This window comes from Haemaphysalis longicornis, unplaced genomic scaffold (assembly GCF_048455015.1).
Source record: "Haemaphysalis longicornis isolate Haplotype H1 unplaced genomic scaffold, Haemaphysalis longicornis Haplotype H1 scaffold_6, whole genome shotgun sequence".
Lineage (NCBI taxonomy): Eukaryota > Metazoa > Arthropoda > Arachnida > Ixodida > Ixodidae > Haemaphysalis > Haemaphysalis longicornis.
In genome coordinates, this window is record NW_027526407.1 from 98,612,819 (window position 1) to 98,684,907 (window position 72,089).

At 47.2% G+C, this 72,089-nt stretch overlaps 1 protein-coding gene and 1 long non-coding RNA gene across 2 annotated transcripts in view; both read left to right on the plus strand.

Moving 5' to 3' along the window:
- The first annotated feature begins 11,056 nt into the window (after positions 1-11,056).
- Positions 11,057-40,533, plus strand: LOC144141080 (uncharacterized). Its single transcript, XM_077672601.1, has 6 exons — positions 11,057-11,766; positions 24,570-24,585; positions 29,187-29,504; positions 33,202-33,513; positions 35,056-35,349; positions 40,133-40,533. The coding sequence occupies exons 1-6, from the start codon at positions 11,533-11,535 to the stop codon at positions 40,282-40,284; spliced, it is 1,326 nt and encodes a 441-aa protein (XP_077528727.1). The 5' UTR covers positions 11,057-11,532; the 3' UTR covers positions 40,285-40,533.
- A 20,717-nt stretch (positions 40,534-61,250) lies between these two features.
- LOC144141082 (uncharacterized) overlaps positions 61,251-72,089 on the plus strand; it is a 15,309-nt gene continuing 4,470 nt past the window's right edge. Inside the window, exons 1-2 of the long non-coding RNA XR_013316425.1 lie at positions 61,251-61,423; positions 65,550-65,565. This is a non-coding gene — a long non-coding RNA (uncharacterized LOC144141082). The remainder of the gene's footprint in view (positions 61,424-65,549; positions 65,566-72,089) is intronic.

Below are 72,089 nucleotides of genomic sequence, written 5' to 3' on the forward strand. Positions count from 1 at the left end.
TTAAGGTATAGCCAACAATAAACTCATAAGTTTTTTTGTTGTTGAGGACATCCTTGCGCTAAATATTAAAACTCACGCCTGCCTACCCTATAGCCCCACACGGGCTTCATTGTAAAGGCCGGGCGTAGACCGGGGCCTAGTCCTGGGCCTGCCTGGTGCGGGCGTCCATACGTGAGCCTAGCCCAGGCCCGGTCATTTATTTTTAAGCCCAGGGGGAGGGCCTCGAACCGGAACTGAACCTGATCAGTATTTTGCTGGAAGTAAACTCGAGCCGGTAACGTTATTTTTCCAGCCCGCTGAACCCGAGCCAGAACTGAACCGAAACGTTAAAGCCTTTCCACTCAATTTGAAAGCAGCATAAGGGCAGAGCAATGATTCGCCATAATGGGTGGTGGCGCCGTCATCCGCTCACTGCAATTACCCATCACGCTCCTCGCCGCCCTGTCTCCCTCCTGTCTTGATAAATATGCAATTCAAATTTCCCGGGTTATCAGTGCTCGCGCGCCCCTTGCCTGAAACTGCGCCAGCGGGAGTTCTGTTCGTTTGGTGCTTGCTTTAATCTCGCCTGCTGGAGCTCTTTTTGCGTCGTTTCGAATGCGTAATTTCTTTTTGCGCGGCTGGAGCCTTTCTGCGTCTTTTGAACGCGCCATTTTTTTTTTTCTTGCGTGGCCGCTTTTGTCGCCTACTATCGTAAAAGCCAATCCAACGAGCGTTACCAACCAAATGGACGCGGGAGCTGCCGGTTATGTACACTGGTTTTGCCTGAAATGTGCCTGCAGTTTTTTGTGCGCTAAGCAACGCACACATCCGCAACAGCAGCTATATCAAAATGCACTACAGCGATCAGAGCAATATGCAGTCAGTGAGCGTAAAGTCAAGTCCTATTTTAAAAAGATCTTGCTCACACCCTCAAGAAGGTGACTGCTAACAAACTACCCAAGGTCGCCAAAAAATAGAATTCACGGGTAGTATTTCCGTGGCTGCTGTGGGATTTCTTTTATGCCACAACTGATGAAAAAAGTACAGTGCTGGCATTTAAATGAGTCCCCTGCTAATGCACGGAGTCGACTTGCCAGTACGCAGGCCTTCTCAAGGGGTATACCATTAAGGATGATGTGCGATTTCGCAAAGAAGATAGCGATTTCAGCAAAAAAAAAGAAGCGGGAGAAAGTATATATATTCCGAGGAGAGCATTACCCTTTGTGGTTGCTTTAGGTAGCCCCAAAGACAACATAAGGATTGGGTGGAAAAGTATACTGGTAAATTGTCACTACTTCACCCGCTTTGCGTGTCCCTCCTGCTTACTGTTCGCCTTAAAATTGCACACGTTTTAGTGGGAAAAAGCAATATTTTGAGTGCACCAAAATTGCACTTAGTGGTTCTGGTTGCTTCAAAGAATAAAGCTTTTTTAAAACTAGAAACATTTAAACAAGAAACATCGGTAATGATTTAACTCACCGAATCGGTTCTCAAACCGGTTATACCTTGCGAACCGGATCACCAACCGCTATCGGGTTGTTATTTAGGCGAACCGGAACTGAACCGCCACGAAATGAATTGACCCGAACCCGAACTCTAATCTAACCGGTTTTTTTTTTTGGTTCGACAGGCTTCTAGGGAGGTCCTGCGTGTACGTGACCACGGTCGGGCTTAGACGCTGATGAAAATTTGCTTGTTATATTTGTTTGAGTTTCTTTGTACCGGCTAATCAGACGGAGCATCTAGTCTGTACAGCACATCATGAACTGAAAAGCAAAAACATAGGGTTAAGTAGTGCACGCACTTTAGCTTACACCGTCTTCAGTTCACATCACATCGGCTAATAATGGCTCGTATTCTTGTATGAGAGACACCATTACCTTTGATGTCCACATTTTTGGCAACTTCACGTGGTTGTCTCGGACACAAGTTGGTATTGCTGAAATGTTTCGTTCCGCCGTTCGATCCACGAGTATTAAAATGTTTTACTTGCAGTGGTTGCTCAGCGGTGGTGTTTGTATAGCACGCGAGTTCGATTCCCGGCTTCGGCATCGCATTGCGATGGGAACGACATCTAAAACACGCGTGTACGCAGACGTAGGTGCAGAGCTCCAGGTTGTCTGGATTATTTCCTTCCCCGCTGGGGAATTTTTGGCAATCGTATCTTTGGTATGGTATACCCCAAAATTTAAAATTGTGATTCAGTACTTGAGAAGCAATTACAATTACAGTATAGTGACTATCAGAACAAGCAAAACACGCTTTTAACACAATCCGCACAACTAGCATCGCGTAAAAATGAACTCAGAACATACCTTTTAATGCTCTTTTCTACGTTTCACACGTCTGAACTATTACCGCCAGGCCCACGAATTCAAGTTCGAGCCCGGCACGGTCCCACAAAGCTGAGCCCGAGCCCAGCCCGGGTTCGGCCTGAGTATGCCGATAATCTGCTTCGAACGCCCTTTTCGTGCCAGCCCGGGCCCGTGCGTTGCTTCAAATGCCTAACAAGGGGTATAACGGATACGCGCTGAGGTATATTGGCTGAGACCTACCCCCAATTTTTTAATTGCGTGAGTCTTAGTAACAACAGAGTATTAGGAGCGATAAGTACACTAGTCGTGGTGTAGTAGCGAATGCTCACCAGCCCGTGTTATGTGTTCCGTGTGGATCCACATACTTACACAGTGTATAATATCCCAAACACCAATACATTACCGGCAAGATGTTGGTAAGCATTTTCCATAGGATTCTCGGTTTCGAACGAGTCTCAAAGCTAGCTCAATGACTGTGACCAACATAGCATTGCAAAATAAACACTGAGGACGTCACGCAAAGACCAGATGACCTATAAGTAGTAATTGCTGACGACTTTAATGCCGACATCATTAAATCCTGAAAGCAGGACAGGATACTTCCGAGTGGAGGGAGGGAGGATTAGCCCGCAGTGGTTAGCTATGAGGTGCGCCGTAGTGAGTCCTCCGTATTAATTTTGATCACCTGGGGATCCTTTTCACGTGCGCCGAAATCTCGACACTGGCGTCTTTACTTTTCGCTTCATCTCAAAGGCCACCGCAACGGCCGGAATTAAACCCACGTCCTACCCGCTGCGGTGGCTCAGTGGCTATGGCGTTGTGCTGCTGAGCCCAAGGTTGCGGGTTTTTGTGGTGAAGGCGAAAAGAGAAAAAGCCGCGTGTTCGAGATTTCGGCGTACGTTTAAGATCTCCAGGTGGTCAAGATGAATGCGTAGCAATCCGCTACAGCGCGTATCATCGCCTGTGCAGCGTTCGCCCGTTAAACCACATAATGAATCATTCGAACACACGATCTTGGCATCAGCAGCACAACGCCTTCGCCACTACTGACGCCTGCTTTTCGTGCTACATGGACTTCTAGCGTTGCGGTGACTTATGCAACCTGCCTATACTGCCCTGCTTCCGCTGCGGAAGCGACATTGCACCACCTCCCGGGAACGTGTCCAGGACTCCAACCAGCCCGAACCCGGCCCGTGGTATCCCCAGTACATCGCTCAGGCCATCCGCCCGATATTCATCGGTGGACGCATGGTCCCCTTTAGAAGCAGCTGTTGGACTTTCTTGCTGCGAATGGCCTATACAGCATTCTGTAGTGCATGAGGCCGCTTGCATCTCGTCACCTTCCTTTGTTGCAATCTTTCCATTCCTTTCATGTCATGTGAAAAAATGGCGCAATAAAAAAATTCACCGTGGTGGGTGCAGCACCGGTTTTACGGCGGAGATGTACATGGCTAGGTGTCTATAAAATTTTCTGTCCGTGTAGAAGAAATCACGAGAAACAAAAACTCTGGAAGCTCCACGTGTTTTTCAAAACAAGAGCGATTGGTTCTGAGCACGCGTTTAACTCAGCAGTAGGTAAAGGTGGCAGTCAACGCTAGCTGACGCTAGTACACCCCCAGATGAGCGGAATGTAAGAGCGCCGCTCAGCGAGCGAACAGACAAGCAGCAAAATTTACCATCGTCTTTATGGTATAGTGAACGAGAGGTGACGCAACGCTTAGGAAACAGAGCGAAGCCATCCGAAAGCGGACGGGGGAAGCGTATGGCAAGACAAATCATGTCAAGCGGCTGAAGGACAAAGCGTTTCGAGAATGCAGTGCGGAACCAAAGCGCCGTAGGCGTTAGTGCTTTCGCATTTACGTCGCTTAAGAAATCCTTAGGTGTCTGTTAAGTTCGGGCCCCTCACTTAATAATTTAAAAAACCCGGCAACTAGATATCTTTCGCTGGGGTTAGCTTGTTTGCCTGTATTGTGTTTGTTTCCCCGCCGGCCGAGCTGAGTTGGCGTGAGGGGCGTAAGGAGAACCAGATGGCAGCCGAGGGGCGGTCAAGGGGTCAAACCCTGGTCACCAGACGTTCAGTCTATGACAGTTGCACTGCTCAAAGTTACTGGGCGAACTTGCCATTCGTCCCGCGTCTGAGCCGGCGACTTGGCGGATGGGATGCGTCGTTGGTTAGACGGGCAGGCTTTGCTAGACAAAGGAAAGGAATTCCGGCGGCGCGGAGCACAAACGTAGCCGTGCACGGTATGACTATACTTTAAGACGTGCCGCCCGAGAGCCGATCCCTGTAGTTAGGTCTGCTTTATGTTGGTTGGTTTTCGTTTCTGTTATATTGGTGTTTTGCGGAATATCTTTGTGTTTCTGTATGAGTGTGAGAGAGGTGGGTCACGTGACTATTTTGAACCCACCTAGCTTTGTTTGCCACGGTGGCCAATCAGTGGCCTAGTGTGGCTAATCAACGAACCATCCTCACTCTCAAGTTGTGACGTCCCTTTTGTGGTTGGACTTTTGTTGGTAAAACCGAGGAGTTTGAGGTTTTTGGAGACGATTGGAGAGACAAGGACAGAAAGAGGGAGGAGAGAGCCGCGCGCTCTACTCGACGCGGGCTTGCCCGACCTCTTGTTTGCGATCACGAGCCGTGAGTTGTAAATACGTTATGTAAATAAAGTGCACATATTGTACATTTTGAGTTTACTCGGAGTAGACCACGTTCGGCTATGTGCCGTTGGCCAACGAGCCAGCAATCGTCGTTTCATCGGATCATCGCTTTGATCATCGACATCAGCTGACCGAACTACCTTCGAAAGTTTAACCACGGACCATGGCCGAGTTGCGGTTACACTACTCCTGTGGTCGTAGCCGGTGATTTCAATGCGGGCGTTTGCGTCTAATAATTAAGTTTCCTGATTGATAAAACTAATGAGACATGAGCAGTTTTATAAATCGTTGTTCAGCACACCTCTGCATGTATGTGCCATGGTAGGAGAGCTTTCTTGAGCTGCCGAAGACGTCTATGCTCGTGTGGCTGAAGATGTGGGAGTTATTACGTTATCATTCTGTTTTCATTATGTGTGTTCTTCTTCTGCACACTACTATGAATAACCCCGATAGGCCAATCGCCTTTGTAAAACCCAGTCTTCGGCAGCAACTAGTTACTAGTAAAGCATTACCGGTAACTAGTTACTTTTTCAGTAACTTGTAACTATAACTAATTACTTCGAAGTTAAAGGAACTTGTACCTGTAACACTCTGAGTTGTTACACGGTCATTGCAACAGAAAATAACATTACAGTGCCTTTTTTATGAAAAATTATCGAACACCAACACCCGTTAGAAGCTGACATACAGATCAGGCTTTGCACTTTTTAAGACTTTCTTTGTCATATTCTCTCCCTTTTGCTTTTTTGCACAACACGTCTTCCTCGAAGTTTCGGAGAGGAGGTCGCCAAGAGAAAGTAAGCTCTTCCCTGCAGAAGATCGAGGTCCGACGTCGATCTTTAAGGTGATTTCTTAGAAAGGTTCTTTCGTCTTGAGTCGAGCGGAAGCACGAAAAAAGAAACTGGCAATTAGACCCCGGAAGGAGGAAGCTGGCCTACCCTTGTGAGGAAAGACCACCGCAGATGGACACAACAAGAACGGCGCGCCCATAATCACACCAAGGGTGCATCAACAACAGGTTTATGCAACAAAATGAGGCGTATACAATTATTCACATTTGGATTGGCTACGCCCCCTTTTAAATTCCTTTGTTGTAGGGTTTTACCACATGCAATTATGAGCACCCGCATACCTTCGTACAATCATCTATTGCATGGGCTCTATCGTTTGGTGTGTACTATTAGTTTTGTAAAGTAACAAAAAAGCAAGGACATCGCTTTTTCACAGCAACTGTAACTAACATGATACTTTTGGAAATCGTAACTGTAACTGTAGCACAGTTCCTATTCAGGCTTGGGTAACTGTAAGTGCAACACTGTTACGTTTCACTGGTAACGTGCCCACGACTGGTAAAGCCTATGCTTAGGCTAACGTGTGGCAGCTCATAAGTTATTCCCAACGGCCGGCTGTGCAACTTCAGAATTATTGTACGCCAGCTTCCGGCACCGGGTAGCAGCGGTAAAGCTCAAAGCAAAAAATTGGGCCCATCTCCCCGCGAGGGGGACTCGAGTAAATGCGTCGCATAGGGGGTGGGTGTATTACGTTAACGTTTAGTGTTTGGGGAGTTGCTGGTAGTGAATGCGTTGTATCAGCAGCTTCTTGACGTAGTTTGAATGAGTCAAGGATATAAGGCGCGTTCGTAGCCTCTCATTCTGTGTCAGCTTCGTGGCGCAGTAGGTAGAGCACCATGTACATTGCGTTCCGCCCGCAGGGTCGAGGGATCGAAACCAGGCGCCGGATAGTATTTTTTTTTATATATTGTAGGGGGAGGGGTGCGGACAACGACGGTGCGGACTACGACGGACGTCAACGCGGGTGGCATTATGAGTTACTGAAATGCTCTGCATTTAAAACATGAGCCAAATGTCAGGACGGCCTATACCCGTGTCCCCTCTTCACCCCTCTGGCCCTCCAGCGGTGCAGGCTGGCGCATGGCTGGTCTCATAGCAACGGTGGTGGTATTGGCCAAGGCTTCATTTAACATCCGCGAACTCTTGTTGGGACGGGGGACGGCAAGTGTGCTATCGCACTAGAGCTGATTTTATCTCAACTAATCTGATTTATCCAGAAAATGTGAAATAACACTGCGCTTGTGCTGCAAGGCTGCGAAGTTGCCCCTCCGTCACGGCTGGCATTTGCCGCCTGTTCGCCGCGACGCCGTTTGGCTTTGCGGCGAGATCGGTTGGCGATTGCATACGACGCTCTCATTTCGAGATCAGTGACTCATTGCGTCACCGTTCTGGTAAGAAAGCCTGCTTCCGTATGCACACCGGTTTATTCTCGCGAAGACATTATCAGGCTCGTTAATTGGTAGTACCTTTAATTATGAGCTAAATGTTCTTCCTTATGAAGCTTGACATGCTGCGCGTGATCAGCCAACCCACCCAGCAGTAAGGTATCTCGATGTAGAAGTGTTGCTTGCTCGTAGTCAAAACAGTCGAGCATTCGTGCCGCTGCCTACTAGCACCTTCCAGACACGTAAGCCTGAAGAACGTATGCTACTCCCCATCTGTTAGTGTTAAAGGACAATTCAGTTGTGTTGACAAGTTCTTGTTTTCATTTCTGCCATCGGTAAGATTTAACAGCGTGTAGTGGCTTCTGCGGAGGTGGGTATATACTTACTGGCTTTCTTCAGGCGTACGATGTCGTTTGCCTTTTCCGGTGCTCGCGCAGCCCGAGGGGCGTATCAATTTCCACCGCAGGCAGCCTGGCAGCCGCTCGTCTGCACCGGAAGTGATACTGCGGCGGTGAATAGAACTCGATATTCATAGCAGAGAGCCTTGTTGGCCCTGGATTTGACGGGTTACGCTACGATATGCAGTTGAATGTGGAGTACAGGATTTCCCATGTCAAGTGCCACTATGGGTGTTCATCGGTTATCCACAAACGGCATCTTTTATTAGCGTAAGCTACACTGGCCGAGGTGGAGCAGTTTCGCGTGGGCCGTAAAGGGCCGTACTGCGCAAGCGCGAAGAGGATAAGATTGGATTAGATTGGATTAGATTGCCTTGGATTGGATTTGCATTGGATTGGATTGGATTAAATTGAATTGCATTGCATTGGAAAGCCAATCCAATTGTAGTACGGTGTGTAGACAACCTAGACAACCTAATCCTAGACAACCAGGAAACCTAAGAATAATCAGCTTAACCTTAGCTCACGCTACGTATATCCTGGCATAGCCGAGCTAAGCCACTGCTAATTTTTCATACACCCCGTGCTATGAAAGCACCCGGATAGGGTTGCAAGGCGCCTTAAAAGGTCGCTTACAACAGAGAGTTGATATTTCAATTTAACATTCTTTTAAATCGCCGTTCACAAAAGCTATGGATTTACATCGTGAAGGTCAGGCTTTTACGGATTCCCCAAGTATATAAACAGCTGTTAACAGCGCTCGGCCAACACCTTAGGCTCTCGAGTGGGAACATATAAGCTAGACTGCCCCTTTCGCCATTTACTGCAACCTGGAGCGTAGTGTCGCTACGGTTGGACCTTGCAGATGCGGAGAGCTTAGGAGGGAATGACAAAACGGTGTCGATTCTTAAATCTCAACAGTGGTTTTGCCCGTTATATACAAATATGGTCGTGATGATAACTGGCTGTTTAATGCCACAAGCTAACCAGGGCAAAGAACTTTGATTACCTAAGGCAAACATTATATCTAAGGAAACACAATGAATGTTGAATAATTAACTTGAAAAGCTATCTGATTGCAATCAACGCGGTACATCGGAGGTCCTGTGGTGACGTAGCCTAAAATTACCAGTACAAGGAATCAGGAAAAAATACCTGTACCAGCTAACCCTGCGAAAGGAAAATCTCCTCACCAACAAAAACTGTGACATATTTTTGCAGAAAATATGTAGGAGCGCCATTCTAGATGGCAAACTAAAAACTCGCGATTAAAGCAATCCTACACTCTTAACAAAAATGCTGGTAAAACAGGTAGTAACGGGCTGTATTTAATTACTCATTCCTTACGAACTTTACTACCCCAAGAATGGTATGTTGACTCTGCCACCAAGTATAGAGTCTAAATGCTATTGCTACTGGTTTATACCCTGGACTTGGTAAGTGTTGCATGTGTGATACAGTAAAAAATTCTGTGAATTATTGAACATAATAACCACAACACTTTTCTAATTCTACCTCACGATCAATATGTGTTTGCAAATTCACGTGTTGTCTTGGATATGATCACATTCATATGCATAATTTTAAAATTTTCGCAAAAATATTTGATTTGTGCGACAAGTCCACCGACTCTATCACTCTTTCACTCTTTCCGTTGCTGTCTACGCAAAAAAGAAGAGCAGGTGAATTCCTGAGGTAACTAAGTTATACTTGCACTCGTGCGTTTGCTCAATTCATTTTCTAAGGGTGATATGTGCGTATTGAATGTGTCTATGTCGCTCTGCGCGCTGAGCCGATCCACATTGTAAAGAGGAGCTTTTTACTAAATTATGCATGATCAGTTACTAAAAGCACTAAGTACCTAGTAGATACTGTGACAAGTAACTGGAGTGCTCTGTAAATAAGACCGCGACCTTTTTTAAGGGTGTACCGGCACATGACAAAGTGAGCACCTAATCTACCCGGACACGTACCTGTAATGCAACATAGAGCTAGTCGATTTGCTAATGCATATTTGACCAATACAGCTAAGGAACTATATGGCGCGCATTAAGCTCACAAATTTTAAACTTGGCACGCTGGCATACAATGGAAAACGTGGCAAAAAGTCATAGCTGAAAACACCCAGTTGGCGGGCTTCTCTCCCTGTACTGCCCCTCGCCTCCGCCATCTTTAATCCCTTCCACAATTCTTGGTGAAATCAGCGATAGAAGTGAAGACGTATCGATACACATTTTTGACAATGGTGCTTTCCATCTCTCACTGATGGTGTACGATACCGCGCCAGCACTTTACACAATGGGCTTCACAAAATGGCGAGGATGTTAACAGAAGACACATCAAGCGCCTCAAGAAAAACGCCTCCAGTGGTTGTAACCCAACCTTCGTCCTTCTCGTTAGGACTCGTTAGGAAGCCGACGTCTATCTGATTGCGCTATCCCTACACGGTGGAAGGAGTTTGAATTTTAGATTGTGACTGTGACTCAGTTTGCATGGGAGGAAGGTTTCCGTTTCAACCATCTTTCTGGTTAGGTGAAAAGTGTTTGAATTTTTTCTAGTGGAAACTGAAGATTAAAACAACGAACGAAAAAATGGTTTTCACTTGTTTCGTTCGTTCGCCAGCTAAATGTTAAGCTTCTAACCCACGTCAAGATTGTTATAAACCCATGCTCTTCGCCAGATTAAAGCGGGAGGCCACGTCCAGGCTAACCTCCTGGAGATCGTGGGAACGGGGGCAGATTCTTTGGAACATAGCCAGGAATGAGAGGAGGATTGGAGGATTGCAGGCACTGTAACTTTGGCGGTCGCAATTTGAAGGCCCTTTTGCAGACATCCCCCCTTCCCGTATATCCGCCACCGGTGAATAGTAACAGGATCCTTAGGCTATGATCAGACTACCGCCGCAAAAGCCATATCGTGATCTATGGACGTAAACAAAAACCGCATGTCACGCAGTTCGGTTGGCTGAGACATGAAACGACTCCACTCTTTAAAGTTGTTGCGGAAATTTGCGGAAACTTGTTGGGAACGAAAGTTGCGGAAACAGTCTGCACCCGGCCTTTGGCGTATGGAACTGTGTTTTCACTGCGACCAGCACACAGCCTGTTCGTTTTCTGTTGCCATTTTTAATGCTTGGTCGTCTTTGCTGGGCCTCTGGGACCTTTTTTTAATTTACACAACCACACTTACTGGTCGGCGTTGATGTGAGTAGGCGAGCGTAGTCGAGAGAACGCAAAAAATTTGCGTGATGTTGTGCTCCCGCTTAATCGAGAAGGTGCACTAGCAGGCCGCACAGCTGTTTTTCCCGCGTAGGATGTACCGCTCGCTTCGCTTCCGCGCCAAGCGCCCGCCATGACGCAACGGTCGCCCTCGACACAACGGCTTTGCTCGTCAGCGGCGGCCGCGGCGTTTCGTTTCCCCGGCGCGTGTTATCGCCCTCGCCTCCTCTCCGTATCTCTCCGCTGCACCGCCTCTGCATCCATCGAGATCCGCGGCGCCGCACGCAGACCGGGCAACCGCGTTGTTTTGAGCGCGCGTTTGTGCTCGCGTTCGGCGCGTCAAGGACGGCTTCGGAGTTGACCGCATTAAGTGGGCGCAGTCTCGCGTGAAGTCCCGTCAGGCACGGCATACAACGACGTACAACTTCGCCGGCGTGTGGTCCAACGATCGTGACATCTTTTTTTCCCCTTCCGGCGTGCAGTTCTTGCCCGCGTTTTACGTGATAACTGCCATACGACTCTCCGAACACGAAACGAAGTGAGATTGTGTTTTCCGCGAAGAAGGAGGGGCGTCGGGCCCAAGTCAGTCTCTGCACTCACGACCAAGCACGCCAGACCTTCTAAGTGTAGCCTGTGTGACTTTGGATTGTGTCTTTGCGTGCTTGTGAACGAGACAGTCCCCGCAACCGGATTCGGGGAGGCTGCACCTAAAGTTTAGGAATTGGGACATGGAGAAAGACCGACCCCCGCCGTATGAAGAATGCGTGCGCCCTGCATCGCAGCTAAAGGCTTTGGAGGTTGCGGGTTTCGCTGCCGCACCGCCACCGCAGCAGTTGCCGGCACCCGCTCCTACAGAAAGGAGGCAATGGACGACGACAAGAACTTTGAAGTTTGTGTTGCCAGCTTGCCTCATCATCGCGTGCATTGTGGTGACGACGTGCTTGCTTTTGAGCGTTGTGAAGGTGAGTTCCCGAGCTTGTTGTTTCAATCCGATGGCAGAGCGGGGCGCGCCTACGTTAGCGGATTGTTTTATCGTGGAGGGGGTAGCGGTATCTGGATGCGCTGCCGATAACACAAAGAGAAAGCGGGGCGATAAAAGAAGCATCACGTCATCTTGAGTACAACTCGCAGCTTGCTCAATCTGTGCAACCGTTCGCTGCGGAGGGAAAGGAAGTTATGAGCATTGTAGAATACTTTTGAGGACTGCTAACAAGTTAATGGAGCAGGAAACCTGCAGTTTATTTTTTCTCTCCTGCCAGGCAGTTTCTACAGCGACGTTAGGATTTCTCTTATTGATATCTTTAAGCATCTCGTTTAAAGCACGCGAAAGATTAGTAGTTTATGGAGCCAAATTTCTGCAAGTGTGAGGCATGATGCGACTTGTGCATCCACTGTCATGGGTTGTCAGGGCGGAAGGACTGGCTCAGCTACTTCGTAGCTGAGTGCTCCGAGAGCCCGTCGCGTGGCATTTTCAATTCTGCCACTACGAAAGAGGGTAAAATTTAGAAATCTGAAAACGCTAACGCGAAAGTGCAGCGGTCAATTAAAGGAATATTCTCGTTTATTTTAAAAGCGCATGACTGCCTGAACCCACACTGGCTATTCCCAACATTCACAATATTTTTGAGTTCGCATGTATCTCTCGCGGCAAATCCGACATTTTATTTATTTGGGGCCTCGTTTATCTTACGTCAGCTTTTTACTTGCATATCCCAGTATAACTTTTGTCGTCGCTTAACTACGATATGCAACTATTTGCGTTGTACGTTGGCTTTTTACAGTTTTTCAATCCGCGGTTGGCTGTCGCAAGGGCCCGCTGACAACATCCCCAAAAGCGATGTAGTGGCTGGCGTAATAGCCGATTGGGTCACAACTTCAGAAAGAAGTTTTGCTGAGACCTATTTCAATAGGAACTGCTCGCTGCATAGGAGGTTGAGTTGAGGAAGACAGAATTACTTTATGGTTCACTTCGTTGCTTTGATGGCTGAAATTTCAAGTAGGAGGAATAAGCATTTTACCCAGTTCCGTGACACTTGCTCTCTTGTGAAAGCAGGGTATACAGACAGGCGCGCAGCTCAAACAGGGAACTGAAAAATAGAACTGCACATGTGTTGCCTCACAGCCTCCCTCTACGCTTTTGCAGTCAGCCAGGACAGGCATGGGGCCCGTTTTGTTTTTTTGCTGCTTCTGTCTGTGCGTTTATTGTGACTTTTTTCTGTCATATTATTATTTCATTTAAAATTTGCAGAACAGCTGTTTGTAATCATGTGTCTCCACACGCGGTCTCCCGCACAAGCACGGTGACGTCAGCACAGAACTATAAACTATAGATATAAGCACAGCAAACTTGACTCACCATGGACAGGATTTCAAGTCAGGTGGGTCACTGTAAATTGCGTCAGCTTTTTGTCACACCGACTATTGACCCCTGCTGAACATCGCAACAGAGTTCGAGTTTGATGCTTTGTAATATGATGTTGTTGTTTTTGGCAAGGAAGGCCATTTATGAGTGATATTAATAACTTAATAACTTTATTTCTGCCCAAAGAGATAATGACGGAGTAACTCCAGGAAAAGCTGTCATGAACGGCTTGACTCGGACGCTTCCCTTTTAACACCAAAGTTTCCACACCGTGCATATATTTTTCGGCGTGTATGTGTTACACACTTAGCACATACCTGAAAAAAACATATAATGCTTTTGCTAGTTCGAAAGCTTTAGAGACCAAAAGCATGGCTCAGTAACTTCCAAAGCGAAATAAACCACTCATCCACGTGTTGTTGGGCGGCCAGTTGGCACATAACTGAGCACGAAACAGCGCGAAAAAACACGGCGACGGAGGAGCACGCGGACACGAGAGAAGTGCGGTGTAAAAGAAAAGCGGTGACTGCACTGTGTCTGTCTGATCCTGTGTCGTCGTATTTGTTCGCACTGTTTCATACCCCTCAGCCACGTATATGTCCTTCAGTTGTGAAGGCCTAGGGACAAATGAGAGGGCAATTCTTTTTTCGTGGACATGTGAAGGGCCATCCGCCACCGGACACATGCCCGCGCAGGCTCTTTTGACGGAGGCCCACGCCTGGCATTACTAAGGATGAATGGAATGTGCGCGGTGAGGGCTATGAACGCCGACCCGCTTGCTTCCTCTCTGGCTTTTCTGACGTGTTCAACCGCAAGAAGCGCTCTCGCATTTGATGCCATCGACGGCTTTCTGGGGGAAACCTGAACTGCCGATTGCCATTGCTCCGAGCTTATGACTGCGAGTCTCAAGGCAGACATAAAATGAGCGCTGTTGTACGTGGCGTTACTTTTCGTAACGGGAAACGCGCATTTCGGCATACGGTAGGCACGGCAGTCGGCACACATTTTCTATCAGGCGTTAGGACTCAGGCGTTAGCACTCAGGCGTTAGCACGTTGTGCATATGGCGACATTTGGCATGCGCTGTTCCGTGACGATTGATGCACGTCCTGCTTGCGGGAATTGGCTGCGTGATGGTAATGCGCGTCCGGTTTACCTTACGCCTTTTGAGAAGGTGTTTCCTGTATGTATTTTATTCACCGAGTGCAGCAGCCACATTCCTACACCTAGGGGGCACGTGTGGAATTTTTCTGCCAACCGTGTGCTAGTGGTGGGCCTTCGCTCTCACACGAGACAGTCGCTTCATTGGTCCTGTTCCTTTTGAGCTTGTTCAATGTTGCTCTGTAGGAGGTCGGTTATTTCGTGTCACAGCTGGCGTTTCTAAATGACCCATTGGAAGCCTTTTCTTATCCAGAAGGTAAAACGATCAGTACCGCACTGAGACATTTGTGAAATTTGAACCACGGTTGCAGCACTGAGGTCCAACTGTGGTCTGCAGATTTCACTTGTGCTACTCTAGGCTTGGTCTGCCCAGAAATTCTGTAAATACTCCCTGTTTACTTTGGCAGTCAAAAGTAACCCGTAAAGGAAGCGTGGGCCAAGCTGGTGTGTAGCTCTCCTTTAGGCACAAATAAAAAGAGGACTCTTTTTTAGAGCACAATTTTTGGAACACAACTGCGCACAACAAAGGAACGTGACTATTGATTACCCGTAGAACCCACAACTGCTGCAGTACATTCGAAGTGCGGAGGAAGCGGGGAACGTTCATATAAGGTTTCTATAACCCAAACAATACCTTTTAACTTACCGCAAACTAGGAGCGGTTTCTTGCTTTATCAGCGCTTGGGTGGCCTTCTTAATGTCCTTATAACTGCATAATCTTGCCAAGGCATTGCAGTTGCGGCTACTCGTAAAGTCATACATCATACACCTGTTACAAGCACAAAGCAGTAGTCAACAGGGCGCCCAGTGTGCGCCTGTTTATGATCTTCTGTTGTTTCATTGATCGTATGATTTAATAAACAAAGAAATAATGGCTTATCACTATGATAGTTTATCACTATGATAGCTTATCACTATGATAGCTTATCGCTATGATTCTACTTTGGAGGGTGTAATGCAAGTGTGCTGCAAAGGCGCGAAAACAGTTTTAAATCACGTTGGAAATATCTTAAAAGCGAGGTGGGCCTTCGTCCAGCCCTAGACTTGGATGCTTCAGCATTGAACAATAAACGGGTATCGTTGTTTGCAACTCAACACAAACGCGGGCAGGTAATTGCTGTCGGTCTAGGTTGCCTATTCCGCACGCCTCACCTCACATCGCCAATGAAGCTGTACACAACAAAAATATTCGCAAGACAGCTGGTTAAACATTGTGTTTACAGCACACGCAACCCTATCGAGTTTGCGCGTTTACTCTCGTGGGAAAAAAAAGGCAACTAACTCAATCATGCTTCGTTGTGTCTGTCGTGCATACGAGTATCTGTGTGCATTTGACTTCATTGTGGCTTTTGTTAGATCAGTAAATACAAGATTTTGGTGGCTTTGGTGACGTTTGATTGCTAGAAGCATAATAGCAGGTTCTCACTACAAACGCGCGTATTAATGGCCCAAGTGACAGCGTTGTGACGAATGCTATTTCAAAAAAATGCGGCCTGGTTTGTTCCTAGCGGTCTTCTGTTCACTGATCACTTGGTATAAAAAAAAGCTATTATTTGAACATGCTTGTTGTGAGGACAGTAAATACAAGATTTTGGTGGCTTTGGTGACGTTTGATTGCTAGAAGCATAATAGCAGGTTCTCACTACAAGCGCACGTATTAATGGCCCAAGTGACAGCGTTGTGACGATTGCTATTTCAAAACAATGCGGCCTGGTTTGTTTCTAGCGGTCTTCTGTTTACTGATCACTTGGTATAAAAAAAAGCTATTAGTAGAACATGCTTGTTGTGATCATAAAGGTAGTGTGTTTTATTAAATGAGGTAACGCCAACTACACCTGAAAATTAATTTTAATGTCTCAACCTGAACAGAACGTCGCGATTGAGCGAGATGCGTTAGTAGGCACGTTCACTTATACCACCGAGGGTCAGCACGGTAAGCTTCTAAGCTGAGTTCCGAGGGTAAGCATGGCGCGAGGTCGGGGATAAGCTGAATATGTAAATCTTCAGCTTATCCCTGACTTCACGCCGTGCTGACGCTCGGAGCTACGTCGATCACAAGACGGATATTTTTGTGCTAATCTGAAGCTGATGCGAAGTTACTTTTGGCGAAGTCGTGCACAACAATGTGCTCAGAGTTACTACCGCGGTAATATTGGAAAATATTTCTTGCGTCTGTTTCCCAGTGTTCTAGAGGTTGGATAGCGTTATTTTGAGGGAATTGTTTGTCAATTGCGTACATCGAGGCAAGTCGTGGCAGTGAACACATTAGTATAAATAAATGGCGCTGCTTGATCCAAGTTGTTTCGGCGGCAGAGATTACTTATTTCGATTTAAAAATATGGAAGAGGTGTGAGGAGGTTGTGCGTTGAGGTTAAATCTGGGCTATGAAGCGCGGCGTATAGGAAACAACCTGCCATATTTTTCTTTGTGAATGCAGTTTTCTTTTGAAGCCGAGCAACACAACTGTTGTTTAAATTAAGCTAGCTGACGTGCAATACTCGCAAGGATAGAAAATTTTATAAACGCTTGAGAAGCGAGTCCCAATTGAGCCTGTGCGTTAAGCCCATTTGCAGTGACGGGTTTATTGAAGTTATGTAAAATATCAAAAAATGTGAGTAAGCCGGTACTACTGACCGTCAGTCAACATAGAGCTTTACTGGTGCATTGCGCTCGCCGATTTACTGAGTTTTTTAAGAGACCAGGTGATACTGCACCTCAGCAAGGTGCAACAAATGTAATCAGAAAAAATTATACCACCTTACCGAGGGGAACCCTGAGGTGATGCGAAGCATCGCAGAGTTCCAATCCAATCCAGTCCAAGCCAAGCCAAGCCAAGCCAAGCCAAGCCAATCCAATCGAATCCAATCCAATGCCCCTCGCGAGAGAGTGTTCGCTATCGGAGAGCAGAGGGGGTGAGCGGCGGAGAACACAGCTGGCGCGGCGAGGAGAATGGGGGAGGGGTGGACGCCGACAACAACGCCGGATGGATGCAGGGACAAGGCGAGTGAATGAGATGCGTCGCATCTAAAACCCACTTGGAGTTTCATAGATTCATTTTGCCCGAAGGGGTGTCTGGGACCATTTGTTCCTACTTTGGAGTTGGGACCATTTGTTCCGGGACCATAAGTTCCGGGGCCATTTTTTCCGGGACTATTTGTTCCGGCACCATTTGTTCCTACACCCAGCTAGCTGATATCGCCAAAGTGGGCCTTCATCGCTTCTGGTCGATCCAGTGCGTAAACATAACAGGGCAGTCACACTGTTTAAACAAGTCTTTGTCTCATCCCGAGCCATATTTTTCTGTCATCATTCAATACTGATGGTTGCGCACACATCATCACCTGTGTGAGCGCCTTTTTATTAGTGTATGCATTACTTTCTCTTGCGGTATTTAAATAGCAAAGACCGCACACGTTCGTGAAGAAAACTGCGCGTAGTCTGCCTCAGCGTATTATCAACTTCCATGTTTTAGATGCGACGCATATCATTCACCCGCCTTGTCCATGCATGCATGCATCCCTCCATCCATCCGGCGTCGTCGTTGTCCGCGCCAGCTGCGCATGCGCTCTCCGCCGCTCTCCCCGCAGTGTTATCTGCGGGTTAGCGCTCGCTCCTCGCAATGCCAGCTGTGCGTCGGCGTGCGCTAGCGCCCGGTTAACGCATGCGCATGCGCTGCTCTCTCTCAGTCCCCTCACCGTTATACGGCGGTATACAACGCGGTACCTGCGCCGCTTCGCTCCGTCGATCCAGCGCCGGTGCTCCGATGTCCAAAGTTGCTTTGAATGGAGACTAACAAGCCTGCTATCGCGATGGTCGGCGCAACCGCAACAAGCACCGGCCAGCCCAATAACAGAACTGCTAGCACCACCGACGATGAGGCTGCAAAGCGACGTGAACGGGATGCGGGAACCCCGTAGTAGGCGGAAATGCATCGTACGCGTTCATGGCACGTTTCACGCGATGGGAGAATCAACCCAACGGAAACGCCGAGGGAAACCCACGATGCGTCGCATCTACACAGGGTTCCCGCGAGGGGAGGTGGGCGTAATTTTGCTTTCTCAACCTCCAACTTGTCGCTTCAACTCAACCCTAATAAATTGACTCCTCAAGGCATTAACTTCACTTCAGCACGACCTTGCAGGATTAGGTGGGCGTTCATTTCATCGAGGTTCATTGCAGTATATGTTTGAGGTCGAGTTCTTGTGTTCAGTCGCTTCTGGCCCTGTTAAGACGAGTTACAAAAGAGTTTCAGCAAAATACTTTTAGTCGCGAAGCCCCTTAGGGACCTGGGGTTGTTGGTGTCTCCAGTCGTCGTCGTTATCGTCGTGTTTACGCCTCGCGATAGAACGTAACGCTTACTAAAAAAAGCACCGGGACACAGTCTACGCCTCGCCCTGGAGCGCTTCCAAACGCGCACTAAAAAGCACCGGCACACTCTTTTACGCCTCGTGCTAGACAGCTTCGAGCTCCAAAGACACGACACTTTTGAGCAAACCTGTATAACTCAACCCCCCCCCCCCCCCCGCCCCAACGGTTTGATCTCCGTTGGCAAAAACGCCAAGGCGCCAAGAATACCCTTGCACACTGCAGGCTTCGCCCCTCCCCAGGTTTCACGTTGGTGGAGATGGCCCGGGATTTTTCGTGTCCGGGATCTTTCGTCTCTAATATAACAGCGGCGTCGTGAAAATTCAGCAACGAACAGCCCCGCCCCCCCTACCCCACTCCCTACTCTTTAGCCGCCGTTTGGTCTACAGAGCGGCGATACCGAACTACAAATAAGATCGATACTTTTGCAATCGTTTTCTCGTTATCATGAGATGAACCACAAGGTTCTATCGTATGTAAACAGGAACGTGAAATTTTTGCGTCCATTTTCTATTTTAAAACACACTTTAATAACATCTATACTTTACCATCCAAGAAAATGCATCAGCTATTTAAATAAAAAATTTATATTTGAAGCAATGCCGATAAAATCGAAGAGTATGATCTTTTTGGCAACGGTGACAAAAGAATCAGTGGAGAAAGTTTTGTCACCACCTGTAATAAAACCGTAAGGATTCCTCCCTTTACCTATCATGGTAAAAAGGCGCTGTAAGTACTTAGAGGCGGCCACCTTACATGAGACTTAGGTGGCCCACTCGCCCTCCGATAATACTGTGAAGACAAAAGTCTAATGCTTTGGTAGAACGCCTGTCTTTGTGTTTAAAATGTTTAGAAGTATGTTAAGACTGGCTTCCCGTAAATGATTTTTAAGCCCTCATTAGCGTGCTGCCGGTGCGTAGCACACTGTATTAGAGATAATTAAAGAAATATTCGTTATTTATGTCGCTGTTAGCACTTGGAATATTCTTCTGGTGGCAGCAAACTCTTTTCTGCAATTGTGAAGTGTTCGCCCCATTGAGGCATTACTTCACTTGTATGTTTACTTACTTTGCATTGATAGTCCATATTCGCACACTGTTCCTTTGCACGAAGCGAGTACCCAGGGCACGAATTCCCATTCCCACTGGAAAGCATTGGTTGCGGCGCGTTGGCGCATAAGAAGACAGAAATGTATCGAACGATAGCCCTTTTTTGAACACTGCTTAACCAAACGCGCTTAGGATTAGTGGCGATATGTTGAACACAGCACACGGCAAAGTATTGTAGCGAAGTCGTAGGCCCATCTGTGATGTTTCCCGCTTTTCGAGCAGCGCACATTGCGTTCGGTTGAAAACGTCTTGTCGGGGACACGCGGTGCTGAGCTCAACTACGTAAGCCAATCAATGAAGACCACGGGAATCTGCGCGATTATTGTTGTATAGCCTGCTTGTCTTCTTCCTACCGTTGGGGATGACGTGTTCGAGGGGCGCCAGGAGCAGCCGCGGGAAGACTTTCCGCTTTTCATCGTTTCCTGGGAAGACCGATACGTCGCGTATTTGTGCGCGACGCGGAGGACACCCGCACCTTTGTTGCGGGTGTCCACCGAGCGGCGCCGAGGGTGCCCGTGACAGCGGCGTCTAATTGTCAGGGGGTGATTACCGCCTTAGAGCATGCCAAGCCCGGGTGTGTCCTAGTCAGTGGAGTTGCACTCGATGTGAGTTCATCCATACCTGCCGGGTTTCCCGAATTTTCCGGGAGACTCCCGAATTTTCATGGTTTTGTACGATTGTACGACCGAAACAAAAATCCCCCGAGAACGCACCCGTCTTCGGCTTAATCCTTTTCCCAGTATGGCCACAATGCGCCGGAGGTATACCTGGCAATCCAACCCGACACCATTTGGCATCGTTATCAGTGAAGTGCTTAAAAAGCGTAGTCGGCCATGCGCAGACGGTGAACCTGTTGTCCCATTGTTAGTTTACTGTTTATAGAAACGCAGCGCCGCCGCAACTTTCATTTACGCACGAGCACGGCCGTTCTGAAGGTTTAGCAAGTCTCCAGTGGTGTAGCTTGTTGTTAGTTTAGACGAAACAACAAAACCGTTCAGTTCCTGCTGTTTTGTATTGCGCTTGCAGTACTATTTTCAGGACTTTCTGAAAAGGGCGGCGTTAGCAACGTCGAACATTTAAGTGGTGTACCTTGTTGGTAGTTTGGGCGAAGAAACAGTTCATTTCCTGCTATCTTGTAACTAAATAAAAAATGTGTGTAAAGTTACCCATTCTGTTGTTGCTAATAACCAGGCCAAAAGCAATCGCTACAGTGTATTGCCCGCAGACACACTAAAATTCACGAAGGGAGTATAATGTTCGATTAGCAGTAATTCGCGGAACGGAACCAGCCACGATCGTCGGCGGGATTTTGTCTTGAGTGTGGAGTTCTCCCATTTGTGGAGTTCTCCTTTCGCGCCCCTTGCCGACTTCTAAGGAACCTGCATTGATTACATTTTTCTGCGTGTCGACTTTCTTTGGTTGTTTTAACGCAACCACACACACAGAACCCCAGTGTTCGCTGCTCTTCCGTTGACAATCATTCATTTTGTGGATTTTCAACTTATCAAGCCTGAATCATTTCGCCATTTTACATGTGTGCGCCCAGTTTTCTGGTTAAAGCTTACGAAACTTTTGGAAGAAAATCGTTCGTACGACTGCTATATACTAAGTGAAAGGGTTTGCATGCATAAGAGCACCTTGGCTCCCACGCATTTTCGCTTTGAAAAGGGCAGTAGCCGCTGCGCTGCGTTTCAGCTTCGAGTAAGAGGATATTTCTGTCACGTGTAGAAAAGCTCCATGCCTTCAAAAAAGGCTGGTGCATTTTTCTATGCACGCGTCGCTCTTATCTTTGTGACTGTCAGCGGGGAAGAATCCCGAACGCTGCGATTTTACTTCTCGCCTGCTCGGAGCACGGCGGTCAACACCAGATAAAAAATACCGTCGGCTTATTCCGGCAGGTTTGTTATCGCCACGATTCCTGCGTTCTGTGTTCGTTGTACAAAGGCCAAAGGCGCACAGAAACAGTGCAGCATGAGACGCGTCTAAATAATTTCGACTAAGGGGAGCGGTTCGCGCAGAACTCGTCAACACGAATGGTAATGGAGTTGTTGATATTCGACAATACCTTGACGTCTTTCTTGGCCACATTTGCGACTGTTTTGACACAACAGTACCCAATGAGAGAAATACACACGTCGCATAATGGTACCTCAGCAAGTTTGGTTACTTTTGGTATTACGCAACAATGTTAATAACGACCACCGTAATGTCAGACAGCAGCTTCGATACAGATGCCGCCTGTAATATTGGAAAGTTTTATTTGCGGCATTAAAACAAAACATCTTCAGTTATTCGTTGTTTTTTTGTGTTTATATGAACAGTATACTAGTGTTAATTTGTTCAATGCCACCGGTACTATTTTCGATAAATATATCTACAGATTAAAGGGTACTTACGTTTCTCGATGGCTTTTGTGGCCAATTCAAAATAAACTTTTCTCTCTACGTCCGTGTGTTTTACCGTGCCTGGTACTTTTCTACAAAATTTCTTGCGGGCGATGGTTAAAGGGGTGTATTTTACATGGTTGCACCCAGCCACTACAATTATAAATGTATAATTGAATTTTGATTATCCTTGATTATCCTTATAATTGAATTTTGATTAGCCGCAGTGCCTGCGTCCTAAATAGTTTTACCACCTCAGGTTTTTCAACATTATCCGTTCTCTCATGCTTGTGAGCGTTCGTGTTCTTTGCCCCCTTCGACACTTTTGGTCTGGAATTGAATGTGCTGTTGGGGGCTCAGGAGTACGTCTTGGCCATTGAGCAATTAAGACTGTCTATGTATGTCTTCGAAAACCCGTAGTATAGTGACCTGAAAGGCTTCAAGAAGGGTCGTCTCGTGCTTTTTTCTGACGCACTTTTGGGTTTAGTATTGTTGAAATATGTTATTCGGAAGAATTTTTCATAGGTTTCGTTGCCTGTCCGAAGACTCCAATGCCTTGCGGCCTCAAACGAAGCAACGACGTAGAATGTTTAGTTTAACCATACCGTTTCGTGCTTTTTCATCGTTCAGCAGCTTAGCTGAACGACAGTGTAAAGGAAGGATAATTTAAGCAGTGCGCATATTCAGGCATGCTTCGTGCCTTGTGTTTCTGGCGCCTGCCAGCCCTTGAACAGTTGATAGCACCATGCATGCCTCCAGGAAGCGCTTTTGTATCGAGATTTGATCTTACTTGTTTACTAGCTGTCTTTGCCTTTTGCCTTCCCACTCACTATCGGCGATAGAAATTGCCGGCATGATAACGTTGTTTGCGCACAACTCGGTGCTTTTTATCGGATCTATCGGACATGGAGAATGGGTAAACGTCATGAAGTAAATTATCTATTGTACTTGGCAGCCTGTCCCTGTGCTTTTGTGTGTATATGTAAAAGTCATTTCACTTGTATCGGCTCAGGATAATTCGATCCCATAACTCCGTAATGTATTTCACTTTGAATGACCTCTTCTTCAAAATTCACTGCGTCGATTAACCGATTAAGTTTTGGGGTGTAAAGCAATTCTTCACATTGTTTTCCAAGCATTGGGTACCATGTATGGTAGCATTGTTGTTTCTCTCTCTCTCTCTCTCTCTACGTATTTAAATCATGCACTCCCCATATCCTGTCGCCACTTCTGCGAAGGGAGAAGCAGTTAGAAATAAGGATAAATAAATAAATAAATAAATAAATAAATAAATAAATAAATAAATAAATAAATAAATAAATAAATAAATAAATAAATAAATAAATCTTTTTTTACGACGGAAATGACTAAAGCGCGAAGATTTTTGCAATAGAACCTGAGTGCAATTCAAAGTTAGAAATTCCAACGGCTTTGACCGTGTCACAATGGCGCAATTGGATAGACGTCAGCCTCTCAACGTGAGAAACTCAGGTACGATCCGACCACGGAAAGCGTTTTTTTTTCTTGAGGTGCCTCATGTTTCATCACCATCGTCATTATGTGCCCTTCGTGAAAACCACTTAGGTGAATTTGGTTTTGCTGCAGTAAGTTTTGTTGTTACGATCTACGGCACAAGGGAGGCATAGAAATCTTCGGTTTTAAAATGTCAGGGCTCCATGCTGAGACAAAATATCGCCACGGGTGCCGGGGTTTGGGGAAAAGTATCCATAGTTGATTGTCCTGCCTTCATAGCATCTTTTGGAACTGTTTCAAACAAAAAGCAGAGCTGTAACCGAATCTCTTTTTTTCTTTAGCTACAACCTCACACTCCAACATAACTATGGAACCCTTCTCTTCGCGTCGTGAAGGACTGCGAAAGCTATAGTGATCGCCAGCACGGCCTGGAACTGCGTGATTTGCTTGTCTTAGCAGGCACGCCTTCCGTTTCTGCTTTGCTTTTAGGGCTTTCTTTTTTAAGTGGCTATCGAAAGCGGTAATTGCTGCAACTCAAGGAAAACCAGCCAACAGCCGGGACAGTGCTTAATGACGTAATTCGAGCGCTGTTAGACCGCCAAGACCGGGAACTAGAGAAATTTTTTTGAGCACGTATCTAAGTTGTTAGAGGGGCACAGAGAAGTATTTTTTAACTGAGGTACTTTGTGACCCCCTATTGTAAGTACTGGATGTGTTGGTTGACTACGTTCAGCAAGCTTTTAAGATTTAAAAAAAATTCAAGAAAGTGTTGCAGGGTCTTTTTCAGTCATGTCACGCTACGTCGCCTTGTAGCGCTATCAGTTTGGGCTGTTCAGGAGCAGTTCAAAGCATGCGGAAAAGTGTCGCATACCGGAAAGCAACTTGTAACACTTGTTTTCTTTCTTTTTTCAGGAGAAAACATATCCAGGTAAGATTGCCTTCATCATTTACGATTCGCGAAAATTGTTACAAGATTTGGCGCCTATTCGTGGTCATATTTGAGCATTACACAAAAACAAAACTAGCGGTAAGTCAGAACACTCCAATTTTCGGAGTGGCCTGAGCAATTATTGACCTGAATAACAAACTGCATTCGTTTAGTGGCCACGTGCACGTCAGGAGCTAAGGTATCAGGCTGCTTCTATTAACTTCACAGGTTTTATCAGCACCTGGAGCAAAACTGTACCATGAAATATAAAATAAAATCGCTCCGGTTTAGCACTTCCAAACGTAGTTATCACGATCGGAAGGAAAGACTATGCCCACAGTGTTTCGTGTGTCTTTAGTTGAGAAATCGCATCTTGCCATCTAGCTCTATGTAAGGGATGATTGGAGGAAACTTTTCTCTTGCGGTGAGGGCATGCACAAAAAACCCAAATGGCGCTGGGGATCAAGCGCGGGTGAAGAAGCGTTTTACCCTCGCCTTAGTAACGTTCAACGCATGAATTCAATCTAGCGAGCGAAGCTTAGCTGTGGTATCAGAGGTGGTCTCAGGCATTAAATATAGTTAGGCTAAGTGAGGTCAGAAGAACAAGAGGAGGCTTCATAGAACTCAGTACCGGACATGTTCTGTGCTATCAGGGACCTCACGAAAACAAAGAGCACGGGTCCACAGGGACAGAGCAGGTAACGTGGAAGAATTCTTCAATGTTAATGGAAGGTTCCGAGCAGTTGTGATCAAGCTAAACAAGCCTTACAGGTTAAATTTAGTACAGGCCTATGCACAGCCAGCTACGATGATGAGGCCGTAGATAGCTTCTACGATGACGTCGAGTCAGCAGTAAATAAGGGAATGGCACAGTTCACAATTGTGATGGGAGACTTTAACGCGAAATTAGGTACAGAGTTGGAGAAAAATCAGTGAAAATTTTGGAATAGGCGCTCGTAGTAATTGAGGAGACACACTTGTTGAATTTACGGAGGGAAATAACCTTAGGCTAATGAACAAATTATTCCACAAACGAAAGTGTAAGAAATGAACACGTTAAAGCCACGACGGTGTGACAAAAATGAGATTGAGTTCATTCTAAGTGAGACTACTAGGCAGGACGTGGGAGTCCTAAGCAAGATTCGGTGCAGTGATCATAAGGATGGTTAGAAGCAAAGTGAGAGAAACTCTAGAAAGGGAAAGAAGGAAACTCACAAAGAATAATAAAACGAGCATCAAGTCAGTCAGACAGAGAAGGCAGAAGTTTGAATGAACACGTCGGAAGACATTTCCGCTTTCAGGCGGTGAGAACGAGGTCAGTGTTGAAAAACTAAATGACAACCTAACCACAGCAATCGAAGGGTCAGAAGCAGCCTGTAGAAAACAAGCGGGAAAACTAACTAAGCGAACAAAAAACCTTATCGCGAAGAGTCAGAACATGAAACTGTCGAGTACGGTGGGTGGACGTGAAGTAGCGAAGCTATCAAAATTGATAAGCAGAAGTAAAACAAATGGAATTCGTGCGTACAACATCGCAGTCATCGAGGAAACGTTGGAAAGAGGAGGAAGCTTTAAGGCAACAAATAGGAAACTGCCTATTGGCAGAGACAGAATGTCACCCTTAGATAAGAATAGGGTAACATTGCGCACAAAACGGATGCGATAATAAAAATAGCTGAACCATTCTACACCAAACTATGCGCGAGCGACGTCGCACCAAGGGAATCTACTGAGCCTGCAAGTTGAGCTTGCGATGTTTCAGCAGTAACAAAACAGGGACCAGAAAAGGCGCTTAAGGGAAACAAAAGAGTGAAAACTGCATGCGAGAACGGCATAACCACAGGCCTTCTAAAGGAGGGTGGAGATGCAATACTATAAAATCTCGCGCAAGTATTCCTAGAATGTTTAAGGACTTTCAATGTACCCACAGCCTGGAAAAACGCCAACATAGTTTAAATTCACACTAAGGGAGATAACAAAGGTCTTAAGAACTGCAAACCCACCAGCCTCTGTCGGTAGTATACAAGCTGTTTACCAAGGTAATAGTTAAGCTCATTAACGACAGCCTATACTTCCAGCAACCCAGAAAGCACGCTCGATTTAGAAGAGGATACTCTACAATGGATGACATCAATGTCATCAACCAATCAATAGAAAAATGCGCACATTATAATAAGGCGCTTTACATGACATTTATAGATTATGAAGAAGAGCTTGATTCAGTAAACACCGCCGCATTGATTGGTGCCTTAATGAACCAAGAAATAGAAGAGATATACCCACGATCCCAGTTGTTGTTGTCCATTTATTTTAGACAATTCGAAACTGCCGTGGATGGCATGACTAAAGGCGAACAAAACTGCCTGATGGGGCACTACCACCCGTAACAATCAGAGAAGGAGGGGGATCACAAGGAACAACAGTTAGCTACATATATGAGGAATTTGCGGGCACGATAACGCTGGATGTGCATACCGAAAAATTCCCGATCCGAAAAGGGGTGCGACAAGGAGATACCACTTCGCCAAAGTTGTTCACAACATGCCTGGAGAGTGCATTCAGGAAGCTGGACTGGGAAAACTTACGTTAACGGATGAACTGGGAATACTTAAAAGCCATCTGAGATTTGCAGACGACATAGTCTTGCTCTGTGAATCTGCTGAACAACTAAAAAAAAAATTAAGAACTACAATCAGAGAGTTTTGCCGTGGAGCCTAAGATAAATATGAGTAAATCTACATTTATGATAAACATGCTCAAGGCGTCGGTTCAGCATTGGTAAAGAAACACTGCAACAAGTAGAAGAATATAACTGCCTAGGCGAGAAGGTCAGTGCTGACCCCAACTACGAGAAAGAAATCCGGTGCAGCATGGGATTGCTTTGGGGTGCATTCGGCAAGCGCTTGCATAACCAAAAGTAGGCTAATACTCTCCCTAAAAAGAAAAGTATTCAATGAATGCACCTTGCCGGTGATGACATACGGAGCGCAAACTTGGCGCCTTACAAGACAACTAGGAAGCAAACGTAGATCCGCTCAACCTGCCATGGAGCTAGTAATTATAGGAATAAAGCTTAGTGACAGGAAACGAGCAACCTGGATTAGGGAGCAAACTCGGATAAACAATATCATACTTCAAATTAGGAAAAAGAAATGGACTCGGGCTGGTCATGTAGTACGACGAACTGCCAACAGGTGCACCACGAGGGCAACAAAACGGACACCAAGAGACGGGACTAGAAGAAGAGGAAGGCCACTAACTATATGGAGAGATGAACTAAGAAAATTCGGAGGCGAAGAAGGGACTCGGGCAACGCCGGGCAGAAGCGGGTCGCAGTCACTGACAGAGGCCTTTGTCCTGTAGTGGACCCAGGCAGGCTGTTCAAGAGGATGTTGATAATGATGAGGATGATGAGTGATGGCGTAACTCCGAGAGAGCTATGCGATAAGAAAGGCGCAGCTTGCGCGCTGGTCGCTAAAAGGTCACTTGCAAAGCGACGATGGACCTGGAAAGATGTAGCATACTAAAATTTTCGCTTTGGTAAAGGGAGCAACTGCGCACAGGCTTGGCACAAATAGAAATGCGGCATTTCTTTCTCGAATCTGCAACTATTAGGAGAGAAGGCTTTTATCGAGCCGATGATTCTGACAGGCAGGGAATTGCAGAAAAATGTCCCTTGAACAAGATGCGCTCCATGAACCGAACAATAAATAACTAAATGGATCAATAAATAAAAAAATCTGAGCCATTGCACTCTCCAGAGGAGGATGACCACCGAAGCTTTCATAATATATGGGAAAGTTATGGCGGAGTTGTAGTACTCTTGAACGTTCACGACCGCCGTCATATGGGAAAACACACACATTAATAGCTAGTTTAGTCAAATGCATGTCCAAGCGGGAAGGCATAAAAGCTTGAGGTATAAGGCTTGTTCTTTTCTCGAAAATAGCGCATATTATTAACTAATGTAATGAAATTGCATACCGAATTAATAAGAGTTAGAGTTATATTGTGACCACACGGGATGCGACTTTTGTGCGACCTCGTTTTCCAGTGCCTCACGCTTCAGCCATAGATGTAGTACCGCGACGTTTTGCTCGCAAACATGAACAAATTATCGTCCGTTCCCAAAGGATATTGAGGGAAGCGAGAAAGCTGAAAGCGCGTCCAATCGACCTCCAAACCTTCAAAGACGCACATCGCGAACGAATAACGAACCTATGCGACGGTTTTTCGCGCACTAAGTATAAATGCATCCACGAATGACCTAATGTGTATCGATACGTGGTTTACGAGATGAGGGTATACTATAGTACTCCTTCTTCATGACCGAGGCCTGTATTGTCTTATCCAGAGCCGTTCCTTTTCGCGATCTTCAAGTAACTCTTTTGACACAATGGAGGTCCGCTTTCACGCACGCGCCTTGTGTCCAGAGATCCTTCCAGAGCTTTTTGGTTCACCAACCAATGTATTGGTAAAGGCGGTAGACCTTTGACAAAACGCCATTAGTCCCTCTAAAAAAGCCTTCGCTTAAAAAAACATAGAACACCTTAGATATTCAGGCGTGGCTTAAAATGAATCATCCGCAAATCATGCTGCAGACGCCCCTGAGATGGCCAACCTGAGCCTAGCAGGAGTGGGCCAGGACTCCTTCACAGTCACGTGGAACCGGCCTGAGGGCCGATTCGACTACTATGTGCTCGAGGTGACCGACGGTCGATCCCCGGTTGGAGCCCAGCCTCACCTCGTTGGCTCGTGCGCCAACGGAACCATCCTTCGCCCCGAGCAAACGAGAGTCACTTGCGGTCACCTGGACGCTTGCACGAACGCCACCTTCAGAATACGGACGCACATCAACGGACCTCCTGAGCGCACGACGCCAGGAGTCACCCTTCCGGGCATTTTCATACCCGGGAAAGGTAAGAGTTTGAAGTCTCTGTGTTTTTCTTGCAGTATGTTAATTACTACTGGCTCTCTTTCTTCCTTCAGCGCGATAGCTTGAGCTGTCATATCACACGAGAACGTATGTTGAACCGGTATTTATTGTTATGTTAGTAATAACGAAGCTGTTTGTGCGGCACGGAAGTTTGTCATTCAACAGCGGTTGAGGACGTGCGCTAGCTAGTGTTGTCAAAAAACCTAATGTCGCCTAGCGCTGGGAAATTCAAATTATTTGCCTCATATCATTGTGCAATAAATCCCACAGAAGTTCCTATTTCGAGACGCAGTGGTGGAACTCTTCACAAAACCTTTGACTGCTCGTAAGCATTTCAGAAGGATACAAATAGTTACACATAGTGGATCATCCTACAGCCCCAGTGATTTTATAAAAAAATAAATCAAAATTCGTATCCTGCTATGCAGAAGAAGTTAAAAAATAGAAGAGGTATTGGTGAGTGTTGCTCAACGGATACGCTGCATATAATGATTTAATCACGTACAAAAATCTAGTATTATTTTTGTTTCATAATTTTAACCATGACATGGGTATATAAGTTTATTTTCACGAGCCGTAACTTGCTTCGAGGCATCTTTTTCGAAGCGAATGATGCCGCACTGATAAGTAAAATATTGTCAAACGTGGCAACGCCGCTACCAATACCGCTGAATGGTGAGAAATATGCGGCCGTATTCTGAGACTGCCCTACAATCAATGTGGTTCCTCGACTCGGCTGAGTGGAGAATACCGCAATACTTATAAATGCGACAATCGCTTTCAAGGTTCTCCTCCAATAGAGGCTAGAGTGGAGGGGGTTATGGGGCCGTATTCTCAGTCCTTCCTACACTCCATTTGCTTCCTTCATTCAACTAAGGGGAGGATTCCGCAATGCTTATTATGCACGGGGAAATCTATTTCAACGGTCTGCTTGAAAGTAGGCTGGATTCGTCGTTTTGAACGCTGAAAGCTGCTTGAGTGACGCTGCGTATTTTTAGGCTGGATTCGTCGTTTTGAACGCTAAAAACTGCTTGAGTGACGTTGGGTATTTTTATGCGCCTACGTTCGTACTGCAAATGCAGTCCCTGGTCTGTTCTCGGGCTGTTCTTGTTCAGACAAAAACTATAAAGCCAGGACACCAGTAAGCCTCTAATAAAAACGACATGGACTACGTTCACAATACTATGCAACCAAACTGGCTCATCAGGGCTATGGCGGCACACGGAAGCTCGTTTTTTTTTCTAAACCCTGGTCTCAAATTTGCCTCTCCATTGCACCTGTGAATGCTCACTGGGCAGTAAAAAACGGCTCTCACAATGGAAATTCTGTGCTCAACATAAAATGTGGGGCTGCTCTTGAGCGCTCCTGCGCAGTTTAAGATGACAAATAAAAGAGGCCTTACGTATATAGAACGCTCGCAGTCCAGACCAACTGCGTGGTTTAAACCCCCTGAACCTAGTTACTGGAACCGCAGCAGCTTGCAGCGCTACGCAGCCTATTTTTTTACCTGTTGTTTTTGTTCGGATTGGCCGCGGTACAGCCGACATCGCTTATCTGTTATAGTTTCATCGGGTGTCTCTTCGACGCTGTTTTAATCGTTTTTTAGTTGTTTTCGTGAACTCAACCTGACGTGAATTTTTAATAACGTAACATTTGTGGTCTCGGTTGTGCATTTAAAATTTCCCTCAAATATGCCTGAATCTTCATTGGCTGAGAAGAAGTTAAGAAGTTTGCTCGATACCGCCAGTTATTTTGGTACGGAAAAAGTGCTGCCTGTTCTTAACTCGCGTTTCCGACATTTGTTGTTCAGGAAAGCGTTTTAAAATGTGAGCTGAACGCGTGTTGGAAGGGGAGCGACGCCGAGAAGGCTGTCGGGCTTTTCAAAAGGCTAAGGGCTCTAGGTGCTCTCACTGCACTGCGAATAACCATTCCCGTGACTCTTAAAAACAAAGGAATAACAAAAAGCGAACGCATGGCGACACCTATTAGTGAACAACTTCTTCGCTGCAAGATTGCATTTGCACTGCTTTCCTCACTTTCGTTTCTTGGTTTTTTGGCGCGCAAAACTTAAATGCTCTTGTTTTCTGATACAGCATGCATGCGTCTCTTTATTTGCTTTTTTTCGTATTAAACCGCGCATTACATCAGCTGGCAGAATGGCACACCGCTTACGTTCCCTAGAATCGCGGTTCTGCTAGGGAGGTCTGCACCTGTTGTAGCCACGAGCCGTAACATTCAGCTGCCACGCGGCAATCGCGCAGCTTTTACGTTTCAGATGCATACTTTCCTTAAATTTGTGAAGCGGGCATATTGCCCCTCAAAGCTCCCGACTCCTGCCCAATACCCCAAATGCTTATGTGCCATGGCGAAAATAAAATGGCAGCACTTCCACTCCGTGGATGATAGCGAGGCTGCGGAGTACGGGGGCTCGAAATGACATACAAGTTTCACCCCGAAGGACATCCGATTTGCGCCCCGACCGTCATTCGATTTGAGCCGTGAGTTGCACCTTGATTATTTCCTAAATGAAACTGCAACTCACGGCTCAAATCGAATTTCGCTCGATTTTCGCATGATGGTGGTGTGCGCACGGATGGACGCGGACGGACATTTGGAGGTGTCTAAGGTACTCCGCACCGTTACAGGCAAGGGAGTGAGCCGTTTGACTCTCGGTTGCTAACTTTTCTTTAAGCTCCATTCGCAAACGCTTCCAGTTAAAACATGGCTGCGCGAAAAAGGAATGTCGATCCTTTGGTCAGACAATTGCCGCTTGTGGAACAAACCAGAAACTATTGACCATTTTTTGCGCTGTGCCGTGACGCGGTGTTTTTCTGGGACTTTTTGCAACGGACACTAAAGAATGACATTGACATCACCCCCTACACCATTCGCTTCTTGCCATTTGAGGATGTTAATCGGGGGCCATATGACGTTTTTGTTCTACTAGGATTGTTCAGCTTGTAAAAATGCCGCATGACTGATCGGCATGCTGAACCTCCTAGGCCGACCAAGGGCATATTTTCGGGAACAGGCGGCGTTGGTACGGAGCGTTTATGCAGCGCAGAGTGATGCACCTGAGTCGCTGCATCTTTTGGATGCGTGCGTTTGCTTGCCTGAGTTTTGAAATGGTGCCCACCTCTGTTAACTGACGTCCTTACCCATTGCTGTCTGTTTGTGTTTATATTGTGTGTTGTCTTGTCTGAGTTTTTTTCCCTTAAATGTATATGCATTAAAGAAAAAAAAACTCACGGTCGTAGCCCAATGGGTAAGACGACTGACACTAACTCTGTCCGGACACAGGCTCGAATTCTGCCGGTGCCTGTGTTATTTTTTGCGATTGTAAATGCTATGCGCACGGACGGGGACGTACATTGTGCGGTCATAAGGTACTCTACACCTAATAACAATGACAACTTTCATTCTGTGCGAGCAACCGTTCGAAGATACAGTTGCTCGAGCACTGGGTTGCTACTATGCATACCCGGGTTCGAATCCAATCGCACCACGCACGTTTTTTTGTTTACATTTTTATACAACCACAACAACATTTTTTTGCGAAATGGTACCCTTGAGCCTTTCGGCTTCAAGAAAAACCGTGAATTTTTTTTTTCAGATGTAATATTGGTTAGTTTGTAGCTGTTCAGTCAAAGCTTCAACTTGTGCTTGTCTTCGTTTTTCAGACCCAGACTCGCCTGCCGGCATTACTATGATCGTCAAATCGCCATCCTTGACAAGACTGCAGTGGGAAGCGCCAGAAGCTGTGTCCGGAATTTTAGGCGCCTATAAAATAAGGGTGTGTGACTACTTCACCACGTGCGCTGAAGGCGAAGGTGTGAGTGGTTGCATGGAGTTCGAGACAACGAAGACCTGGGTAGAATTCGAGAGTGCCGTGGACACAAAGTACTGCGTCATAGTCACAGCTACGGCCCAATGTGGGAACGAAGTTCTCATGAGCTCCCCAGCGACTGCTGATGTCAGGACGCCTTCTTTCGGTAAGCCGCTCGAGAAAAAAAACTGCTGTCGCCGAACTACCGACCCCGGGTTAGCCGCCAGGGAACGGGGCCGTTGGACACACCATCGAACCTCTTAATTCCAAAGAATGATAAATGTACAGTGATGATGACAGCTATGTGGCATGTTCCACGAGTCGCATTTTCCGCTATAATTCACCGCGTACTCTCGGCAACAAGAAATATGCGGAAAAAATCCTAAAATCCGACGAAAGGCCTTTGGCGAAAACTGCACCCTATGCAGTTCTTGGTAAACATACAACGTTGAAGGGAGTTGCTGTTTCTCCAGCTGCAATAATTTTGTTTGGACAGCCTGAGTGCTTCATTAGACACTCAACAATGTTGTACAAAACATAAATGTATTTGGACAAATGTTTTACGGCCTGTTCACGCAGCTTTATCTCACTGCAATATTAATACCAAATTCTGTAGTTTCTCTTATTTACCGCAGTCGGCTGAATGATCTTGGACGTGAGATACAGCTCCTCCAAAATAATTTTCGCCTTCCACTCCCACGTGACTAACACACGACGTGAAAATAGTGCTGCTCTTAGTTCAGCGTGGAAATGCACATACAGGCATTAGAACACCTGCCAAGTAGCAGAATACGTCTATAATTATAAAATAACCAGCATTTAGCCCATCACAAACTTGAAAAAACGTTCGAAGTAATAGGCCGCCCTGTATTTATGCTATAACTGGGGGCTGACAGATATCTTATGTTTGCTACTGAAGGCTCCGTGCTATACGGTGCTTTAAACAGGACGTGTGAAATGGGCTGAACGGTTCGCATAGGTGACACTGTGCAAGCTTTTACATATTTCCCACAGCTCGTGATACCCGTTCAATGTTATTTTGCACGTAGGAAACGCTTTTCACTGATGTGTGAAAGGTCACATGACGCATTTTTTGTCGAAGAATAATAGCTTAAGATGTAAAAGTGCACAGTGTTCCCCGAATGATCCAGCTTGGTTCACCTAAAAAGGGTACAGTATGTTCGGATTCTGGACACTGCATTGGTTATAACAACATTGATGATTTATCAGAAGTATACCAAAGCTAACAACTATGATTGGTTAGAAAAAAATCAGCCGCAACGAAGGTGGAAATGCAGCTTAGCAACGATAACCCTTGCGCAGAACATTCACCGTCTTTAATAACCTCCCTGCAAACCGTAAGATGAAATCGCGAGAAAAAGCTGGGTGGGCTGAGATTGTTGGGCAGATTGGCCGAAGTTAATTTCAAATTTCTAGGTGGACGAGAAGAGACGAATAAAAGAAAAAGATTAACGCATAGTGCGTTGCTTCCGTAGGGCGATGCACCTTTCTATCGGAGAGTGCGCCTTTTAAAGGTCGCTTACGCACCTGAGGAATTGGGGACACCTGTGGGTCCCTAATTCCCCGGTTACAAAGGTTGCAAAGGATGACTGAAAAGAAACCACGAGCATAAGTTGTGATAACGTAAGCAAGTTCTGTTCGCTCTACATTTTCGTTTTTTTATTTTTTTTTTTTTTGCTATGCACAGCCCCCGGGGACTTTGAAGTTCAGGCGAGGCCTACCGGTCCTACGTCGGTTAATGTCAGGGTTTTCGTGCCGCAAGTGAAGAACGGTGCCCTCGACAAGTGCTACGGGATGGTGAGAGGACCAGGTGGAGAGGAGCACGACTTCACCTGCAATCACCACGGAGACTACGCGGCGACGATCACGCTCATGGGATTGAGCCCAGGAACGCCTTACACGTGCACCGTTACGTTTGTCAACGTGCACGGAGGCAGAGAAGTGTCAACCGAAAAGATAGTTGTCTTCACCACACCGGAAGGTGAGTATAGAGGGCTAAATTTATTTGCTAAGGGGGCTTTGCGCTTTGAAGTCATTGTCTGTCAGTGCTGTTTTAGCCAATATATTATGGCACAAGGGACGGTTATTGACAAGGAATTTGGCTTTTTTGAAAGTGATGAGAGTCTTTTAAACAGTCTTCAAAGCGTGTTGTGCAGGTCAGGTGAACTGACAAAGCTTTAATTGGCACTGATAACACCCAGGAACTGTCTGTAAATGCCAATAGAAGCACATCTAGACGCCTAAAAGCAGAAGGTTGAGTACCTTCTACCTAATAACATTTAGCTGTTTACGTAACGACTGTGAACAGCGATAAGTAGTCGAATAGCCGCAACACAGTGGTGGTGTCACCCTAAAATTAAATAGAAATGAGCCAAATATCGCTACCTATCTAAAAATGCGGGTATAGGAAGCGCCATAGTTGTTTCTTCTCTACGGGGAAACCGTGCAGGCAAAGATTAATAGGTTAGTGTCGCACGCAAAACATTTATTCGACATGCGACACAGACAATACTATAATTGTTGCTTCCGACGAAACGCGCAATTTAGAATCTTGACCTTGACGTAAAAACAGGCTGTGTCTGCTAATTGCGTTTTCACATTTTTCCTGTTTTTACTTCAGATGTACCAAAATATCTTGTTTTTTTTTTAGATTTGACACCCGTGGCAATTTAAAAAGTCACATTCCGCAGTTACACGATAGCTACTTTGCAAAACTAGTCAATGTGTTATTTTTTCTTGCTGCCACTTCTTGGCTGTCCTCATAAAAACAGGAAGTTCACGTACGATAAGCATTTCAGACAGGTTTGGTCGGGCGGCACAAAATGACACTTATTAGGAGTCAGTGACGCAGAGCAAGCTTTTCTAATGTGAAATGTTTTCCTTCGAGACTTCCATTGGTGTTAAATCATTAGTACGATAAAAAAAGAAATTGGGGTGATCACGTTTTGCGACACTGTGTTTCCTACTGGATCAGAAATAATCACTGGGGATACCCAACGTGGCAAACAATTTTTGAAGCCGTATCTTGAACGACTACCGACACGAAATTTTTGTGTTTCGTTTTTTGAGCCAATGTAGATGCCTACGAGCCCAGTAATCATGGGGTGACCCAATTTATTGTCTCACGCAGAATAAATAATTACTTACAGCTCCGTTTGTTCGTGCCAGTTTCGGCTTCGCTGAAGCGAACACCAAGGCAGCCGCCATGACAGGGAGGTGCATTTGACGTCACTGTTCTTGTCGCACCACAAACGATGCCGGTCTGCGTGCGCGCGCATGCGCCAGAAGGGCCCGGCCGGCCGTAGTCCCACGTGACGTCAGTCCGAAAAACTGTGACGCCATGCACAAGGCGGAAAAGCGCGCGCCAACAGCACTGCGGCCGCCTCGATACGTCACTGGAGCCGTGGTGTCGGCCATTTGGGTCGAAGCGCAGATGGGGTCATGAGCTTGCTCGGTGGCGCAGATGAGCTTTCTCGTGTGCGCAAGGATTAAAACTAATTTAAAATACGTTCTACGGAACGATTACAGTTTAAACTTTCGAGAGGTATTTGAGCTTTCAAATTTCGTGTCAGTAGTCCTTTAAGCTCTCTCTCGAACAGTACACAGTTTTAAGCTCTGGTTTCCGAAAAAATGTATTTTAATCCTTTCTGTCAACCTTGTCGCCCTAGATCTGCGAGTTTGTTCTCGCAGCATCAGTAATGTACACAAATATGCAGGCGAAGCCCGTTTCGTAATTTTATAACTAATATGTGTGTTCTGAAACTCACTCGTAACAAGACTGAGGCCACTTTTTTAGCCTGGATACCGGCCTTGAGCGAGTCGGTACTGAAATTAGGGAGATTAATAGAATTTATTTAGAAAAGCCGTGGAAACAAGTTACTAGTTCTAAACTTCTGTAACACAGAAAGGGTGATATTTTCTGCCAAATCTCTATTAAAATTATATAAGTGAAAATCTCTGAAGTCCGAAGTTGTCCTCGATACCTTGTGCTCAGAATCGTCAACATTTGAAGCTGTTTATGCTCATTCGTGCGCCAAACGCATACATTTCGGCATATTGACCGCCGTAAGTTAAATTAGCCGAGAACTCCGCGCGTGTATTTTAGCGGCGCTGAGGAGCTTCGTCACAAACTGCAGGCCTCATTGCTTAATAAAAGCACGGGACACCTTTTAAATACAGAGCATTTCAGTAACTCACGATGTCACCCGCGTTGACGTCTGTAGGCCGCACCGCACCCCTCCCTACTATATAAAAAAAAAAAGAAATACTATCCGGCGCCAGGTTTCGACCCCTCGACCCTGCGGGCGGAACGCAATGTACATGGCGCCCTAACCACTGCGCCACAAAGGCGACACGGAATTGGACGCTACGTACGCGCCTTGTATCGTTGACTCATTCAAATTACTGCTGACGAGCGCTCTCTCGTCAGCAGTTGCCACAAGTGCAACAACATTAACGTAACGCAAACTACTTAAAGGGACACTGAAGTGATATGTAAACATTGCGGGATTACTAGCGCAAATTGTAGTCCGGAGTCCCCAGGCCATGTTTCGACCACTCTAGGCGCGTTTACGCGATTTTATTTAGTAGAAAAACTAATTCGAAAACGCTGTCCTCCTCTCTTTACGCTCGCCCATTTTCTGTGGCGTTTTCGTGTGACGTCAGGAGGGGATGAGCTGGCAATTGGCTGCGCCACGGCTGCGCTACTGCACGGCTCCCCGGCCGACAGAGTCAGTCGGCCCAGCGTTTCGTCCGCCGGCCGCCGGCGGGTCGTCGCAATCAAGGTGGTTAAAAAAAAATTGCTTGGTCGCAATTCGTTCGCTTAGTTGAAACGAAGCCAGGACACGTTTGTGAATGGAAGAATGTGCCTTTCTTTACTTGGTTTGTTTGTACACTGTATCTAGCTCCAAGTCAAGGTCGCTTCACACAAGCGCTGCACATGCGACGCTTCGCTGACTGGTACGCCAGTAGGAAAATATAAGGCCTCTTGAAGGCGGGAGAAGAGTCAGCGAAGTCAATATAGGTACTAAGCAAATAAAATCAACTGATATTTTTACCGTACAGCGTAAAACTAGGGCGCGGGAAGCACTTTTTTGCGCTGGGCGAACAAGCACAGCGGTCAGCAGCACGACTACGCATCTGCGAACGCTTTTCCGTCTACGAAATGCAATTGCTAGACGTGAGCTACTGTGGAAACTCGGGCGACGCTTACTGCACGATCGCAGTACAACAAATAGTCACCTAAGCGGCTTGAAATGCCAAAACTAAATAAAAGTGTAAACCGGTTGTACAATATATACCCTATATTAGCAAGGCATTCGCGTCCCGCTCCGTGGCCTAGCGGTCTGGGGCGCTAGGATTTCACCGCGAGTGTTTTGCGAGTCACGAGTTCGAATCCCCGCGGGTACGTGCATTTTTTTTTGTAAGTTAACTTTTTTGTTTTCCGCCGATGTTTTCTATATTGAGTTCACCTTTTTTGGGGCCGCAACGTTCATGGCTACACGAACTAGTTCACAAAACGCGCGCAGGCTGGCACTGGCGCGCTAGCGAGTTCTCGTTGGCGTGCTGTTGCCATAAGCACCGACTGCTTGCAGGCAGTGGGCACAGGCCAGAATGAACAGACCCTTGGCCTGGTGCGAACACGCTTTTTACGATACAGGCATGAGGGAGTCAAGCTCCAAATATGGGGGAAAAGCGCATGACATTTGAACGTCTGCGGGTACGCGGAGGGCGTTCATGCACTGCGTAGGTCTCGGCTAGTGAATGCTACGACTACAAGCCGTCCTGGGAGGCTTATCTTGTGCATTTTACAGCCGACAACATGGCAGAAGCGCGGTACGATGATTACTGAGATATTGAGAATCCCCATCCAACAAAGCCATTGGTTATGTTTTACAGAACCGAAACCGAAACTTGTGTGATTGATAACCTTGGGCATCGTCCAATCACGGCGCCCCTCCTCCCAACGTCACAGCCTTAGTTGGTGCGGCCGCCGCAAACCGCGCATGGTAGTTTTTCTTCTTTCGCGCTTTGTAAAATAATTACCGATTTGTCAACCGGATAAACGATGAAAAGTGTGCTAATTTGAGCCAGTCTACGCAGTGCAAGCAAAAACGGGAGTTTGACAAATTCACTTCAGTGTCCCTTTAACGTCGTGCGCCCCCGGAAATGCTCTGCATTTGATCGTGCCCCTCGCGAGGGGGATGTTTCAATACGTCTTCCTACTGGCCAGTACACTCGTCGCCATCTGTCGGATGTTGTGCGAACCCTTTGCGGCTGATGGCGCGCGATTTGAAACGACATTTGCATATGATCAAACTGAAAGGCTCTCCAAGAAAAACAAATACCAGGGCCAGAGTTTCTGCAGTGGATGTAGTATTTTGTTAAAATCATGAGCAATTTTAGCAGTAATTGATTCCTCGACGGGCGCTACTGGTGTCGTCTTGAGGAGGTACTATATGGAGTCATTCTTGCGCAATTGTTATAAAATAGCCACACTCTCTCAACTTAACATAACTAAACCTACATGAAAGGGGCGTTTTAGTAAGTGGCTACATAAGAGGACTGTTGCCTTTAAGGACTTTCACTGAGTGGCACTACTGAAGTAGCAACTTCATACATTAAAGAAGCTAGGCACGCAGCTATACGACGGCCCATGTTATGTGGCACTAATTATTGTTTCCAGTGCATTCACTTCATCTTCCGGCACTGGTAACTGCCGCAACACACGCCGGTTACACTTCCTTTTTTGGACTTTCACGCAGATCCTGTCGAGCGCGACCGGTACCCCGACACTTGGGAGCAGCCTTCGAAGTGGCGTCCGTCACCCGACGCAGCAAATAGTGTCCGACCGCCTGAGACACTGTTCACTCTGGGAGCCATGTTGTTGATATTCGTCATGGGGCGGTTTCGGTAGCGGACGTCCGCTGCAAGGAAAGGCAATGCCAGATATACAGGCGGAACGTTTGTAAACAAAATTGGCTCGAGCGAGCAACGCTGCGCACGCCAGATGCGCATCTGATTAGGGAAGAAGCGTTGGCTGCAAATGGCAGTGTTGCAATCAAGACGATTTATTTTCTTATTTTTAATACTTATTAACTAAGAGCGAATGTCGCACTGTAAAAATGCGGAAAATAAAAGTTGTTGTCGAGTGTTTTTTATCACACTGCCGTTGTGCGTTGGTTATAATTTGAACGGTTTTGTTTTGCCGTATGGTTTGGGATGTATAGCAAATTCTTCATGTGCCCACAGGCAGTGTCTGCAAAAGTTCTCAAATTTCGGGCCTAAAATCGATTGAGTAACATGGTGCTTGTAAAAGCAATATGAGACGTAACGAAAAACATTCAACGTCTCCGTCTCCGAGGTGAGGACGCCAAAACCTCTAAGGGCAGATTACATGAGACACTCATTAACTGCTGCTTTTCCGTGCGCGTACTTCTGTTTCCTAGTCAGCACGGTCGCCCGTTATCCGAGTTCGCAATCTGGGTTATATCACAGCAGAAACCTACGTAAAGCACACAAACCACCCTTACAGAAATAAACAACGGCAAATCTAGTTTACAAAATTTAGTACCTAACAACCCAATTATTAAAAAAAATGTCCACATATGCTTACTGGTGTCTCCTCAGCCATCCGTTTGCTGACATACATAGAGAGGTGAAAGCAACGTAAAGCTGACAAAACTACCCAAATTTAAAATAAAAAACATGTACCAAAGCTCACGTAATACGGAAATAACAAACATATTCAACAAAAGAAGTGGGAAACCATAGAAGATACAAAACTACAAGAACGTAAAAAAACGGTAGCTGAAACTGACATAAAGGGAACAAAACTACTCTGAATGCCATTTATATTTAACAAAAGGGTCATAAATACATTCAACGGGCTTAGAAAATAATATTTGTGAGGCATAAACAACAGCGAAAGAAATGGTTCTCGGGAATTGAACCCAACTAGACCAGTTTTTAATACACAGCCGGAACCACTTCCTTATTTCCAATTTTCGAAATAAACCAAGACATTATAATCATTGACATAAATAAAAATACCGCAGATTAGTGGTGCAACGGGACGCTCTTTCATACGGCAGGGGGCTGCTCCCACGCACCGCTACAGTCGCGAAATCGCCGCTTTCTTCTTACGACCTTTGGGAGAGAGCTCTGACCAGCTCCGACTTAAATGATCAGCGCCTGCTGTTGATGTGGGCTGTTGCGCCGCGAGAGTACAAGGGGTCTTGGGCTGAGGACTCCTCCCCATTGATTTACGCAATACACACGTTTCCTCTCTCTCTCCCGACCGCCAAATATGAATTTTGTTTAGTGCTTGGTTGACTGTGCACGCCGGGCGCTTATCAGAAATTGTTCCAATTCAGCGTGTCAAGAACGTGTTTAAGCATTGGCGAGTGCGTTGTAGACGTTGAAGTTGTGTCATTTGGCGTCAGTGCGTTTTCATGCGGTATTTAGATGGCTCCCGTGGGAAAATATTGTCGTATTGGCTGCTCCTATCGGCTCAGACAAGAGTGAACTTCAGTTCGTACCGAAAACCCCGCTACTGTGACACCATTGGTTAACGATGGCCCGGTGACTTGATGTCTGCTTGGTGCTAAGTTCTTGTCGCTGCTAGCCGGCCATCGAACTACACTGCGACGGTACGCCATTGACAAAGTCGACAGCATGGAAGGGAGTGGTTTCGGTCGCTACGCCGCGTCCAGGAACGGGCTGGGTGGTTTGATTAAAGGGACTGTGCAACACATTCGATAAGCGCTTTCACTCTGTCCTTCGCGTCTGAAACTACTGCGAAAGCTATAGTTATCGCCATCACGGAGCGGAACTGCGTGATTTGCTCGTCGCACCAGATACGCCTTACATTTCTGCTTTGTTTTTGTGGGTTTCTTTTTAAAGCTGCTTTAGAAAAGCGTTCTTTGCTACAACTGAAGGAACACCAGCCAAAACGGCTACATGACCTTAGTGACGTCATTCAAGCCGTCGAAGAACGTAAAGACTTGGAAAGAGAGAAAAATCTTTTCAGCGAGTTTACAAGTTGTTTGATGGGCATACAGCAGTAATTATTGGATGAGGCACTTTGTGACCCCCTAATCTAAGTACTGGGTCTGTTGCGTGACTACGTTGTGCAAGCATTTAAGATTTCCAAAATAGTTGAAAAAAGTGTTTCAGGGACCCTTTAACATTAGAACTCGGAGAAAACTCGGGAATGGCTTTGCACGGCCTAGCTGAACTTGTGAAGCTTGTGGCGGCCGCTGCTGCGACATGGTTTATTGTTAGTGGTCGCCGTAGCAGGCATATTTCTACCCCGACGGGTCTTTTAAAAGGGGAGATGAATGTCGAACGCCTATTTATCTCGGAATATACCGTGCATTGGCTGTGCAGTCATCTGGCGACGGACCCCGCTTCCGACACCTCCGAGGCGGCTTTCGTTCCATGACCGTCGAGGAGCAAGTGTAGTGTGCGCTGTGGTTTAACGTGACGACCAGCTTCCGTAGAATCGTTGGTAGCGACCGCACCATCGACCAGCACCAGTCGACAGTCAGCCGGTGCGCGTGCAATATTATCACTGATAACGGTTTGCCTTACCCCGCTTTTTATGGTTTGGTTGTTCGCCGGACATGGATTCCCCAGGTTCTACCGCGTCTATCCATTTGCAGCCGGAGCATGCGCTTCATTTATCGCCTGCTGGCAAAACAGTTTAGAAGGAGGAGTTGCATGACCACGCGTTTCGTTTATGCTCAGTGTCACCGACAGTTTCGCTTATACGTATATACTTACATGGTGTTTCGGGGAAGACTTTGAGTAATTTTTAAAAATAAACTATCGAAGGTAAAATTGCTTTTCTTGCTCAAAGTGGTCAGGGGTAATGGCGGAGCAATAACACGCGCTCCAAATGCTAATAGTGGCAACAATTTACTAGTGCTTGTTAAGTTACTTTTTAATTGTTCTAGTTAGGCGTCTGATCGTAATGTGGAAGTTTTAAAGGATCATAAGTCACCCGATATCCGGCGTTAGATTTGCGAGAATGTGATTCCGCGCAGAACTATGGGCTGAGCACCTCAGTCACCCGGACGGGCGCATCTGGAGCTCCGCGCCATGAAAGTGTCGCACCTTTCCGTTGGAGACAAGAAGCCATGTCCGGGCGCGTGGGAGGCCGTACGTACCCTCTAGCCTAGGTGTAATAAAGTGGGGCGCGTAAATGTGACGTGTATGTATAGCTCTGACGGACTTCTACCTGGGTGCACGGTTTTGCCGCGCTTAGCAGCCGCTGAGCTCTAGCTGCGCGCGTCCGGAGCACTGAAGTAATCAGCCTATATGTCTGTGGGCAACTACATTCTCGCAAATCTAACGCTGGATGTCGCGTTGAGTGATGATCCTCTACAATTTCGGCGTGGCAATCACATGCCTAACTGCAATTATTAGAAATGCAATGAGCAGCGGTGGTAATTGTTGCCTTAATCAGCAATTTGGACTTGCCTTATTGCACGTCCCGCAACTCCTGAACACTTCGCCTAAGAAAAACAGTTTTACCCCTGAAAATCAATTTTTTAATGTGAGTGAAAGTCTTCCCTGAAACACGTTGGCTACAATCAACAGCGTGTAACGTTCGTCGCAGACAATCTTTACTCATTTCAACGGGCTTTCTTCATTTGTATAGCAGGACGTAGAGCATGGAAAGCGAGTAAACAGGAGGGTTGAGAATTTAAGTAACCGCGTGACGCCACAGGAAAGGTAAGCGGTACTGGGAAAGGTGCGTACATAAGAGGGGAGTAAGGGAATGGACTAAAAAAAAATTCGGGGAAGCTTGCGCTCGCGCGACAGCCTTGAATGGCAAAGATGTACATTAGCATTGACGGGCACATAGTTAAGTTTCATTGTTTATTCCATAGTGCTAGTCGTCCTCGTTGTTGTATGCGTCGAAGAAGTCGTCGTCTTTGTGAGCGGTGGGAGCAAAGTGACCGCGAAGAGCTCTTCTACGATACTGAGGACGCTGACACGAAGACTGGCTCTTATCGGTTGTATTCACTGGTGTGGCGTTCATGCCGGCAACCACGTGTGTCGCCTTATCAACGGGGACGCCCAGCCACAATCATGGTCGCCCACGCTTCACGCCGTCCCACCAAGATCAAGAGAATTACCTACATTGTAGGTAAACATGTGTTTATTACTTTCACTAAAACCGATGACCAAAGGTGTTCCTCTCCGCGGCGGAATGCGCCCTCAGCTCCCGCTTCCCAGTACCCGTCGGTCGGCCACACCACATTGCAGCGAACTCCGATGTGTTTGGAACCGCCGGAGACTTCGCTCCACGTCACAGCAAGCTCGCCTCTACGCTTTACCTGTTCCCTTCCCGGGTTCTCGTCTCCCGAACGCAGCATGACACCAGTCAGCACTGTTCGAGGCGTGTTGTGTGCGACGGGATCAACCACAGTGGAGCTACTCTTCCTCGCCTTTGTAATCTTTACTTTTCTCTATTCTACCATAGCATCACTTCAAAATGTTGCTGCCGTTATTTATATCTGTTGATATCACGGCCGAGGCGACGCATGCGAAATGCTGGAGGGAGATGAAGCACCACCAAATAGTAGAAGCACAATTAATAATATATCTGTTTGAAGCCACCGCCGACCCTCTGGTTGGAACACGCACGCTGATGTTCTTTTTGTGCGACATGCCGGCGCAAAGCGAAGGGCAGGCGCAGTGGCCACTGTCATGGCGTTTTTCAGTGGTGCCATGAGCATAAATCGCCCGCTAATCTTTTCAGTGAATACCACCAATACGAACGAACCGAAGGGTGCACGCTATGACGCGGCTTATTGTTTGAGCAGGCGTTGCGAAGATTACGGCGAAACCCTCCTCTCGAGTCCTGCGGCCGCCGATATCACGTGTCTGTCGTTGTATAGCGCGTTTGGCGAAAGCTGCGGGAAAGCATTCTTCTCGGGCAGTTTTCCGGTACACCGAACTTACGGTCCGTAGCAACAGCTCCGCTGCTAAAAACACCGCCTGTATAGAGTTTCGTCGTACAAGAACGGTGAAGAGCAAAAGGAAACAAGGCAAACAAATATGTGTCGTTGTTGCTATTCCTTCCTTCGTATACCACATGCCCACTTGAGGTTGACCCGCAATTGGGACCTTTCAGGAGCTAATTTTCCCGGTTCGCAAAATATGGGACACTATGAATTTGGACAGTAAAAGTTGCACAATAGTGCGCGCCACGTGACACCTGAGCGTTATGGCACGGGAGTAGCACAGGTGTACACCAGCCTCGCAGAACCCCGAATCTAGAGAGGCTGTGGCGTGTGCCAGTCTTGGTGATTTAATTGACGCAGTAATACGAACAAATGAATCAGAAGAAACTGACGCAAACACGGTATAGCAGAAAAGAGCCCAATCGAAGTAATCCGCGCCAAAATACAAAAAAAATCCCGCCATCTCCACGAAGTGAATGATGATGAGAGGGGCGAAGCTAAAATGCTTATCGGTGAAACCGTGAAACATTCGCCCACACATCATATAAAGACTCGACACGTCAAGCTATCCACCGCTCCGTTGACAAGCCCGTCGACGACGTCGATGTTTGTGGTGATTGTGTAGGGCTTGTTTGGGACGATGAGAATCTCCATGGGTAAGTTGGCGAATTCTGTGTGTGACATTTTAGCCAACTTGGCCGTCGCCTTCTGCAGAGCGTCTAGTGTCGCGTACCCCCGGTACGTTTCTTCAGCTCGCAGGCGACGAACGACACCCTCTTCTTCTTCCTCTTGAACGTTTTGACCTCTTCGGCCAATCTTTGGTTGGCCAATCCCTAGGGGTATCCTGCCACAGTCATCATCGTTCCGCCGTGTATGGCAGCAACGAGGGACAGGACAGAACCCGAGCAAGAGTCTTGAGCTCGCAGGCGACGAACGACAACCTCTTCTTCTTCCTCTCCTCATTGTTGGGTAGCAACGAACGCGTTGAACGTTTTGATCTCTTCGGCCAATCTTTGGTTGGCCAATCCCTAGGGGGATCCTGCCACAATCATCATCAATGTGCCGTGTACAATGGGCCGTGTACGGCCGGGACAGGGCCCGAGAAAGAGGAGCTTCGCCCCTAAAACGAAAGCGAGAGAAAAGACGCAAGTACAATGTATAAGTAAAGATCTTTATACTTGTCGCCAGGCTTTCGCCTCCAGAGCACGTAAGCAGACTAAGTGGCCGGAGGAAATTTTGTATGCTTTCTGAAAGCGGGCGGAGGGTTGGCGTAACGTAATTCCGAGCAGCAATTATTTGAAATGTGGCGCAGTTTCATCACCCCCAGTTTTTTTCGCGAGGCGGCCATATTCACGTTATTGCATTGTCGGGAACCGATCGCAAGAACTGCTTCTTACTCAGAAAATGTTCAAAAAAAAAAAAAACAGACGTGAATGCCAAAAATATAAATTAAACAAACTTTCTAGTGAAAGGGAGATTAGTAAAATAAAAACGCAATAAAATAACGTAGTTGGACTTCCTTGCCTACCAGTACAACAGAGGGGCGGGAGAAGGCACTGAAAAATGCCGCCACGCCCAAGCTGCGCCTTCTTGAAGCACGCTGCGCCGGACCGGTTACGTCACCTCGATAATCAGCAAATAAGCATGAATGTCATTTTCCCGCGAACCAGTATGTCTGTTTTCATTCCGGTGAAGCGGATTTACTCGGCGCCTTTTGGGTGCTCCACCTCGCCACCGCCGACTCGGATTTCCCAACTGTTATTCCCCTCTCCACCACCGATGCCTCTTTCACAAGTTTCCCAATCTGCTGATGTTTGCGCTATAGCACCGTTTAGCTGGCATTGGGACGGACGCGCATCGTTCGCTCGGAGGAGTAATGATAGCGATTCAAGGAGCATGGTCACGCACAGTAGCGCGAATGGACGCAAAAATAACACATAGCCTCTACCCAGAACATGCAGCGCGAATAATTTGATTTAAAATTCGATATTATCGATCGCCATTTCGGCGCAAGTTTCCAAGTGTGCGATACACTTTGGTTCGATGACGACCTAATCAAATAGGAAACGCTAAAGATTCGGGCGGAAAGGAGGCGACGCCTCGGGTTCTCGTCAGACGATTCCCGCAAAGGAGTTGCACCGTTGAATAGTTCATGGTGTGCTGAACGTGCTAACCATGGGCGGCCATGAGTCGGTCGCTCTGGAGGAACAGAGATCATTCGATGAACAAGGACGCGAACGCCGAAGGGAGCATCAACGTCGCCGCAGAGAATCACGAACTGACCAGGAACGGGAAGCTGAGGCAAAGCGCTTCAGGTTTAACAGTCAACGCGACGCGCATCGAAGCAACACCGACGACGCCGCGAAAATGCGCCGTTGCCACACCGTCAGTCTGGACGATGCATTCAAAGGTGCCCTTTCAAAATTCCAACGCAATTTTCTCGATCCTGATTTCGGCGTCAGTTGCGAAGTGTGCGGTATATTCTGGTTCGACAACAACATCCGCCAAATCGGTAACGTTAAAGATTCGGACGGGAAGGAGGCCGCGCTTCGGGTGCTGGCCGCAAACTTCCCGCAAAGGGCTTTCAATTTTAAAAAGGTCATGATGTGTTGAACGTGTAAGGAGGCCCTACTAAAGAGTGTCATGCCCGAGTAGGCGACCACCTTCGGCTACATATAGTTGCCGCACCCGTCTCACCTCCCTTTATTGAATGCGATCCTTCGCGTGATCGCACCCTTTTTGGCGTTTATGTGCATAAGGCGTCTCTCTCACGGCCGTGGTCAGTACGGCATCCGAGGACAGATAGTGAACGTTCCCATCGATGTTTAATGAACCCTGCAGTCCCTCTCTCGCCACATATTAGGTGACAGCGCGGTGGAGGTTCACATGAAGAGCCGACTCCTACACAAGCCGACTGACAAGTCCGGAGTGGTCAAGTCTGGAGTGAATAGGTTGGGAATGGGAAGAAAAGGGAAGGGGCGCGCACACGCATCTATAAGTTTCGTGCCTTACTGATGACATGTCTGTTGTGCTGGCGGGAGGTTCCAACGAGGACGTGAAACAGCCCAATGCGAACTCCACGGGGTCCTCAGTGGTCGAGCTGATTGCGTTGGTGTTTTACACAAACGTAAGATACATAAGACGCTCGAAGTAAGCAGACCGCGCCACGTTTGTCCTCTAGAAGAATGCTTCTCCTTTCAATTTGCAATCAGCTACCTGGCTTGGAGGTATGCTCAATAGCAAGTTACAAACAAACGTGTTTTGTTTTGTGCACTCCGTTTACTGCGTCTAGCTTCGCATGTCATCCTTCCTCACAGACTGGAAGGGCATGAATTTTTTAAAAGTATTTTAACTCCACCAAGAAAGATAACCTTAAGCTTATTATTATTACCACAGCTCGGCTTTGACCGAGCTTCGCTCAAACTCGGTCCTTCTGGAATGGCACCCCAGGACACTATTTAAGACCGCTTTTGTCAACTTCTATCAATTTGCGGCCGGGTAATGACCCGCAAACATGGAGAATTTCTTTTTACAATGTCTATGGAGCTCATGCTAGTCTGTAAGCAATGCATGCAGGGAGCTCTTAGTTGGTGGTTTCGGAGACAACTGTAGCGGTTGTTTTGTTGTATATTCGTGTGGTTTAGACAGCGTCACGCACCGAAAGGTCGCAGGTAACCAGTTAACGCACATGGATGCCCGGGAGTATCTGTCACATCTCCCCATTGTTTCTTTAGACCCACCCCACAAGACACAAATATACCTCCAACTGGTTTTCCACCAGCGGGTTTCCTCACAGCCCTAAAGTGCTTGCATACAAAAGCAGCAGTTATTGCTAAAAGATCTATTCAAACTGCTGGTTCAAGAGCCAGCTTGGCTGTAGGTTCCAGCTGAAAATCGACACAGATCGTCAAAAAATCCACCCTGTTCGGTTCTAGACAAACAGCGCCTAACTCCATTCCCATTTGATTCGTCCATATTTTCTCACCATTCTATTCCCATTTCATTGGAATGATGGAAGGAATCGTGATGGAATGAATCGTGAGCCATTCAAATTCCTGAGAGGTTACTCCGCAAGACGGCTGAGTACGTCCTGCCTTGGACCTTCACAAAGAGAAAGGGCCCCGTGCGCGGGAAAGGGAGCAGGCTGTCAAATACATCCTTGTATATTTTTCTACGCGCTGTATTACTAAGGCAGTTGATCAGAAAGCGGGTGAAGGGAGACGAGCCGACATGACCACCTCCTCCAAGTAACGGAATTCCATGATTTTAGATTTTCGGAAGTGCTTTAGTCGATCGCACCTGGCAAACGGTGCTCAAAAATTAGTTGCTGGCATTCCGCAGGGAAGGAATTTAGCAATTGGTGGCCAACAAAAGTGTCAGTCCAAGACCGTCGTCCTTGACACGGGGAAAAGGTCACCTTTACTTCACCGTTCCCAAGTAGACGACCAAATAAACACAGCAAACGAAAGTGCATCCACAAACGGAACCACTACAGGAGGAACAGGCCGATAAATTCAGTATCACAGGCTCGTGGATGCATTTTCAAACGTGCCCCAAGACGGCGCCGTGTGTCACTTGGCTGTGCTTATCCATGAAACGCACAAAGGTTGCATTGTAACAATTACCGCTGCAGTTTTCCGTTTTATTTTGCTTGGGAATGCGCTGTTGCTAACGTTCATTCTGTAGGAAACATGCTGCAATGGTATTCAGTGCCATTCAATATTTTTATTTTTGAAATTTTGACCAAGGTTTAAAGACGTCCTGATTGCTCTTGATATGGACGCCGTGATTGTCTTTCACGGGAGCTCTCTGCGCGGCATGCTTGCACAGATTGCTGAATTATTTTCTCCACGCCATAATAACGTAAAACATTACTACGTTATCTCTCCAAGATCCAGAGGCAGCAATATGCAAACTCAAAAAAGTGCGGGCATAGAAGTGCGGTGTCTGAGAAAGTAAGCGTGCGATAGAAAGTTCCAAGGAAAGATCAGGTGGGTGACATTTTGAGAAAAAAGGCATAACGAAAAAGGTTTTGGGTAAAAACTGTGGAGAGGAAATGCGTTGGAAGTAAGTGCTGAGGATTGGTTAACTTGTGACATCTGACATCATGTAGGAATGAACCCATTTGAGGCAGTTTCGCTTTCTTTTAGTACTGATTTATTAACTGCGCAGTAGATATTAAGCAATTCGACGGTGAGTGACGAAGGCGTGAACGCCCTTTGGTCGGATTGAATGAGAAAATATAGTTTTATGTACACATCACAATTGGCTTAGTTTCGACACGCATTCGAAGTAAAGCCGGTTCTGAAACTTTCTACGCATAGGAACAGTTACAGTGTTTTTTACTGAAGCGCCGAAGCGAAGCTGCAGATTTGAAATAATATAATCACCTATATCCTAGTGAACGGAGACAACACTCATTGAAATACCAAAGCATGCGCTCCCACAATGCACCCACCTACACGTAAGACAGGCCCAAGCGCACGTCTTGCTTTCTACAAATCGATTAATCAAACTGCGCGAGAAAGCAGAAGACGCCCATTATGTGAATGTGACAATTCAGCACCTACCGAGCACCTGATCTGGCAATGTCATCGTTATCGCGACTTAAGGGAAACAGATTTTAAAGAGTTCATTCCTCGCTACCCGGAATCGATCGACGCTACTGTTAAAAAGATAGGAGAATCTCCGAAACTGTTAAAATAAACTATTTGTTCGAATGCCTCCACTGCTCAAAGCAAATAAAAATTTGCCTCCCTGCCCAATGTGAACGCGTCGGACTTGAATTGCAAACCACCGTACGTCTCTCCTTCGGTGCTAGCAACCCATAGGCAAAGCAGGGAAAGAAATGTACGCCTTCCTTCGTGAATTTATCACGGACACCGGAAGAGTCATGGGCTGATCCGTAGAACTATCTGTCTTCTCCGTCCCCAACGGAGCGTAAGTTTTTTTTCAATGAGTATTTTCCAATTCAAAAGTACGTATTTTTATCTGATTAGGCAACTGTGAAGCCCTTCCCAAGCCCCTTCTGTGGGTATGCGCCATTATCCTAAAGAAGAAGAAAAAGAAGAACAGGAAGAAGTAAAGACGAAAAACCTGTGTAGAGATTGCCATATCACACCGCAAATGGTAAGGAATCATGCAATGCAGTGCAAAGCACACAGGGTGCGTAATCTATAACAGTTTCCATTTTGTCGATAACGTGATAACAGGACATTACGTCCATTTAGTTATTTTTTGCGAAGCCGAGCTTTGCCTGTTTTCATGAACACCCACTTTGTATATACCTACCTAAGCGAATCTCTGTTCTGCTGTGTGCACCATCTTCCCGAAGAACAGGAAGAAGAAGAAGCAAACGCAAGCGCATCTACCACATCCTCATCAGGCACAAATCTTCTTGGCCAATCCCCCGCGTGGGTATGTGCCATGGTGGGAGGCAACCAACCAACCAACCAACCAACAGAACCACCGCAGGCGGAACAGGCCGAAATATTCTGTATCATAAGCACGTGGCTGCATTTTAAAACGTGCCCGTAGATGGCGGCGTGTGTAAATTGGCTGTGCTCACTATGAAATGCCTTTTACGCAACCCGGTCGATGCCGCCAGCTACTGCCTTGGCCGGCCGTTACAGGGGCCGGCGTCGTGACCCCGTTAAAGAGCGACGACACCATTCCTGGTACCAGCGGCAGGCACTCTTTAACCCATATGCAGGCCGATGGTCGTCACTTTTCCGAAGGATGGTGAGTGTTTGCGGGTAGTCCTCGTAGCAGGAATCGCCGGAATTATCAGTGGTGCCTTTGTACATGTACGGGGCGAAAATAACCAATCAACAGTGACAGCTGCATAGAATGTCGTCTCAACGCCCAATTGCTAGGTTTCATGTTTTGTTTAGGCGTTCCTTCAGAACACACGAGCGACTCTGTGTAAAAAAGAGGAAATAACGTTCCTCGTTACGTCGCCATCTCACAAAGTTGTTACGATTTCTTTTGAAGGACCTCATAGCTCAAATCAAGAGAAGGAAGAGGTCTTTTGGTGGGAATGTAATGAGAGGCACTGACTATCGCTGGACCATCAGGGTAACAAATTGGCTAGCAAGAGACGTACTGCCTGATGCACGGATGAAATCAGAGTCAGACGCAAAGGATGGATTAAGGCAACAGTAAGCAACGTGGAGGAGGTCTCCGTCCTGTACTGCATCCAAGCAAGGTTATGATGATAATTATGGAGAAAGTGGTCGCTTGCGTTGGGGGAATTTGATCCTCTTAGCAAGTTTGCCTTTGGGCAGCAAAAACTCACAAGCGGCGCAAAAGGTACACTCCTGTATGAATGTGGCAACTGTTGCGCAGGTTTGAAGCCTCTATGTCCGACTGGGATGTGGTCCTGACACCCAGCCTGTTCCAGCTTGGCATTGACCTTCTGCAAGAGCTTAACCGGTCTTCGACCGGCGAGGGCAACTTGCTGCTCTTCCCATTATGCCGTGTCCAGCGCCTTGGAAGAGCTGCTCGCTGGCTCCAGTGGGGAGACAGCCTAGCAGATCGCCTCCGTGCTGCACGTTGAATCACACACGGAAAGGAACTGTCGGCCTGCTTTGCTGGAAATGCCATCGACATACGACAGCCTTCTGCAGCCCTGTCACCCATATCCTTCTCCGCTCTCCGCTGCCACACCTGACACAGTTTTCCTCTTCAGGCTCCTCTCGCGAGGAATGAAGATGACCGGCATCTTACAGCAGCGGTAGCCCGGACTGCCGTGTTAGATACTGGTGAGTCCGGACTAACTTAGCCCTGTCTTTTATAGTTTCTTCTAACCTTCTTTTTCTCTTTACACTCACCTCTATCCTTTCACTTCCCCTCTACTACCCATCTCCTGCTCTGGGTTGTATGCAGGCGAGCTCCCCGCTGAGCTCAATAATACGTCCGTGCGCGTACTTTCCTTTTCCGTTTCCTCACACCGCAAAGAACAACGAATTTTGTTCAATGCGATTTAATTTCTCCGCCTTCGCGCTGCTCGTGCGGCATTTGTTGCGGCAGCACTCATCCTTTTTGTTTTTTTTGTGTGTCTTGTATTGGAGCAGCAGGATCGCGCGTGAGCTCTGTTCTGTTCTTCTATGCCGCGCGAGCTAGTGCCTATCTGCGCCATTTTAGCGCGTCATTTATCCGCTTACCATCGCGAAAGCGGGTCTAGGCCCATTTTTTACAATTCCGCACGTCATAGGCAAACTCGTCAGAGGTATACTGGTCAGGAATGTCAACTTGTCATCGGGAACTCTGTACGACAAACTTTAGTGTTACCTGAATATTCGTCACATGGAAAACTCCCATTCAGAGCTTGTTTTGGAACGCTAAAGCAATATTTTCGCATGCGTAAGTGAGCGATTCTGCATCAAAGTTTTTGATGAAGGAAGTTAGGTGTATATGCGATCACACAGCGTAATTATATTTAGATAATAATTCCACTCACATTTGTATGCATGAGGTGCAGAAAAAGTAAACAAATAATCGTACAAATGACGCAAGAAAGAGGTTGTGCCATAAATTAACAATGCTGTTGGTTGCACTTAATCCATCAGCTCAGAAGGGGATGTTCCGAAGAATGTCGGCTGGGGCACCGCTAAAGGCCACAAGGGGTCACGTGATCTGAATGTATCCCATTCTGGCTAGGCCCTTTCCTGCCACACGAGTTGCTTACAAGGTCGGGGAGAAAAGAAATACGAGCGAATAAACGCACTCTCGGTGGACCTATTTTCTGTGAGGAAATTTCCGTGGCGAAATTGCCCTGATATCTGCCCCGCTTCCAAACACAAATGCACGACGCGCTGACTTTTCGCCCTCCCACCCCTCCTCCGCAATCAAAAACTCTTCAGCTGCGTTTGAAGGGTTCAAATTCGTGTGCAGGCCACACCATCGCCTGTTGACGCAGACCTTCACCCCACTCCTCTAAACAGTTGTAAAAAGAGTACCATTGCCACACGAATCCCTCAACGTTGTCGGGCTGTCCTTTTAGACAGCCTTTTCTGCAGGCGTCTGGCATCGTATACTTTGCACAGGATGCCAATCAATTCCGTTGTTCAATTTATTGTTTATCGTTCAAACCAGCTAGGTACTCAACCTCAACGTCCCCGCATGGTCGGAGCTTCAAGCAAGTGCAGGAAGTGCTGACCTCTCCACCTCTTCGAAACAACAGCTGCAACGAGTTTACCATTTTAGAAACCAGCCTAAGAACCACTTTCAACGCCAATTTGAGGCCGGCACTGCAATGCTCTTGTTCACACGGTCGCAATGCAAAAAAATTCACCCAACGGAAAGGCACCATCCCCGAGAATTCCAATCTCGAGATGGCATCGAACGAAAAGTTAGGTGGGACGAGTTGGCCTATCAGGGGTTCTCCGGTGACGAGTGCGCTTGTTCCCCATGAAAACAAACCCAACGTGCATCCTCAAGAGAAAAAAACGCGGGAGCTTCGAGTAATGTACGCATAGTCTGCCTCATACGACTAAGGTGTTCTTTGCGCTTGCATATGGGGACATGTATCACTTACCACAGCAGTTTTGGTAGATTGAAACGGTTCTGCCTGTACACGCTTCTCATTCGAGAATAGTTTCAACTTTTATCCCGGAGGCTGCAATTAAGAGCAAACAGACGGACAGACAGAGATGCAGACGCACCAGAACTTTCGGCTCACTTTTGCCCAGAGAGAATATCGTCTTTGAAAACATGGCTCCTGTGAGGTTGCTTCGCAGCAAATGTCGTGCAAAGATTAAATTGTTGGACCCTAAATCCCCCGTAAAACCCTGTCTTCTCTCCCCGTCCCATTCCCCATTATTTCCCTCCACTCTCGCTCCTGCCTTAGTGAACTCAACACAGGTTCGCTCAATTCAACTTTCCCGCGTTAGCACTACTCGCGCGCTTCCTCTGTGGGAAGCTGCTGTTTCTGTTGTTCTTAGAAGAAGAAGAAGAAGAAGAAGAAGAAGAAGAAGAAGAAGAAGACTTTATTTTTCAGCAGATGGTGTTACAACGCCTGCTGACGGGGCAGGGGCTGAAGGCATTGAGTGCCTGACGAAGGATCCTGACCCTCTCGAGCTCCTGACCCTCTGGAGAACAGCTCGGGCCGCCCTCTTTCGTTTTACTTGATTTCAACTCGATTCCTTTGAAGCCGTTGTCAGCAAAACCGTTTTGCAACAAGCAGGGCTATATGTCTGGGATTGATTGATTGATTTATTGATTGATTGATTGATTGATTGATTGATTGATTGATTGATTGATTGATTGATTGATTGATTGATTGATTGATTGATTGATTGATTGATTGTAAGGTTTAAAGCGTCGACGCTACACAGGCGATGAGGCGCGCCGTAGTGTAGGGCTCCGGATTAATTTTGACCACCTGGAGATATTTAACGTATGGCGAAATCCCAAACACACGGGCGTTTGGGCTTTTCGCCTTCATCATATATGCCCGGGAAGGCACGACATAATGGCGCTGACCATCACAGCTTGTCGACGAGAACTCGAACACAAAGCAGTCAACCTTGTAGAAACTACAAATTTAGGGGAAATATAGTTTATCCGAAAATGAAGTAACTCATCTCACGTGCGTGTTTGAGAAAGTTTATTAAAACACAAATCGTCAGGCAATACAAGGAAATATATTGCCGATTTGTATCAGATGAGGAATTTTTGTCACTCCGACAGTTGAATGAGTTAGTGAATGAAAATAATAACAGAATAAAGTAAAGGCACTCAGAGTAAATTAGGCTTGCCACAAGTGACGTTCCTACAGTGCCATACTTCACCACGCCATTGATTGTCCGTTGGTATGATGTTGGCGCTGAAATATTCGAGCTGAGCTTGTTTTCAGGAACTAAGGAGTCCCGGCCTTGTAGAACCATAGCATAGCAACGCCGTAGTGGCCCTGCTTAGCTATGAGCTTAACACTAACGAGCTTCAACGCACCTAGATGTGAGAGCTAGAGCGTACCGTGTCAGTGGGAAACTGATACGGTCCCTCGTGACGTTTTGGAGGAGGAGCATCATTCTGTAATCGCTATGGTGTCGCCGTTACTTATTGTTTTTGGAAACAATAGCATTGCTGCCGCGTCGTTGGCAGATGCCTATGTAGAGGTGTGCGGTCCGCCAAGGAGATGCCAGGCTATTGTTGCACCGCGACGGAGTTTGGTGTCTATGGAAGAGAGCCTCCGCTGGGATGCCATTCCCGGCTGTTTTCATTAAAACAACGTGCTCCCAGGGGGTAAATCAGAAGGACACTATAGGATGCGCGCTTTAGAGAAAGTTGCTACTGCGCCTTCCTTGCCAGAAATTCTTGAAGACACCCGGAAAAACATTAAACTCCGGCGCACGCTCACTATCCAGGGTGCTGCTATTACTGCATGGGACTCTCAAACGCACCCAATCGGACCCATGCCATCTCTTCCCCCTAATCCTTGGGCTCGAGCTACCGTGGTTTGTTCGCAACGGTCGTCTATCCCTCTAGCTAGCGTCGTTCCACGTCTGCGGGCTCTCCACCGATGCATGGCACAGAGGCTACCAAACGAGGTGGACATGTTTACAGACGCCAGCCGACAAGACAACTCTATCGCTTTGGCGTGGCACTGCGAAGAACGCCCTGATCTTAGCGGCGCCACTAACTACTATGGCTACCATCTCCGTGTCGCCTCTCCAAGCCGAGCTCCATGGTCTCCTAGGATCGATGGATCACATGACCTACATGGCTCGTGCATTACCACCTCCCTGATTCACCTCACGCCTCCTCACTGATTCCCACGCCGCCATCAGAGAATTGAATAGGACTAAAGCTTGGGATTGGGCTAGTTGGTTTGACATGTCAGGGGAAAAAAAAAACAGCGCAGAGACGGGGACTAACGGACGAAAAGACAGTACAAGCGCTGACTAACAACTGGGGGTGCTTTATTGCGTTCTGCAATTTATACATGAGGAAAAAGTGACGTCACAACCCTAGGAAAGGAAAAAAAGCACGCTGAAATGATTTGTACTGTGAGCGAACAATGAGTTTTTCAGAACCTGACAAGCGCTGTCAGGTTCAGATAGCGTATATCTGTCGATATACGCTATCTCTTTGTGAAGAAGTGACTTTTTCCTTTCCTAGGGTTGTGACGTCACTTTTTCCTCATGTATAAATTGCAGAACGCAATAAAGCACCCCCAGTTGTTAGTCAGCGCTTGTACTGTCTTTTCGTCCGTTAGTCCCCGTCTCTGCGCTGTTTTTTCCCCCTGAGAATTGAATAGGGCTTTCTCTGATTACCCTACCGTTCAATTACATCCAGGCCATGGTAAACCTACTGGCCCAAAACGGTACGCAAGCCCGCGTAGCCTGGATTCCGGGGCATGTGACCCAGGGGGTCGGCAATCACGCTGCTCATAATGCAACGCGGGAGAGGCTTCAGCAGTCTACACCTCCCTTGAGTGCTCCCGATCTTGCACCTGATCCAGCTCTACATCCGCGCCTCCAACTGGATCATGCTAAACATTCTCGCAGGAAGCGGCTCGCTGTGAAGGCTCCTGTGGGCTACCTGCATGGTGTACCCACCCTACGCCGTTCCACAGAAATTTTTGTTAACAAGACAAAGGCTAATGCTGCTCTTACACCCTCTACACTTCAGAAATGGTTGCACTTGGACCCTTCAGCCTTTCCGTACTGTCTCCATTGCCAGCAGAATGTTTTTCAGACCTCAAGCTCCTCACTTGGCACTGTGCAGCTTTCGCATTTATTCACGATTCTTTGCTCAGTGCTCTGCCCCCCCCCCCAACTCGTTCCTTCATGACCCTCGTACGAAGACCGAAATTTTCTACATGCTCTAGGTGTGTTTTCCATTAAGAGTGGCCTGGCGAGCGTAGTGTGAGATGGGGTCTACACTACCCCCCCCCCTCCCAAAGGACATCACTTATCATCTATCTCCAAGGAGTCATCTCTAACGATTGAGTGATCACCTCCCCCTCTCCTCTTCTTCCCCTTCCCCAACTACGGCCACGTGGCCTCCCCATCTAAATAAATGTCATTCAATTCAATTCATCAAAACACCTTCTTGGCGTCACTCCCTTTGCTCCTGCGAACGAGAGAAAATGCAGTTGGATATCTACTATTCGGATATTTCTCACTTGCAATGTGCGTAGTGCATTGATATGGTTTAAAGTGTCAGCGGTCAGTACGGCGTACCACAGAAATGAGCCACCAGGATGAGTCACGAGGCATCATCTCAAGCGGCTTTTGTTTACGGTCTCAACTTTGGCTATCTATTCATGCTGGTATCGCCGCGAAAGCAACCGTCAATGTACAGAAGGGAGACGAGGAACTAACACGGTTTTTGCGCTGCAGCCACAGCGTCACCATTTTGAAGAGTCTATAGGGCAAAAGTCAAGTGTGTTGCCACTGCGCTAACCCGGGCCTTATCATTTTTGCGAGAAGTGTGTTTGCGGCTCCAACATTGTTTGCGGCTTATCTAGAGGTACATTTTGGGAAGCGTATTTGGGGAAAATTAATGCTGCGAATAACGAGGGACAACAGGAGGTACCTGAGGTTTCGCATGACGTCGTGCTATTCAGACAGTCTACTAACAAATAATAAGACATGCTTCCACAATCACACTTACAAAGTTTGGCTACACGGTTTGAATTCCAGCAAGTGAAATCGTAGAGGTTCCAAAGGGAGGAAGAAAAAGAGAGAAAGCTGCACGCTTGCAGTTTGACCATGACAAACACCCCAACAAACCAATTTTTCGGGAAAGGGCGCTAAAAAGAAAGACCGGAAACCATATATAAAAGTTTACAAACGCGCAAAAACACGCCTTCAAAAGATGTAAAGAAATTATTGAGAATGTCAGTGCTTATATCTATCTTGGGAACGTTATTAGGGCTGATACAAGTCAACAAAAAGAAATTAAAAAGCATTATACTTTCAGCCCCAAATTTAGAATCAGTACTTCAACACATTCCTCGATAGGAAGCCGTTTTAGGTGCATTATTTGTAGTGCGATGCTTAGGTAGGGCCGGCTTGGGACCATTCAAGAAATACACTATAAGACCACATTCATACCTGTGAAGCCCTAACGCGAAATGCCTGCAAGGTTGGTTTTATTACTTTTTCTCAAAAGGTTCACTGGGAGAAATTCTCCAGGGTTCAATATAAGCGGTCTAATTTGTAAACGTGCAGGCCCTACGCTTTTATGTGTAAAAACCCGCGTGAAACGCACACATAAATACACCGCAGTCTTCACTACTCTACGCAAACGACATGCTGGGACGCCACTTTTTTTTTGGGGCGGGGAGGGGGGGCAATATAAGGATTCTGATATCGAATAGTTAAAGTCTAAGCACCTTTTACTGCCGGCCATTTTGTACTCGACGAAACTGCGACACATGAAGCGTTACAGACAGCCAGACGGGCTTGCTGTTGAGTCCATATGGAAATGTGGAAGCATTTACGCGCTGGTTAACAAGCAATACCTACTTCCGGGGATGACATAGGGGCATAAACGTTCAGTCTCAATGAGGTCTGTCGCATGAACCACGGAAAGAAGATTGCGCGTGGTAATACTAGACGTAAGGACAGAGCAGCATGGGTTAGCCCACAAACTAAGGTGCAAGAGATTCTCGTTGAAAGTCAGCTGAAAAATGTGGTTTTGGGAAGCACGTAACGCAGTTGACAGACAGCAAGTAGGCCACTCGTTTCGCCCAAAAGTTACCATGTGACGGCCAATGAACTGCGGGGAGACCAAGGACTCGAAGGGGAGAAAAACTAATCAAATTCTGGAGCGAAAATCCCCTCGGCTAAATACTTCGCCGAGCCCTTCGTTCCGGAGGAGATATAATGAGTCTGACAAGGATGATGATGAAAATGATGGGGATGACAGTGACGACGACCCTATCTTTAACATATAGATCTGCAATAAAGTCTTTCCAGATGCTTGTCACTCCAGCTGCGTTGTGTTGCACTCGAGAGTAGCTCGATGTGCATGATTTCCCAGGAGGAAGGCCCTTTCCACGTCCATAAAACGCAGCGAACCTCGATTGAAGAAGTTGTGGCATCGTCCACTTGCACGCATGGGAGGCACACATGGCGAGAAGGAACGCCCGGGAGATCGAGCTTTACTGTGATCATCAAAATGTGATGTTGGTCATTAGCTTAAAACTACACTGGATACTCTCGATACAACCAGGCTCGTTCCACTAACCAAAGCATGGTGCCTGTATTGGAGCTCGTTCAGAAAATTCCATGAATTTTGTTGATTCCCGGACACTCCTGCACCATGGGGGTTTAGGGTGTCCAGGGCATCGCACCACTTACACAGTGTGGAGAACTGGGCAGTGCAGTGTGCAGGGGTGAGAAGTGGCGTAATTCTGGAGCAGCCGGAGATATTGCTTTTCGCCTTTCATAGCGGAACGATGGAAGTAGGGGAAAGATTTACAATATGACAGTTCGCTTCAGTTGAAGCTGTTGAGGTCATTATTGCTGATCGCCGTTCTCCCATAGCACGTTACCTCCCGCTCAGGAATTCAAGGAAATAACGATCGTAGTGGGCATCAGGGAAGGCTAGTTGGGCGAGCAGTGGCGAAAGATAGGGGTCTCAAGTGTTTGAGCTCAAGCCATTGAGCTCTTATCGGGCTGCTTATAGCTTTTTTGTCTGCGCATCAGCTGATAGCACCCTCGGGACGCCATTGAATATCATTCCCCTATCTAACACTGTGATGGCGGGTGCGGTTGCCCACTGAACACACCAAAGGCAGCCGCTGTGCAACCCTTCCACCCCCCTTGCGTATGTTCAAGCGATAACGGCAGATAAAATATGGGCCCTTCCGTTCCAGGAGACTTGCCCAGTTTCAAATGAGCGGGTCGAAAGCTTTGTGGCTCATGGAACGTTGTGGCTCACGTGTCAGGGCGGCTGTGTGAATTTCGGAGCGTCAACAGCCTACAGCGACCACCACAGCTGCGGTTGTGGCCGGTAAAGCGACGTAAAGACATGCATTGTGGAAACGGTATCTTGCTAAGTGTCGTGCTGGTCATCGCCTCAGCTGTGGTGTTTACACCGATTCTGCGCGTTCTTAACGTAAGTGTGTGGCGCATCGGCCGAGTTCTTGTTTTCATCAGTAGCCCGAGCACTTGTAGACGGTCATAAGGGGATATTTATTTTAACCGAAGCTGTGAAACTCAGATTGTGGTTTGTAGATGTCTTTACAAGCGCACGGAGTACGGGAATCAAAGATACTACCAAACGAAAAAGAATTCGGAGAATCTTACACTGGCGCGCAAGACTCGGATCACGAAGCTTTTGTAGATGAGCATTGCCGGGCACATAGTTAAGTTCCAGTATCATTTTTTATTTGCACAGCTGCGGTGCTAATAATCGTCGTCATATGCATCGAACAGGTCGTCCTCTTTTTCGCAGTGAGCGTTGGGTGAAAAGTCATCCTCACCTTTGTAGACTTCCACCAGCCCTACATTCCCTGCGTACTAAGTCTGCCCCGGGTCCTGATGGAATAACTAACAAAATGCCTAGAAATCTGGACGAACACTCAATAGACGCACTCTCCAAGTACATGAACCACTGCTGGGAAAGGGGAACCTTACCACCACAATGGAAATCAGCTAGGATTGTTTTTTTGTATTTTTAAACGAGGCAAGGAACTCCACCTCGAAAACGTAAGACCCAAATCGCTTACCTCGTGAGTAGGCAAACTATTGGAACACGTAATTCTGAATAGGCTCAACAAATTCATGGAGGAGAAAGATCTGTATCCCCACACCCTGATTGGGTTCTGACAAAAACTCTCAACTCAGGACATTATGCTCCGACTTAAGCACCAAATTATTGATGCAGACGGGTGCTCACGACTAGATACCAGGGCAGTACTAGTCGTCGACCTAACAAAAGCTTTCGACAATGTGCGACATAATGCAGTGCTCTCCAACCTCGCCCAGCTTGAGGTAGGAAAAAAGGTCTTTGACTATGTCAAAGATTTTCTCTCGGGGTGGACTGCACAACTACTTATTGGAAGATTGAAATCTGGCGAGATGAAAATTGGTAGCAGAGGGACGCCGCAAGGGTCTGTCCTCTCTTCCTTTCTCTTTAATGTCACCATGATTAATCTGCCACAGCAGCTAAACAAAATAGAAGGACTGCACCACAGCATATATGCTGATAACGTCACACTGTGGGTTGCCGGTGGCAGTGACGGAAAAATTAAAGAAAAAATTCCCCCGCATTTCCCCGAGGGGGAGAATGTGAAAGTGCGAATGCACGGTTGTCGGCCCGCTTGCGGCGCTTGCGCTCGGCCCCCGCAGCCCACCGCCTCGCCGCCTTCTCTTCCATCTCTTCCATCGGGTTTGTAGTATCACGTGTACACCACGCAGTTATCAAGCCGCTATAACGCCGCTGAGTCGCCAACGCACGCCGCTGACGACGTAGTTTGAATGCGTTAAAGATATAAGGCGCGTCACTAACACTGATATCAGCGTCGTGTCCGTGGTTTGGTCGGTAGAGCGTCGCGCTGCGGCCGCAAAGTCCTCGGATCGAAACCTGGCGCCGGATGCTGTTTCTTTTTTAAATATAGAGGAGCACTGCGGACGCCGACGCCGCCGACGCCGCCGGCGGTGGATGGTTTGGGGTCGCTTATAAAGTGCATTCGCACTTAAAACTGCAACAGGCGAGAGCCGTGGTAGTGGCTTATATGACCCCCAAGGGCCTTAGGTGCTCGCCGCAAAAATCTGAATTACTTATTTACAGACCAACCAGGAGAGGCTGCATACGAGACCGAGATGTTGCCAATATCCAGCTATATGCGGACGGCAGACCCATTCCCATGATACAGAGCACCAGAGCACTTAGTCTTCGCATACAGGCCAATGGTTGTAATACAGAGATCGTAAAGGCGCTCGAAACGAGTGTACACCAGACAGTCCGCCTTATCTCCAGAATTGCCAACCGGCATCATGCTATGAAAGAAGGTAATCTCGTCAGATTAGTGCAGGCTTTTGTTCTTAGCCGCGTAGTCTACGCGACACCCTTCTTGGCACTAAAGGCCGATGAAAAAAAAAATCAATAACATCAAGGGAGGTGTTATTGGCGACCTTGAGGAAGCGAGTCGACAACACAGGACGAAATAACTTTCCGCAGCGCCACCAGCTCATGCGTGAGGTGCTGTATGGCCATTTTACGAACGCGCCACAACACGGGGGTACATGGTACGCTTTCATCGTGCCTGTAAGACGGCCACACCTCGTTGGCGCCAAACGACAAAGGCACCCACACACAGCAGAAAGCTTGCGAACGGGTCTTTCGATTTGGTGTGGGCTCCTAGCCAAAGCACAAAGATTATATTAGTAAAACCCAGAATGGTGCGGCCACGCCAAACTCAAAAAGAGCATGCTCTGGAGTCTCAGTGCGTGCGCATTGCGGGAACCGTGGAGAGGGACCACAACAAATGCTGCAAGCCGGTTACACGTCGGCAGAGCTCTCCAGCCATGCAGCTACCCGAAGTCACGATCGTCTGCAGGAAGCACCGCTTATATTAATTGTTGCCAGCGGGCCCCGCGCGACTCCTCTTTTTGCCGGTCATCCAACTGCCCAACAGCCAATTTCTGTCATATCTTAGTTGCAGATGAGGTTCTAATATCAAAGTCTGGGTTGCCCCACTGAAAGCATCTAAGTGTTTTAGCAACGTACCTATAGAAAGACGGCGGCTGCATGGCTGTTGGTCCGGTAATAGGCTCATAATAAAACAATGAACGAGCAGTACCCAAGAAGTAGCGAAGCAGTGCCTTCCCGAGTACTCATCATCATATACCACTTCTCATACACCGCGCAACGCTAGAACAGGCATGGCAAGCTAAACCCATGTCTGTAACTGGATTCAGTCACCCGGCCAAATTAAAACAAAAGTTGCACAATGGGTTTATATGCCCACAGACAAGCCTAACGTTCAAGACCGGTGGCAACGTTCATAATTGTCAACATTGTCGCACAAGAAACATTATGCAAACATGACGCATAAAATCAATACATAAGTGATGTTTGCAGTGTCACTTTATAAAAACATTATGGATGCTTGACTTTTGCAGTAGAAAATGAAATATTAGATCCACAACAGAAAAAAAATTTCACTCGTCGCCTGCTGTCGCTCGCGCCAGTGTAGCTTCTGGCGGCATTTGAAGAAATGAATCGCAACAGTTACGAAAGGTTCTACTAGATAGGTTCCATGCTCTGCTTGGAATGCACGTGGAGAAGAGCAGCGAGTTTCTACAGACGTTGAAGTAGGGCCCCTCGATTGACGCCCGTATCCAACGTCAATCGAGGATGTCAGCGCTGCGGCAGCGCTGACATCCAGGCACCCGGCCTGGAGCAGTGGAACGCGGTAAATTTAAATTTACTTGAGCAAACCTCCGGCGTGTTTACCTTGGGAGGAACGAGGCGGGAGAGGATCAGCATGAGAGGTCAGCGGGAAAGCGAAGGGAGGCATTTACTTGTCAAATGTCGACAAAAGACTGTCGTCCTTCGTCGACGTTGCAAATGCCTTTGGATGCAAATGTCGATGAAAGACTATCGCCTTTCGCCGACATTTGCAATGAAAGGAGCACAAACGCGGTCCAGGTTTTGGTGGCCAGACAGATGCTGCACGTGGCGGGAAGTGTACGTGACTCGAGAAAAGGGTGCGGTGGTAAAGAAAAGTATAAAGTAAGGCTGTAACCATACTATTTCCGTAGATGGGGATGCTTTTCTGCGCAGGACACACTGTGAGAAAGCCAGCCTACAAAAACCAAGCTTACTCCGATTCTCCTAATGTCCGTCTCACCGCTAAAGATACGAAATTTTTTTCTGGCGATGTCAGCCGTGTCATGTCAACAGATGCAGGTCCAAGGACCCGTTTTACTCCTTGTGAATTGCTTTAATATGCTGAGAATTGTAAGTTTGCGCTGCGTCTCTCACCGGATACGATCTTCTGGAACCCAGCCATAGACATCTTTGCTCGAAAAAAACGAACGCGCATTCGACCGTAAAGCGAAAACTATCTCTTTCTCTGTCCCAGAAAAAAGGTCAGTAGGAAATGGTACGCGTTATTTGGTGTATAACCTTTGCTACACATTTTACCCAAAGATGTTTGAGCGAGATGAAACGTGTTAGAAGTTTGTTTTTTCACGTGTTTAACAAAAATAAGTTTGTCGTATCTTTTTTTCAGGAATGGATAAATCCTGGTGAGTTCTTTTCTTTTTTTTTAGTGCCAAAAGCCCACCTTTAGAAGGAATTGCCTGCATAAGAAGTTTTTCATTATTTAAAGAATTAGACTGATGACTAAGATACTCCATAGCGAGAAATTTGTAGCGCACCCCGAACTGCAGAGTGTTCTCGGGGACGGCACATAGCTGCTGGGGCAGATGGCGCACACCTCTGGACTCTGGCGCCGCCCGCGGTCTGCCTCAGCTCGGGCAGCACATCCTTCGTCTCATGAAGTGGACATGTCATTAGTGAACGCCCGACGGCGCGCGCTACTGAGGCGTTATCTCGTAGCGCGTCGCCACCGCGGAGCACACCTCACGAAGCACCCTAGGAAGATTTTTGGAACCAGCTTTATATTTCAGGACTAAATCTTGCGTGTGTGAACACACAGGAATATTTTCAAGAACTCTAATAAACATTTTTTTTTGTAATCTGTGCACACTATGTAGATTCGTTTGTGTAGTTTTTTTTTATTGCGATAGTATGCTCTTTGGCATAACCTCCTAGAGGTGCAAGTTGGCACCCGTTTCCCGGAGGAATTTCAGAAGACAGCGGTGGTGGTGCCCCCACAGCCATCGTTGGAAATCGAGGGGTCTCCGAGGATGCAGGTCCGTGCAGCGAATGTGTCGGGATCTCGCTGCAGTCATGGAAGGGCATGTCCATAGCAGGTGGTTGGTGTGGGCGTCCTCGGCAGGAGCCGTACAGAAGGGGCAAGTGTTGGTAAACGGGGCATGGCATTGTGGGGTCCACGCCCGGGTTACAGCAGGAGAGAGGGCCACCCCAACTCGAAGTCCACGCAGCAGGACCTCCTCCCAGTGATGCGATACTAAGTGGCAATAATCAATTCTGCACAAACACACAGTGTTATATATAAATAACACAATGTTAAGCTGTAATATGTGATGGATGCGGTAAATTAATTCAACTACCTGTGATAACTTCGCGATTCGAGAACTTACGTAGCTATCCCCCGGAAAACGTTTCGTGAAAAATTGCCTCTAAAGTCCTAATGCTTGGTGCCATTCCCGCGGTTGTTGATAGTGACATATTGTGTTCATGATTATTACGGTGTCATGTCTAGTCCTCAAAGTACAGCTTTAGTCTTACCAATCTTTTTTCAAACATTTTGTTGCATCCACGCATCCAGTTTGAGTAAAATAATGTTGCATCATCAATTAAATCATGGGCTAAGCTTCCGGTAAAGAAGATAGTATTGTCGACAGCGAAATTGACGACTTTAGCATGAGGTCAGATGCTGCCTATGTTATTCGCAATCACATTAAATAAACGTGCTCACCAACATACTCTACCCTTTCGCTTTCCCCCGCTCTCTCTCTTTGGCGTCCTCATCGCTCTTTCGGCTAAAATGGGGCCTACGGCGACGGACGACGCGATACCACAGCAGCTGAGGCAAAGACCTGCGCTCTAAAATTAGTTATGGCAACCTTTGAACTGAGCGGGCCACAAAAGAGCGCGTTATCATCTAACCGACTCGTTTAATAGGGCTTTCAACAGCAACACTGTTTAGAAAAGCCTAATTTATTTGTGCCGGCAGTTAACAAAAGCCGGTGACAGGCTTCGCGGCAACTCCCTGGCAGTTAACAAAAGCAAGACAACACCTAGCGCTCGTGTTTGCGTGCTTGCCGCAGCCGCCCAACGTCCTCGACGCATGTTTCTGACGCAAAGCATGCCCACTAAGGGAGATCGCTCAAGATTACGGCGACCACCCGGCAGTCAAAAAACAGGAAAATGCTTAGGCGCTCGTGTGTGCGTGTCTCATGGGACCGGTCAGCACCCCGGGGCGCACATTTGTCAAGCCGAGCATATCCACTTGAAGACATTGGCAAACACTGCAGTGGCCTCCCGGGAGTTAAAAGACAAAAACATGCCTAGTACTCTTGTGTGCGTGCCTCGCGGCTACCGCCCAACGTCCCCGGCGCATGTTTGTCAAGCCAAGCATATCCAATATTAGGGAGGTTGGCCACGATTGTCCGAAAGCGACTCCGGCGTTAGCCATAATCGTGCCAACACGTGCTCGGAACGAGAAAGACTCCAGCATTAGGCGTAATCGTGGCAAAACCTGCTCGCAAAGAAAAAGAGACGTCAAAGCGAAGCCCCCCTCCAAGGTGATGCCCAACGATTATCACTTCAAAGAAAGTGAACGAAGCTCACACTAGTAGCAACAATGAAGGAGAAAAGGTCGTTCCGGCAACGAAGAAGAAAATCGGCTGCAATCGTGGACTTAAACACTCAAGTACCCACCGGCTCTTGACACTAAGACTGATCTGGGGTGCTTGGTCGAAGAAAGAAAAGGCACACTTACCTGTTTCCGGGGTCTCCTTGATCACCGCGGACGATCCTATAGGTCGGGCATTGCACTGCGATCGCGTTGACCCATGCCACTACCCCAAGCTGGGGCATATGCGGGATGCAAATTACTTAAATCCGGTCCAACGCAAGAGAATGCAACACCGCCCTAGAAAGCGCGCGATTCGACCCCTCACCAGCGCTTCCCCGGCGCCCAATCAACGCGCGCCCGGTGTCAAGAGAGAGACTTACAATCTTTGAATACAATGATACACTGCATGCTTCACCCATCCCCAGGTTTCACATTAGTGGAGATGGCCTGTGATTTGTAATAATTCCTTGCTATGTTTTTTATTTAGTGTTTTGCTATTTTTTACTTTTTCTTCTTACATACTGTCTCGTTGTCTTGCTACGTTTTGTGATTTCATACGTCGCACACTCTGATTACGTGCTGCGTTCCGGAGGCAGGTATATCACTCCATTAACGATCATAAGTAAAGAAGATCGGCCTTTTCATGAACGCAACACACACACACATCAACAAGAAGAGCGAACATACCAACAACCATTCACACGTGCATGCACACAAAGTCAACGCTCAAGAATGCTAAGGAGTTCAAACGTGAATCAATTTGTCTCCTTTATACAACGCAGTTTTGCGTACTGCTTCGGTGTCGTCAGTCGATGTAACGGACATCGAGGAGGACACCGAAAAAAGTGCGAGGAGGAACGCGCTGGAGGAGGGTATGGCGGAAGTGTGAGCAGGAAAGAGGTATGCCACGAGGACCTGGCAAGACGTGCTCTGCAGCAGGGAACCGCAGCGAGATAATGCCAAAGTAGCGCGCTCCGTCGTGTTTCGTGGATGATGCGATCACTCCCTGAGACAGGAGAGAAAGAGAAAGAACTAAGGAGTGCTTCGTCTGCCGCGGCAGCTAAGCCAGCTGCCGGACCAGCGGCTCAAGGAAGCCGTCGCCAGTTTAGGGTGATACGGGCCGCCGAAGCAACTATGCGCCGTACCCGAGGAAAAATGGAAGAAGCACACCCTAACGCGTAAAACTTGAAGGTATCGTAGCTGTACAGTAACTTCATGACCACCATGAGGGTTCACGCTTGCAGCCTATTTGCTTGTTATACGCTGCTCTAACGACCTCTTCTTTATCTTTGCTGCTACGAGGAAGCTAACAGTAACGCGTACGATTGAATGTAGCCAAGCTGTACGCAACCTTCACAACCACAACGAGGGTAAAAATCCACGACTGCAGCCGATTTGCTTATTCGTCACTGCTGAAACTTCCCTCACTATCTTTGTTCATATGAGGAAGCGCACAGTAACGCGCAAGACTCCGAGGTAGCGAAGCTGTACGCAAGCTTTGCGACCATCACGACGGCTAAGTCCGCAATGGCTCGCGATTAGCTTCTTCGATGTTGCAAGTACCTGTACTTCATCTTTGTTGCTGTAAAGACGCTCACAGTAATGCGTAAGATTTGAAGGTAGCGAAGCTGTACGCAACCTCCACAACCACAACAAGGGTTTAAGTCCACGATTGCACCCGATTTGAGTCTTCGCTGCTGCAAGTACCTGTAATTCATAGTTGTTGCTGTGAGGAATGTCACAGTAATGCGTAAGATGTGAAGGTAGCGAAACTGTACGCAACCTTCACAACCCCAACGAGGGTTGAAGTCTACGATTCTACCCGATTTGCTTCTTCGATGATGCAAGTACCTGTAGTTCATCTTTGTAGCTTTAAAGAAGTTCACAGTAACGCGTAAGGTGTGAAGGTAGCGAAGCTGTACACAACCTTCACAACCACAACGAGGGTTGAAGTCCACGATTGCAGCCGATTTGCTTGTTCGTCACTAGTGCAACTTGCCTGACTTTATCATTGTTCCTATAAGGAAGCGCACAGTAACGCGCAAGGCTTTAAGGTAGCGAAGCTGTACGCTAACTTCAGGACCATCACGACGGTTCAAGTCTCCGATAGCACCACATTTGCTTCTTAACTGCTGCAAGTACCTGTACTTCATCTTTTTTCCTGCAAGGAAGCTCACACAAAAACGCGTAAGACTTGAAAGTAGAGAAGCCGTACGCACCGTCCACAACCGTCACGACGGTTTAATTCCGCGACCACGACAGATTTGCTTCTTTGCTGCTGCAACGACCTTTCTTGCATCGTTGTTGTTATACGGAAGCTCACAGTAACGCGGAGGACTTGAAGGTAGCGAAGCTCTACACAGCCTTTACGGCTATCAAAACAGTTTAATTCCACGACTGCAGCCGACTTGCCCCTTTTTCGCTGCAGCGACGGGCTTTACTGCATCGTTGCTCTTATAAGGACGCTCACACTAACACTTCACCGGTTAGCGAAGCTGTAAGCACCTTCAGGACCATTACGATTGTTTAAGTCCACTATTGCAGCAGATTTGCTTCTTATTAACTGCTGCATTACCTTTACTTCATCGTTGTTGCTATAAGGACGCTCACAGTAACCAGTAAGACTTGAAGGCAGCGAAGCTGCACGAAACCTTCACGACCATGACGACCGTTAAAGGGACCCTGCAGCAGGTACCATCGACTACTAGGAATGTATTTAGGGTTAAAGTCTATTTTCCCAGCAATATCCTCCCGCAAGAATTATGAAAATCTGTTCACTATCACCGAAACTACGCGCGATGAGAAATCCCGCATAATCATTCCCCCTCAACTCGACTGCGGACAACGCGTCGAAAGCTGCGCGCTCTCTCCCGAAAAGGGGGGCGGCTCGCGGCGTTCTTTTCCGCGGCCTCGGTTATATGACAGGCCGAGGAGTTTTCTCCTTTTCTCCGCAACGTGGAGGGGTCTATTTACGTTCTGGTGCCACAAAAAAGCAGGCATGGGTGGCTGCTCGCAAGCGCGCGCTCCGGCTGGTATGGGCGTTTTTGAAGCATTAAACGTTTGTGTTCGAGTGGTCTTGTAGAAAGGGGAGTATTGAGCTTATCACTGAAACTCCGCGCGCATTCAAATCGCAAAAGAAATGGCGCACAACTGTGCCTACAGGTTCAGGCATAGAAGAGGTTCGCACAAAGCGCTGACTACGGCGTATCGTCACAGTAAATACGAGAAATTAGCCGCGAAGTTGACGAGTGACAGCCGATCAGAGAGCCATGGCCTCAATGACGTCGTTTAGGCCATGCCTGGGTTGCCTAATGAGTAGAGCTGAAGAGAACGCGGTCGGGGTTTTCGCGTGTTTCACAGCGATTTGCCTGCTCACCGCTTCAGGTGCACGTGTAATATTTGGTTCAGGTATTTGTGGTAGTGTAAGCTAAGCTTCGCGCAGGTTTACGTGCACTGCTCAAAGAGGGTTGCACGGTCCCTTTAAATTCAACGATTGCACCTCATTTGTTTCTTGTTCGCTGCAGCAACGACATTTATTTCATCTATGTTGCTATAAGAATGCTCACAGTAATGCATAAGACTATAGGTACCGAAGCTGTACGCAACCTTCACAACCATGGCGACAGTTTAAGACTACGATTTCACCAGTTTGCTTCTTCTGCACCACTGGGACGACCTCTACTTCACCGTGGTTGCTATAAGGAAGCTCACAATAACGCGGAATGCTGAAGTATCTAAGCTCCACGCAGCCTTCACGACCATCGAGTCTGTTTAAGTGCATGATTGCAGCCCATTTGCTTCTTCTTCGCTGCTCCAACGACCTTTACTTCAAATTTGTTGTTATAAGGAAGCTCACAGTAACATGTACGGTTTTGAGGCAGCGAAGTTGTACGCAACCGTCACAACCAGTGGAGGAGTGTCCTATTCGAAGCATTGTATTATTGTTTCGACTTGGTAGCGCGCTGCCCATACGTGTTTTCCTGGGCTTTACGAGCCACTCTCTCAAAGAGTACATTGAAACAGCACTACAGTGCTACAAATGCCACCGCCATGGACACCTTGCCAAGTTTTGTCGCAGACTATTGCGTTGCAAGGTGTGCTCTGGCCTTCATAGTTACAAAGTTTCTCCATCAAGGAGAGAGGCAAAGTGTGCCAACTGGGGCGCGTCACATGCAGCAACTTACGCGGCATGCCCCCGTAAAAATGCTGGTACAGCAGCAAAAGAGAATATAGTAATACAGTGATAATCACTAACACCAAGGTGCATTAAACCGAACAAAGATAACGCTAGAGGCAATGCCTCGTTTCAACAGCACCTGTGGA

What these genes read in the sequence shown, in the direction of transcription:
- LOC144141080 (XM_077672601.1), top strand. Translation starts at nt 11,533, where the DNA reads ATGGAGAAAGACCGACCCCCGCCGTATGAAGAATGCGTGCGCCCTGCA. An exon ending in TGTCAGGACGCCTTCTTTCG is followed by an intron (nt 33,514 to 35,055) that starts GTAAGCCGCTCG and finishes TGCTATGCACAG; the next exon opens with CCCCCGGGGACTTTGAAGTT. An exon ending in TGTCTTCACCACACCGGAAG is followed by an intron (nt 35,350 to 40,132) that starts GTGAGTATAGAG and finishes ACTTTCACGCAG; the next exon opens with ATCCTGTCGAGCGCGACCGG.